A 71,475-nucleotide genomic window follows, 5' to 3' on the forward strand; every position below is an offset into this window, starting at 1 on the left:
TCTTAGCAAGGCCATCCCATATGGTACTCAAGTACATTGGATTTTAACGGCCTATTTACACGGGCTGTTACTCCACAGGGGGGTATGGCCCTAGAGGTTTTGATGTGGGACAGAGAGGAGCCATTTCCCTTACGGGCTGGCAGGCTCTGATCTCTTGTTTCCTGTGTTCCCCAGCTTTGCCACCTGCAGTCCCCATGACATTCTCCTACAGACACACGCTGCCCAGTTCCAGAGCCAGGCAAAGGGTTCCGTCTGGAGACAGGCCATCAGATGGCGTCTTGCTATGACAGAGCTGCCTCCATGAGAGCCCAGGGCTTCGGTGTCCCCAGGGTCACAGCCGCTGTCTACCGCTGTGACCCATTTGCACAGTTGGCTCCTGGCTCCCCATCATGTCTGCCACCCCGACACCTGCCTGGAAAGAGCCACCCTCCTTGCGACTTCAGCTCTGCCCCCGGGCCTATTCCGAAACCAGGATCTGGAGTCCTCCCGAGAATGAATAGATCACCCCAAACCGCATCCCTTCTGCCTTCCGGATTTTAGGACTCCCCTCAGGCCTGCCCCCACCGCTGCCTCCTGGTGGCCTCAGATGCCCATCACCTCTGAGCCAAGCAGCCTAGTTGACCCAGACTATTTGGGGGAGCCCGAGGGAGCCAAGGGGAAGATATTGCACGGGTGGATGTGGGAGTCAGGAAGGTCCGGGTTCAAGGCCTTAGGGGTAGTTACCAGCTCTGTGGCCTTGGGAAAGCTCTCTGAGCCTCACGTGGAGAACGAGGACAACATCTGTGCCATCACATGGGTCTGGGGTCACGATCAAATGATGCGAAATACTACAGTGTCCAGCGCTGAGCAAGAAGTCAAAATGAGGAGGTGCTGGTGAAGATGAGGAGGAGGAGGGCGAGGGGAAGGTGACGTCAGTGCTGGCCCGTCTCCTTTGGCCATTACTCCCGCCGGTGGGAGCTTCTCAGCCTTGTCCATCTGCCTGTGTTCTTCTGTCTTTTCTGATGCTCGTCCTCTCCTCCTTGGACCCTTATTCCTCACTCCGAGTGTGGCTTTGTGACCTTGCCGGCCGCAGGTGCATCAGAGCCCGCCCCCCTCCCCCGATGAGGCACGCAGGCCCACCGGGGCTCACGGCCATGGGCACTCCGCGCGTGGCGCTGCTTCATCCGGGCACCACACCGACCCATCCGCGCGTCCTGGTGTATCGGAGGCTGCTTCTCGGGCGTCGCAATGGGGAACATTCAAGGTCAGAACGAACAAACACAGCATCAATTTTACCTTGGGAGTTGGCTGCTTTCCAGGGCGGCTGGTTGTCTGTCCTCCGCGCCCTGGCCCAGCTCGCGGGGTGCTTCGGGGGAAGGCCGTTCCCGGGACCTTTTCAGAGGAACACAACACGAAAGCAAACACACCCCGGGAGGGTGGGTGTGCCTGTGTGTGTGGGGGGAGGGGGCGCGTCTTGTATCTTTCTGTCTCTCTTGTCTCTTGCCGCCTGCCTCCTTCTCTGTTTTTCCTTTGGCTTCTCCCCTCCCTGGTCTCCTCCAGTTTTCTAACAGGGTCTGTCTGGGTCTCCATTTTCCCCTCCGTCTTATCTCTGTTTCTTTCTCTTTCCGTCCCCCGCGCGTTGGTCTCCCCGCTCTTCCTCTCCTCTGTGTTCCCTTTTGCCACTCCTCTCCTGTCCTTCCTGTTCCATTCTTCACCTCTCTCCTCCCTTCTTGTCCATTTCTGTTCCTGTCTTCAGGCCTTCTCATCGTCCCCCTCCTTTCTGTCATGGTCTGTCTCCATAGCATGCTAGTGGTTTCCCGTTAGACAATTCTGATCAGGTCTGTTTCTCCCTCACAATGCCGGGAGCCTCAGGCTTTCCTCTGACCAGGGCCGGGGCCCCCTTGGGCTGGGCTGAGGTGGTCCCGTGGATTGGGGAGGCAGGCTTGGCGTTGGTGGGAGGCACGGGCAAGACCTCCAGGGGACTGGTTGCGTCTGGGGGCTCAAGACACAGTGGACCTGAGTGTGAATCCTGCTTCCTGCTGGTACTGCCATATGCAAAGAGCAAGCCGTACGAGCACGTGTCTTCCTAAAAATAGTCCCTACCCGAGGGCATTTCCAAAATGAGAATTCCATGGAAGAACCCACAAAAAGCTCCTGACAGCTGGTAGATGCTTGATAAATATTTGTTGGATGAATGAATGAACGAATGAATGACTTCGTGTGGCCCCTGGCTCATGGGAAGTGCCCTCTGAGTCAGTAGCATCAGCTAAGGGAGATCAATCCGAGGCACTTTGTTGCCGGACTGAGCAAAGGTAGAAATGGGGTAGCCTGGGTGGCTCAGTCGGCTAAGCGTCCGACTTCGGCTCAGGTCACGATCTCGCGGTCTGTGAGTTCGAGCCCCGCGTCGGGCTCTGTGCTGACAGCTCGGAGTCTGGAACCTGCTTCAAATTCGGTGTCTCCCTCTCTCTCTGCCCCTCCCCCGCTCACAGTCTGTGACTCTCAAAAAAATAAATAAATATTTAAAAATTAAAAAGAAAAGAAAGAAATGGGGTAGGGGCACGGATGCAGACCCCTGGCTGCTTGGGGACCATGTCGGGGGCTGGGGGCAGGCAACTTCACGTTTCTGCTTCTGTGACCTTGACCTCACGCCAGCCTGCTTACCGTCTGTGCCCATCAGGAGCGAGGCTGACACAGGAGAGCAGGAAGGGCAGGAATGCTTCCTGGGACACGGTGGGGCTCCTCCTACGGCACCCCGCAAGCCGACCTGCTTTCTGGAATTGAAATGAACCTCGTCTCCAAGCAAGAGGCAGGACCCTATGGGCTTGGAGATCAGTGGAACCTTGAAATGAGTCAGCTCCCCTCTGGCACCTTAATGTGCTCATCTGTAAAGAGGGATCATTTGTTCCTTGTCGCCTTCTAAGGGTTCTTATTGAAACGGCGATGGGTTATAGTGTAATATTTGTCCAGGGCACACGGACCCTGATATTGCTTTTTTTTTTTTTTTTTAACTTTACGTTTTGGGTTTCATGGGATGGGAGTTATCTTTATTTGTAGAGGAAGAGGGTGGTCGACATAGTCAGACCCTTACCAGAAGAGGTTTTTTTAAAAAAATTTTTTTTTCAACGTTTATTTATTTTTGGGACCGAGAGAGACAGAGCATGAACGGGGGAGGGGCAGAGAGAGAGTGGGAGACACAGAATCGGAAACAGGCTCCAGGCTCCGAGCCATCAGCCCAGAGCCTGATGCGGGGCTCGAACTCACGGACCGTGAGATCGTGACCTGGCTGAAGTCGGACGCTTAACCGACTGCGCCACCCAGGCGCCCCAGAAGAGGTTTTTTTTAAAGACATTCACTGCCAAGGGTTCCCGTCAAAATGAAAACATTAAAAAATTTTACAATTTTTAAATATTTATGATATTTATATAAATACACATTTATAATATTTATATTGATAATAATATAAGCAATATATTAATAATATTAATAAACATATTTTATTAAAGTACCTAAATTTATTAACTTACATATAAGCGCATATATTTATTATATTAATATAATCGTATGTGATATATTAATACACTATATTAACAATCATATAATATATTGAGGATGTAATATAAATGTTAAATGATGTATTAAATATTTTATATTTATAGATTTTTAAATATTATACACTTAAATATTTTATGCATCTCTGTATATTCTATAATAATTTTGGTCTGCTTACATAATTTGGGGGTTAAAAATCTTCTTTTTTTTAAAATTTTTTTTTTTCAACATTTATTTATTTTTGGGACAGAGAGAGACAGAGCATGAATGGGGGAGGGGCAGAGAGAGAGGGAGACACAGAATCGGAAACAGGCTCCAGGCTCTGAGCCATCAGCCCAGAGCCTGACGCGGGGCTCGAACTCACGGACCGTGAGATCGTGACCTGGCTGAAGTCGGACGCTTAACCGACTGCGCCACCCAGGCGCCCCTAAAAATCTTCTTTAAGAGACGAACTCTGTCTCTCCAAAGGCCACTTTCCTCCTGAAAATGGACGACACTCTCTAAGGACGCCAGCCCGTCCTGGCATCAGCCCTCCATGAGAGAAAGAGGCACAAAGAGAGAAATCAATTTCCCGTCCAGGTCAGATACCAGACAGGCCTGTGTCCCAGCTGCATCCTGGAGCTGCCTGCTAGCAAGGATTTTAGGATTAAAGCCGCTTTCCAGCCCTGCCCCTTTCCTTGACCTGATTAGGAGAAATCAAGGGGATTTAGGTTCCCTAGTTTGAGCACGTATCGCTGTCCCCTGTCCTCTTTGGGACCCAGCTCGGCCTCTCAGGTAACAGGAGGCTGAAGGTGACCACTCATGCATGGCTATTGATGGCCGATTGTGGGGCATCTGGTGCTCAGGCCTCTTATCTCTCCTCCCTTCCTTCATGGGTTCCCAGCCCCTGATGCTTTTACAAAACACTCACTCCAGGCCCCCACCACTGAACTCACAGTCTCTGCGGGTTTAGAAATTCTCCCCAGATGAGAGTACTATAACCCAGGCTGAGCACCACTGCTTTATTATTTTTTTCAATGTTTTTTTTTAATCTTAGAGAGAGAGAGAGAAAGAGAGAGATGGCACGAGCACGAGCAGGGGAGGGGCAGAGAGAGAGGGAGACAGAGGATCCCTAGCAGGCTCTGCTCTGGCAACAGAGAGCCCACGCAGGGCTCGAACTCCCGAACCATGAGATCGTGACCCGAGCAGAGGTCGGACCTTTAACCGACTGAGCCACCCAGGTGCCCTGCGGGTGCACCTATTCTAAGGTTACCTTGAATCTGCAAGCGTATCTATTTTGGGGAGGGGCAAAAAAGCGAGGCAGAGAATTCACAAATCTGGATGTTTTGTTACTAGAAACAATTTGCTAGCTGTAACAATCCAAGCTGATCTGTCCCGGGCATTCAGCTGTGGCAGGCACCGTGAGGAACGCTTTGTTCATCGTGAGGGCTCATCGCGTCCCCCAACGGCCCCAGGAAGGGGTGCTCCTGCCCTCCATGTGTGCGGAGGAGTCAGCTGCGGTTCAGAGAGATCAGAGTCTCGCAGACGAACAGGGCAGACACACACGTTCCTTGCCTAACGCTAAATGCCAGACTGTGTCACGTCACACATCAGGATGGGCAGCACCAAGGTGTTATGACACTGCACCCGTATTCGTCAGGGCTCTTCAGAGAAAATGAACCAATAGGAGGTAGATGGAAGGATAGATAGATGATAGGTAGACAGATAGACATAAATATATATCTATAATATACATGATATATAGACAGATAATACATATATACATATAATCTTTACATAGATATACAGCTATAGTTACAGATAAATTTTAAATATAAAAACATATCCCTATCGATCTCTCTTTCTCTCTAGAAAGAGATTTATTATAAGATATCGGCTCACACAATTACGGAGGCTGAGAAAACCCCGCATTCTGCCACCTGCCACCTAAAGACCCAGCAATGCTGGTGGTGCAACGTTCAAAGGCCTGCGGGCCAGGGGAGCCCGTGGGGCAGACTCGGGCCTGAGTGTGAGGTCCGAGAACTGGGGGAGCCAAGGGCAGGAGGAGATTGATGTTCCAGCTCATGCGATCAGGCAGAGAGCAGACTCAGCCTTCCTCTGCTTTTTCGTGATACCCAGACCCTCAAGGGATTGGACGATGCCCACCCACCCAGGGGAGGACCATCTGCTTTTTTTTAAAAAACTTTTTTTTTTTCAACGTTTATTTATTTTTGGGACAGAGAGAGACAGAGCATGAACGGGGGAGGGGCAGAGAGAGAGGAAGACACAGAATCGGAAACAGGCTCCAGGCTCTGAGCCATCAGACCAGAGCCTGACGCGGGGCTCGAACTCACGGACCGCGAGATCGTGACCTGGCTGAAGTCGGATGCTTAACCGACTGCGCCACCCAGGCGCCCCAGGACCATCTGCTTTACTCAATCCCCCAATCAAATGCCAAGCTCTCCCAGAAAGAGCCTCACAGATGTACTCAGAAACAGTGTCTAAGTAGCCATCTGGGCATCCCGTGGCCCCGTCAGGTTGACACTTAAATTCACCATCACGGCTTCTGGGGCGGGGGCTCCTCCAATGCCCAGGTGCACGGGAGTCCTCTGTTCAAAGGCAGGCTCGGAGTCAGGAGGTCTGGGTGGAGCCTGAAAGCTCCCAGGTAACCAGCTCTGACCAGCTCCCAGGTGATGCCACTGGTCTCCCCACTGGTCTCCCCACTTTGGGAGACCAGGTTGGGGAACCAGTCTCAGACCACAAGGAGAGGAGGGCCCTGATGACGAGTCTGGGGCCCTGAGAATGGTCTCGGCCGAGGTAGGCGTCATCCTGAAATGCTGAGCCGGCCCGGGCCGTCATGCTTAAAGAATTGCAGCGGAGGGGCACCTGGGTGGCTCAGTCGGTTAAGCAGCCGACTTCGGCTCAGGTCATGATCTCGCGGTCCGTGGGTTCGAGCCCCGCATCGGGCTCTGTGCTGACGGCTCAGAGCCTGGAGCCTGTTTCAGATTCTGTGTCTCCCTCTCTCTGACCCTCCCCCGTTCATGCTCTGTCTCTCTCTGTCTCAAAAATAAATAAACGTTAAAAAAAAAAAAAAAAAAGAATTGCGAAGGAATTACCTGTGGGTGTCGCGCAAGGTCCTGGAGGGCGCTGCTGTGCCTGAGAATCTATGAGATTCAGGGTCACGACCTAACGCTTCTCTCTTCTGCCTCGCCCCGCACACCCCTCCCTCGCCCTGCCTGGGCCCCGTTTTGGAGCCGGCCCTCTGAGGGTCCACGTGAATGGGTTTCAGGATGGGCTGTAAAGCTGGAGGCAGAGATCACACGGACTTTTGCTCTCACGCCAGACTCTCTCTCCGGTTCTCTCTCCCAGCTGATGAGATTCCCGCCGGATGCTTTCTCCTCCGGTCTGCCCTTTGTCCCTGTAGCTGCACCAAGACCGAGCAAAGCAGGTGCCCTCGGTTTCACTGCAGCCGCAGTCAGGCAAGAAGGTCAGCGATGTCTGCAGGAAGGGAGGTGATGCCTTCCGGGGACATTAATTTTTCAGTTTGTGTATTCGGACGTGTGGCAGCGTGAGGCTGACAGGCTGCATCACTGGCCCCCATCAGCCTCAGAGCTGAAGGGTGGCTCTGGTTTTAGAAGACGCTTGAGTTCTGGCGAGGCTCACCTGGCTGCGTCCTCCGCAAACAGGGGGCAGGACAGCAGGGAGGCGGCCGACTTGAAGGTGTCCCCCGTCCCCACCAGCGTCAGACGTGCTCTGTGCGGCATCCCTGTCACTTTCTGAGGGGTGGATCGTACTATGTCCAACACAGAGATGAGAACACTGAGGTCCGGGTACGCTACAGTCAATGTCCTACAACTATTCTCTTTGATTCAGCAAATATTGATGAGAAACCGCCTCGCGCAGGGGAACGTTCTGGGCCTTGGGCACACGGTAGCCCCCAAGCCGGGCACCGTCTCTGTCTTGCAGGGTCACGGCTGAGGAGGCCAAACACGCGATGACACGGCTTATTGAAGTAATTCACGCTGAGAAGCAGACCGTCGTGGGGCGGAGGAAGAGGACAGATAGAAGTTTACTTTAGGCAGCAGGTCCCCGGATGGCCTCTCTGAGAAATCACTGAGCAGACCAGTGAAGGCTGTGATAAAAAAAAGCATGGGGCTGGGGATGGGGAGAACATTCCAGCAGGGTGCGCATGTGCACGGGCTGTGAGGGAGCAAAGCCCGGAGAAGCCCAAGGGCCTGGAAGAAGGCCCATGTGGTCAAAGGAAGGAAGCAACGGACGAGGCTGGAAGATGGCAGGGGACAGACCGTAGGTCCTTGCAGACCATCGTGAGCTCGCATTTTCTTTGGCACGAAACCCATTAAGGTGTGGGATTCCGCCTCAGGTCTTCGAGATTTCGAAGACTTGATTTTTTTCCCATTACAGCGATGGTTTTCAAAGATCTGTTGGCAAAGTAGCAGAACCCTTTAAATCAAATGAAGTCTTATGAAGATCCCCCTAAAACGCAAGACAGAGAGGAGATGTGTCGATCCAGCCGAAACAAGGGTTTGCAGGACCCCGTCTCTCCACTTTGCCTCTTTCTGGACCCCTGCACTGAGCCCTGAGACATTAGAGCTCACCGGAGGTAGGGAGACTTGTGCATTCACGCCCTCCCTCACTTTTTAATTCCGTTGACAGATATTTATTATCCGAAGCTAAATCTACTACTGGACTCCATTCATTACCCGAATAAATCCAGATACACTATTGGACTTCTCTGTCATCTGAGGCGATACATTACTTATGCACGATTAAGGCAGTTACAACTGGATTTCCTCATTTGCAGATGAATTGGGGAAAGCAGGGTCTAAAACAGAGATTCCCATCCAAAGGGAAGGAGCAGAATGATGAGTTCAGGAGTGAAGTCCGTGGAGACAAAGACAAAGAAACAAAGGAAGATAAAGCTTGAAGTGCACGGTGGTCTGATTCATAAGGAGGGCGAAGCAGAGGGCTGTGCCTGAAGCCGGCTGGGGGTCACGGTTCCTCCGAGATCAGTGCTTTGGTGAATTCCAAACGTGTTTATTGAGTATCTACTAAGTGCCAGGAGCTGTTCTGGGTGCTGGAGGTACAACGGTGGTTGCCAACAAAGCCTTTCCCGCATGGACTGCTGAGGAGACAAAGATGATAAAGTTTAAAAGTAATCGGGGCGCCTGGGTGGCTCAGTCAGTTGAGCGTCCGACTTCAGCTCAGGGCATGATCTCGCAGTTTGTGAGTTCAAGCCCCGCATCAGGCTCTGTGCTGACAGCTCGGAGCCCAGAGCCTGCTTCGGATTCTGTCTCCCTCTCTCTCTCTGCCCCTCCTCCCCTCTCTCTTTCTCTCTCTCTCTTTCTCAAAAATAAATAAACACTTAAAAAAATTTTTAATAATAAATTAGGGGCGCCTGGGTGGTTCAGTCAGTTCAGTGTCCGACTTCGACTCAGGTCATGAGCTCATGGTTTGTGGGTTCGAGCCCCGCGTCGGGCTCTGTGCTGACAGCTCAGCTCCCTCGGATTCTGTGTCTCCCTCAGTCTCTGCCCCTCCCCCACGCACGCTCTGTCTCTCTCTCCTTCCAAAATAAACATTAAAGAAACTTTTAATAAAAAAAATTTTTTTAAAAGAGACCGTCGACTTTATTTTGACCTTGGGGTCAGAGGACCTAAGTACCAGGCAGGCTGGGTGCTTTGCACCCATCAGCTCGGTGAGAGTTCGGTGGTCAGAACGCTACTCTCAGAGTGAGGACTTTGTAGATACGAGTGGTTTCTACCCCTGAGGCAGCTGGGGCCGGGGGAGTAGACCCCAGGCTGCTGTCTCCAACCTGTCGCCCAACTTCTTGGGTTTTCATGCGAATCATTCTCTGCAAAGAGACCCAAGGGGGTGGGCTTCTGGCCCCGGCGACTCATTATTTGCACACAGGCAAGTGTGAATCTCGGTTGAGGCCGAGCTACAGGGCAGGTAAGCACACACACACACACACACACACACACACGCACATGCACACGCGCACCCAGAGACAGGCCTGGCTCTCCGGGTCAATCGTGTAAAATGTCAGCCTGGCCTTCCTGTGAGTGTTTAGAAACAGGCTGAAGAGCCCTTGATGAGAAGCTGTTGGGGGTTTTGTTGTCTGTGAAAGGGTTTGTCCGTATGCCTGGCAGATTATTATGGGTTTTGTGTTTGGTTTGTTTTTTTGTTTTGTTTTTTTTTTCCTTCCAGACAATGAGAATCTTCTTTTTGCAGACAGAGAGGAATGCAAACAGGTGCCTGTGGGTTAGGTACGTCACGTAACATAACTGGAGGCCTGTTGTGTTTGGGGAAGCAGCCTGGCGTGGCCACACGGCCACGGGAAGCTGCCGGAAACCCTGGCACGTGCCAGACTCTTTTGGCCTAACGGCCCTTTTGTTTGGAGAGCGGAGGATGTGGCTTCCTTCCCTTCCGGGACTGAGACACCCCCACGGCAAACCGCCAAGAGCGCCACTGCTCGAAATCCATAGCGGTGGGAGCATATCCCACGCGGTAGCAACCAAAATGCTTAGCCCCTGGTGCCGGGCGCCCGCCTGACCGTGGTACGTTGTGAGGACTCGTTCGATCCTGCGGCGACCCCATCAGGGAGGCTCTGTTGTTAGAAACCCATTTGGTGGGGCGTCCATGGGCTTAAATGCTATCTTCTACTGCCTAGGAGGGCCGGGGGTCCCTCCTTCCAACATCCGGGGGACTAGGGATTGCAGCTCCCCAGGATGGCCAGCACCCTTCCCGGTATTTCCGGGCGGATTCAGGGAGGGAGACGCGGACGGGAATCTGCCTGCTCTTTCCCGCAGGTGCCCCCGTCTGTAGCAGCTGAATCTGGCAGCCAGAAGCAGGAGATGATTTTTCTTCCTCTCACCCCTCCTCCGAGCAACTCCAAAGAAACCCTCGAGCTTAGGTAACTGTTTCTGGGAAACTCTAATTGCCCCGTTTGCTCGTGTGAGCGTGTGCTTCTCGGTGCCAGATGCCGGGCTGTTAGCGTGTATTGTTGCCTTGGGAGGTTTTGCCTGGTAAGCAATTGCTTGGAGGGTCCTGTCTCTTGCCTGTGAATTTTTTTTTTTTTCTGTCTTATCATCGTTTGGAGGTGGAGAACAGGCCAGGGCCCTGACAGCATTGCCCAGGGCCCGCGTGTCATTGGCCACATTTTCTGGACGCCCCTCCGGGGACCGCAGCTCACGCCTGCGCCCGCCGGTGCAGCTTTTGGAGTCCGGCCAGACCCTCCCTCTATGATCCCGATTCACAGAACCTGAGAATCGAGGCCCTCGAGGGTCTCCCGTCCCCAACCTTTTAGTCGTCTGCGAGAAAGCACTTTTCACCAGTAGTTGGATCCACTCCTTGTAACCAAATCTCCCAGGAGGTGAGGACAGGAAAGCCCTTCAGGCTGAAGAGGTACCTGCTTAGCACCAGACCCCATCCTCACCATCTGGTTCCCTGTTTCGCATCCTTTCCTTCCTGCCGGGGCAGCTCCTTGAGCGAGCCTCTCCCCTGGAGCTCGGTCCGCAGCGCACACGTTCAAAGCCAGGGCCTTCTGCCACCAGGCAGCGCACGCATGTCACCACGCTTCTGCCCGCTGGCTCCCCGCGGGACGGCCTCCCCGCCTGGCTAACACCGCCTTTCCTTACGTGGCTCCCCGGCCCCGGTCTTGCCTTCTCTTATCCACTGGGAGGGCCAAGGGCGTAGGGATCCTTCTGCACGGAACTCTGGCCATGCCACGCACCTGTTGAACCACCTCCCCCCCACCCCTCCCCGCTGCCATCATGTCTCGCCGACCTGGGGTTGGAGTCCAGACTCCTTTGCAAAGGTGCAAGTTTACCCTCCCTGCCTGAGCTACTGTTTTATTCTCCAGCCTCATTTTTTTTGCCATATGCCCCCCACCCAGCTGGATGGGACCTGGAGCCGGACTTCACGCGTGCCACGCCTGCCCTGGTGCCAGGCTCCGCTGAGGACGGGCCCTCCCCACCCTCCCTCCCTGCACCTTCACTGGCCTCAGCTGTCATCGCTCGCTGAGACCCCGAAGCTCTTCGGCCCCATTAGGAACCTTCTCGCCCCTCCTCTGCTTCCAGAGGCCTGTGGGCTTTCCCAGTCGCTCCCCAGGGGGCCCTGCCTCCTCTCCTCATCTGCTGCCCCCTCTGAACCCTAATCTCTGTGAGGGCAGCGATCCGTGGGCATCCTGCTCCCTTTCGTATCCGCAGCACCTAATGCCTCCTGCGACAAAGATGCTCCGCAGGGATTTGCTGAACGCGTAACTGAGAATCACGTGCCCTGGGCCCCATCCAGTGACTGGCAGGCCCCCTCCTCAGCTGGTGCGCCCGCTTACCCATCATTCCTTCGTCTTGTGCAGACCTCATCCGTGACCTGCAAGTTCAGCAATTTGCTTTTGCGTTCCCGTTGCTGACCTTCCGGGCACGCTGCGTGGATTCTTCCTGGAGGGAACGGCCCTCCCACATGGGCAGGGTCTTCTCTGTCCGGCCCACTGTGGCATTCTAGGGCTTGGCACTTCGTAGGGGCTCCCTAAACGGTTGTGGGGTGAGCGAAGACATCAGTGGCATTCCCAGAAGAGCCCAGGGTCCACACGGCGTGCCAAGCAGGAGCCCACACTTCCTGCGGCTCCGCGTGTGTGGACAGAGCTGCTCGTGGCCTCCCGGCTCCACTCATGGAAGTGCTCTGCGGGGTCGAAGTTTTCCCAGGGCGTCACTGCCCCTCTCGGCAACCGGTGACATTCACGTTCCTGAGCCCGGGAGACGGTTCCTCCCGTCTTCCCTGCGGTGTCCACCCCTCCTCCCAGCGGCCACATCATAGGCCACTCATGAGACCCCGGCTCCCTGCGAGAGGAGAGACTTTAGCTCTTAGGAGAATTGTTGCAGAGATTAGATGCTGTCGAGCCCTTCGGCATCGGCTCCTGTCGAAACACGGGAATGGAAGTCACGTTATCTCTTTGGAAGGCCTTTGCCAGCTTCGAAGAGCCATCGTCTGTCCCGGAGGACCGACTCGCAGGAGGACGGCGAGGAAGCCTGGGCGTTCGGCGACGTCTTCGCCAGTGTCTCCAAATCGCCCAACATTTGCCAAGAAGAAGGAGATACTATCACTCCTGTTTATAGATTGTGGGTCCTCATCTCCAAACCCCCCTGGTACCGAGAATTTCCTCGCTCCCGCTTAAAGCCCAGAGGGTCTTCTGGGTGCCTGGGGGGCTCGGTCGGTTAAGCATCTGCCCCTTGATTTCGGCTCAGGTCAGCATCTCACGCGTTCGTGGGTTCGGGCCCTGCGACGGGCTCTGTGCTGGCAGCGCGGAGCCTGCTTGAGATGCTCCGTCTCCCTCTCTCTCCACCCCTCCCCCACTCGCACTGTCTCCGTCTCTCTCGAAAGAAATGCATACACTTAAAACAAATAAGATGAAATCAAGAGGGTCTTCTACAGTGCTAGCATGATGAGCTGAATTCAGCCAGACAGCATCCTTTCCAAAAGGGGCAAAAATCTGCCTGTGCGTCACCTGTGGCTAAAAAACGACGATAAGGAATAATCCGCGAAAGGTGCCTATGCCTAAGAGCATTCCATTTATGAGGGTGCTAAAACGGGGTGAAAACAATGTCAAAGCATGAGGAGGATGTGAGATGAAACATACAATGAGTTGACTTGGGTTGAAGACAGGTCCAGACACAACGTGACCGCCTTCTAGAAGCCGTCGAATTCTCCACCCCTGACACGGGGGCCGGCTTGCCGTGCGTCGTGGCCAAGTCGCTGTGCCGCTGCCGACGGGTGTGCGTCCCCTCACCTCTGCCATCGTCAGGAGAACCATGCCTGCGCCAGCCTGCTGGGGGAGGAGAGGCATGTGGAACAGAGCAGGATCACCCCCGTCGCACAACTGACCCACCAGGTCAGGGGGCGAGACCATCAGCAGAACCGCCAGCTGGCCCTCAAACGACTCTGGATCCATGGTAAATAAATGTTTTTATATGCCAGTGAGGCTTTGTAGCTGTTTATTGCGCACTACTTTGTGGCAGTAGATAAGGCAGGTGAACATATTTCGGCCAATCAGAATCGGGATGGAGACCGGCTGGAACAATTAGCACAGAGGCATTTATTTTTCTGGAAGCCCAGAAAGCTGGAAAATACCAGGTCAACTTAGGGAAAGCCTGCCTGAGACTGAAGCCAACACAGGAGAATTGAGATTTAAAATGGAAAGGAAGAATCCTGACCGTGTCTTTAGAGCTCCTGGATCCAGCCATACCTGAAACAGCCCTAAATAGACTTTTCAGTTTGATGGAATGATAACTTCTTCTTTTTTCTTTTCTTTTTTTTGGCTAGAGTGAACTTAAGTTGGAATCTTGCCTCCACTTGGGTTGGAGTTTATTTTGCAGGAAAGAGAGTCCTGATCAGGGAAGTAGAAAAAATTTAGAGTATTGGGGGAATCACTGAGCTGCGAATGTGCTTCAGCTAGAAAGACAGACGCCGGGAAAACATTGTTGTTCCCACGAAGTTCCAGGGGGTAACAGAAACAGCGTTTTCTACCCTTCTTTGTGCCTCTTACTTTCTAGGGTGCCGGGGGCTTGGTGAGTACGTTTGGCACCTCCCCAGATTGCAGAGGCAGCGAGGAGAGCTGCCCCCACAGGAATTCACCAGCATCTGGAAACAAGCATGAGTCAGTCCTTACCTGGGTTCGGTGACCACAAGGACACAGCAATTCTGAGAAAGACTCACCAGATTGTTCTCTGTGTCAGTGATTTAACTCTTTTCGTGGATGACAGAAACCAAGCATTCTGAGTCTGAAGAGACGGCAGAGACAATGTTGCCAAGGAGCCTTCACGACGCGCAGAGGAGGAACCCGAAACAGGGCAAGGGTCAAGGGCAGTGCTGCTGGAGTCTGGCACTGAGCGTTGGAAAGAAGAGAGGCCTTGGGGTCAAAGACTTGGCAGTTTGAACCCAGGCTCTGTTCCCTATAAATGTAGCCGCTTCGGGCAAGTTGCTTGACTTTCTTGGGCCTCCGTTTTCACTCCTGTAAAATGGGGCTAACGTGCCACACAGGATGAAAGTTAGTTGCTCACAGAAGAGTTCTGTTTAATATACGGAGATGTTCCACTTCAGAAGGTGGGGGTTAACCTTCCTCCTCTTCCGGGATTCCCCACTGAGGGTGGGCTTGACTTAAGGGCTTGCTCCCGAAGAATAAATTCTGGAAAGAGGAAACATGGTACCCAGAGAGGGGAGAAGCTTGGGAAACAGCACTGTGACAAAGTGATGAAGGCTAATGTTCTGTGTGCCCCCAGATACGACGTGACGTGATGCTGGGGGCACCTCACCTCCGTGGACTTCTTCCCCCAAACCCCAGGCTCCAGTCTCATCATGGGAAATTCACCAGACACGCCCCGATTGGAGGACATTCTACAAGATGCCTGGCCGGTACCCTCAAGGTTGTCAGGTCACGAAAAGCAAGGGAAGACTAAGAAATTGGGACAGATCAGAGAAGGTAGGGGGAAAGGGGATGGTGAAAAGCAATGGAGTACCTCTGATTGCCTCCTGGAACAGCAAGAGGTATTAACAGGAAAAAAAAAATAACCAGTGACATTGAAATGGAATCTGGAATTTAGTTAATACAAACGCACCGATGTTGGTTTTCCGTTGTGACAAATGCACCGTGGTGATGTAACATGTTAACAATAGGGGACCCTGGATGAGTGTATACGGGAAGTTTCTGTAGGGTCTTGAAGACGACTCTGCAAATCTAAAGCTACCAAAAAAAAGAAAGAAAGAAAGAAAGTACTTAATATATTTTTTTTAATTTTTTTTTTCCAACATTTATTTATTTTTCGGACAGAGAGAGACAGAGCATGAATGGGGGAGGGGCAGAGAGAGAGGGAGACACAGAATCAGAAACAGGCTCCAGGCTCTGAGCCATCAGCCCAGAGCCTGACGCGGGGCTCGAACTCACGGACCGCGAGATCGTGACCTGGCTGAAGTCGGACGCTCAACCGACTGCGCCACCCAGGCGCCCCGAAAGTACTTAATATATTTTTAAGTGGAAGATCGAGTTGGTCTTAGCTTCGTCGTAGGCATCTGCTTCATTTTTTGTTACCCACAGGACCTCAAGTCTTCAGATCCTCAGTCTTTGGGATCAAGAGATGAACTCCAGAGTGGAACATAGCCCGCAGCAGATTCCGGGACACCGTTCTGCGTGGTCCACACAAGGGCTGAGCCTCCCCCGAAGGAAGTTTCTGCTATGCTTTCCTGAGGAACTCATCACGCAAGCAAAAGTTCCTCCAATTATCTGTTTGCGTAAAGTCCTCCAGATTCAAAAGTGTGCAGCTAACACATCTTGGTGGAAGTCAAGAGTTATAATCAGTGCCATTTATCGAGCACGTCCTGTGTGCCAGGGGCCACCTGTGTGCCCACGTCCTCCTTACATTCTGGCAGCTACACGGTCTCAGGGGAGGAAACAGAAGCTCAGAGAAGTTGAGGGACTTTTCCGACGTCACACAGCCGGAAGGGGAAGAGCTACCATTTGAACCGACGTCTTTCTGGTCCCCAGCATGTCTCCTTAACCTCGAAGCCAAATTGTTTTAATGCAGGTTGTTAACATTGGGGAGGTTCTTCAGGTATTATCCAGTATCTCGTACATCCTTTTTAAAAAGATTTTTTTAATGTTTTTATTTATTTACTTTTGAGACAGAGAGAGACAGAGCATGAGCAGGGGAGGGGCAGAGAGAGGGGGAGACACAGAATCCGAAGCAGGTTCCAGGCTCTGAGCTGTCAGCACAGAGCCCAACATGGGGCTCGAACTCACAAACCGTGAGATCATGACCTGAGCCACCCAGGCGCCCCAACGGAAGCGCATCTTTAATCAAAGGTGATTTTTTTTTAAGTGGCTTTACTGTGTTTGCTTTTTGGTTTTGTTGTTGTTGCTGTTGTTTTCTTTTTAAATCGAATTATGTGCCAACATGCGGAATAGGGATATTTCACTTTCAAACGTCAGATTTCGATTTTCCTGAGATGAAAAACAAAGGCTGGGTCTCTGTTGCTGCTGCAGCTGAGTCCCACCTGCCCAGGTAGATGAGGCACACGCTCTTCAGTTAACTATCTCACTCCTCTGGTTTCTTGGTCTGTCCCCTATAGTCGGCAGGACTTGATTTACATCTACGGGAGAGAAAAGTGCCATTCAGAGCGGGATCAGGGGTCGCACAGCAAGAAAAAGTGAACATTCTGGTAGGTCCTCCCTCATGTTAGAATCAGGGGTCCGGCCCGGGGCCCGGGTCTCCGTCCCTTGGCTGGCTGGCTGTCCTGCGTCTCCTCTGTGACTGACCCTATCCCAGCCTCCTGTTGGCCACGTTCTCCGTGTCACGTCTTTCCCCTTTAATCAGACCAAGGGAGGCTGCCTGCTAATTCACAAAAAAGCCTCGTTCTTATTCTCACAAAGTTAAGAAGGGTTAAACCCGTCCTCTCAGGAAGATGGAAGGCTAGTTGGAGTTTTTTGAAACTCAACTTCATTTAAAAAGAAAGAAAGAGAAGGAGAGGGGGAGGGAAGGAGAGGGGGAGGAAGAACGGAAAGAAGGAAGGACGGAAGGACAGGTGGAAGGGCGGGGCGCAAATCTCACAGTGTCACGTCTGTGATGGATATTCCTTGCCTTGGTTAGTCCTGACTGAATTCCCACCACCAATAACCCTCCCTCATCTTCTCCAAGAAAAGGAAGCAGAAGTGTGAGGTCACCTTCCCCGTCCAGTTCCCAAGCCAGCCCCGATTCATGGCAGGACACGTAAGAAACTCCCCGGGAGCTTGATGTCATGGTGAGGTGCCAGGGGACCTCAAACCCTCTGTAAGAAGAAAGAAAGAAAGAAAGAAAGAAAGAAAGAAAGAAGAAAGAAAGAAAAAAGAAAGAAAGGAAAGAAAGAAAAGAGAGAGGGGAGGGAGGGAGGGAGGGAGGGAGGGAGAAAGAAAGGAAAGAAGGAAGAAAAAAATGTATTTTTGTAATTTTTCGTGCCATACGTGAAAGTGAAGGGTGAACAGAGCATACCTTCACGGTTTAAAGACATTGATAAAATAAACACATGTTTACTTCCTTTTTAGGAAATGGAAAATTTTCTGGACCTTAGCAGCTCCCCATGCCTATCTGATCCCATCTCCCCCCTCCTCCCCCTGCAGGGCAGTCGTTTCCCTGACTTTCGTGTTATTATTCTACTCGGTCATTCATTTTTAATTTTTGATTATGAAAATGATCAAATATGCAGAAAATTAGAAGGCGTACTACATTTCATAATTGAATATGATTCACCTACAGCTGGATTCCAACAGCTTTTTAACATTTGGCTTTTTTGTGTGTCTTTTTTTTTTTTTTTTTTTTTTTTTGCCTTTTTGTTTCTTTTGCCTTTGCCTCATCTTTCCATTGGCTGAGCCATTATTTAAGGATTTCATTTTGTAAAGTACCTACTGTATATAAAAACAGAGACGCTGGCGTGATGGACCCCACCAGCTTCAGCACAGACAATTCTGGGGACAATCTCAATCCGCCTGTTCCCTCGATCACTCCATGCCTCTTACGCCCCAGTCCTGGATTGCTTTGAGGCAAATCCCAGACGTTGCGTGATTTCACCTATAAGTAGTTCAGTCCGTGTCTCTGCGAGATATGGGGCCCCTGGGTGGCTCCGTCGGTTGAACGTCTGACTCTTGGTTTCGGCTCAGGTCATGATCTCTCGGTTTCGGGAGTTCGAGCCCCACATCGGGCTCTGTGCTGACTGTGGAGCCTGCTTGGGATTCTGTCTCCCTCTTTCTCTGTCCCTCCCCCACTTGGCATGCCTGTCTCTCTCAAAACAAATAAATAAAAATACAAACACGATGTCACTATCATACCTAAAATAGCGAACATTTTCTAAATAGTACCAAATACTCAGTCTGTGCTCAGATCACCCGAGCTCTGCCCTCCCACCACCCCTCCCCCCCCCCCACACCGCCTGCTTCCTCCTGTCTGTTTTTACAGTTATTATCATTGAATTGGGATTCATCCGGGGTCCCCACGGTGTATTTGACTAACCCTTGCTCTGGGTTTTCTCTTCCGGTTTTGGTTTGTTCTGCTTTTTGGTTTCCCACTGTGTTTCTTTGTTTCAAGAGCCCAGGTCACTTCTCTTGTGCAACTTGCCACATTCTGGATTTTGCTAAGTCAATTCTGTGATGCCATTTCACACATTCTTCCCTCACTTTTACCTCCTGTCAACTGGGAGCGAGCTAGGGAGGCTTGATGGAATTCGGGTTAGATTTCTGGCAAGAGTATTCTGTAAGTAGTGTTGATGTGGTTCATCATCGGAAGACCATATGCCCGGTCATCTCCTTTGATGATGTTAAGTAGATTCTGGAGTTAATTTCTATAATCTACCCATTAGAAAGTCTCCAGTGGCTTTTCACCTAATAGGTTTAACCTATTGGCAATCATTCCGTCAGACTTAGGCTCAATCATTTTGACGTAAGTTCCCACCCCAAGCCACTTTATCTTTAAACACTTAACAGTTTATGGCACACATTGCCAAAACTATTGGGATTCCGTCTCCCTCATAACTCAACACCATCACCCCAACCCAATAAAACTAATAACTACTCTCTATCCAATATTTAGTTCCTGTTTAAAAGTCTCCCAATCGTCCCCGTTTGTCTTCTGATGATTTTTTTAAATTTGAGAATAGTTTAAGATGTACAGAGAAATAGAAAAAATAGAGCAGAGAGCTTTCTTACCCCCCATACCCAGTTTCCCCTACTGTTTGCGTCTTGCCTTAGTATTGTCCTTTGTTTTACAATGAGTGAACCAGTCTGGGTACGTTATTGTCAACTGAGGTCTGGACTGTATTCAGATTTTCTGATTTTCCCTTGAAACTCTTTTCTGTCCCTGAGTTATCCCGGACACCACATTATACTTAGTCCTCACTGGGGGACTCATTAGGTCCATCATGTCTCATTAGGGTCCTTGTGGTCGTGACAGGTCCCATTTGGTTTTTATTTATTTATTAAAAATTTTTTTTCATGTTTATATTTATCTTTGAGACAGAGAGAGACAGAGCATGAGCGGACGAGGGGCAGAGAGAGAGGGAGATGCAGAATCCGAAGCAGGCTCCAGGCTCTGAGCTGTCAGCACAGAGCCCGACGCGGGGCTCAAACCCACACACTGCGAGAAATTGACCTGAACCGAAGTCCGATGCTCAAACGACTGAGCCACCCAGGCGCCCCCCCATTTATTTATTTTTAATGTAAATTCAAGTTAGTTAACATACAGTGCAGTCTTGGCTTCAGGAGTAGAGCCCAGTGACTCATCTCTTACATACCACACCCGGCGCTCATCCCCAAAAGTGCCCTCCTTAGTGCCCGTCACCCATTTAACCCATCCCCCCACCCACCTCCCCTCCAGCAGCCCTCAGTTTGCTCTTTGTATTTAAGAGTCTCCTGTGGTTGGCTTCCTTCTCTGGTTAGATCTGATTTTTCCTTCCCTCCCCCTGTGTTCACCTGTTCAGTTTCTCAAATTCCACCTATGAGTGAAGTCATCCGTCTTGCTCTGAATGACTTATTCACTTAGCATAACACACTCCAGTTCCATCCACGTTGTTGCCAATGGCAAGATTTCATTTTTTTTCATCTCTGAGTAATATCCCATTGTATATATATGCCCCATCTTCTTTATCCATTCATCTGGTGATGGACATTTGGGCTCTTTCCATCCTTTGGCTACTGTCGATCGTGCTGCTATAAACACGGGGGTGCATGTGTCCCTTCGAAACAGCACACCTGTATCCCGTGGATAAATGCCTCGTAGCGCCATTGCTGGGTGGCAGGGTAGTTCTATTTTTAGTTTTTTGAGGAACCTCCATACTGTTTTCCAGAGTGGCTGCACCAGTTTGCATTCCCACCAGCAGCGCAAAGCGCTCCCCTTTCTCCACATTATTTTCGGAAGAGCACCTCCCATAGGACCTCGGAGAATGCCCCACACTTTAGCTGTGTCTGTGCGTTTCCTTCGGTGACCTGTGGCTTGTTGCGGGATCTCTTGCTGTGCCAAACGCTAGAAATTAGAATTAGAGACGCGATTACACCCAGATGAAATCCTGTTGCCTGGACTAGTTCGTAGGTGAGGCTGCGTCCTCGGGAGACGGCCTCGCATCGGTGAAGGGGGAGGATGGAAAGGACCGACGGGCAGACATGAGAAGCCTGTGGAGGCAGTGGCCATGGTCTTCATCTCCCCCCAGTTCAGGAGAGGCTCTTCCCAAGCCTCTCACATCTTGTCTCTCTTTCCTCGAACCCCCCTCTACAAAGTTAACCCAATGCGAAATGTTAATTTGCACGTCTGGGAAGGTTAGGTCATTTCATTTTCTCGTCTTAGACCGTCGCCGGTGTAGCTGGATGAGCTGACCGGAGGATTAACCCGGAAAGAATGTACCCGTCGAAACCTGCGTGTGTTCGACGCGCGTCTCCGTGTTTCTCGGGCGGTTTGAACACCTCCGGGCAATGTCTTGACACATCTTTGGGAGGGTCTCAGGCCGAACGTATGCTTCCTTTCGCTCACGTGAAAAAGTCAGTGCACAACACTGGTGATACAGGAAGCTAGACAGAGGATGGAGGCGGCATAGAACAAACGCGAAGACACGAGCGCGTTTATAAACAGCGGAATCTGAATGCTTCGTGGATTGTATCAACGATGCCAGCTTCCTGAGTTTGCTGCTGTCTCACAGGCAAGAAAGACGGCCACACGACGGGGGGTAGATTGCAGGGCGCAGGGGGCCTCCTCTTACCACGTTTTGCAACTTCTTACGAATCTGTAACTTCTCCGAATAAAACATTCAGACAATTGACTGGAATGATGCATGTCTTTTTTTTTTTTTAATTTTTTCTTTAACGTTTATTTATTTTTGAGACAGAGAGAGACAGAGCATGAACGGGGGAGGGGCAGAGAGAGAGGGAGACACCGAATGGGAGGCAGGCTCCAGGCTCCGAGCTGTCAGCACAGAGCCCGACGCGGGGCTCGAACTCACGGACCGCGAGATCGTGACCCGAGCCGAAGTCGGCCGCTTAACCGACCGAGCCACCCAGGCGCCCCTGGAATGACGCGTGTCTTAATTTCGTGGCCGATGCCGAAGGAACAAGACGAAGAAACGAGTTAAAATTTCCGGGCGGGGGGATGAGATGCAATTATCGTTATCTGCAGGTAATATGCTGTCTCCTTAGAAAATTGGGTAACACACGCTTTGAACTAATACAAGGGTTCAGCAAGGTACGATATAAAAGATTAATAGATCCCATTCAGAATAATACCAGCCAAAACAAATGAAAATACTGAGGAATAAAAAAAGACAAGAAAGTACCTAGGAATAGACTTAACTCGCATTGCCCGGGCCCTACCAGAAGGAAACCACGGCATTTATTAAAGGGTGCACAGGATGAATAAAGCAAATGAAACAAGAAACGGAGATCCGTATTTATTATTTGCACTTAAAAAGGCAGCCAATTTTCCTTGGTTGTGCTACAAAGGACATTAGCAGGCAATTGGTGAAATTTGAGTAAGATCTGTAGATGAGATAATAGTGATGATTCAGTGTCATTTCCTGATTTTGATCACCGCACCGTGGTTATGGAAGAGAATGGCCTGGTTTTCGGGAAATTCACACTGAAGTATTCAGAGGCTGTCTGTTGAGGCCGCCGTAACACGACGTCACAGACTGGGGGGATTGTGAAGGGCAGAAATTTCTAGCTCACGGTTCTGGAGGCTGGAAGTCCACAGTCAGGGGGCCAGCATGGTCAGGTTGTGGTGATCTGGAAACTCTTGTGTCCTCGCCTGCTGGAGGGAACACAAACATTCACTCTAAAGCGGAAGTGAAGGGGCGCCTGGGTGGCTCAGTCGGTTAAGTGTCCGACTCGTGGTTTTGGCTCAGGTCATGATCTCATGGTTCATGGGATCGACCCCCACATCAGGCTCTGCACTGACAGTGAGGAGCCTGCTTGGGATTCTCTCCCTCTCTCTCTGTCTCTGCCCTGCCCTCGTGCATGCTTTCTCTCTCTCTCTCTCTCTCTCAAAAATAAAAACTAAAAAAAATAATTGAAACAAAAAGTATAACACATTTGCAACTTTCAAACAGCTCAGAAGCTTCTACTAAATAACAGTAATATGTATGCTTATCTACATATGCGTATGGCGATGTCAGTATATCTAGAGCCAATAAGAATATTATTTGTGGAATCCGGGTGAAAGGTATGCAGAGAATCTTTTCAAAACTTTTACAACTTTTCTGTCATTTGAAATTATGACAGAATTTCACATTGTTGTATGAAACCGGTATATTCAATTCATGTGAATTGAACTCAATTCGTATTCAGTTTATATCGCTTAAAAAACCTTACACCTTAGGAGGTTTCGGCTTTTAAGCAACAGCCTTAAAAAAGAGTAGCCAACAGAAGAACAAAAAGGAATAATGCAATGATAAGGAATTACAAGTAACGATGACACAGGAAGCTGGGGAAGAAGGAGACAGTGTCGTGTAAGGGTTAATATCAAGGAAACAAGTATTTTCTAAATATGGGATCTTAACAAATGTAAGTGTCTCTATCGTATGATGATAAGGAGGTAACCATCAGGAGAAATATAAGGCCAACAACTTAGGAGGCGATCCATGGGTCGCTACACGTAAAATGCAGGGGAGAGGGGGTGGGAGCTCTTTGCTACATTATCATTAATTCTTTGGATCTGGTTTCTCACTCATGCATGCATCCTGTTGATAAAAATTGCAGTATTGGCGAGCAAGCAGAGGACGAATGGTTCCATCACTGGCTCTGGGAGAAGTGATTCAAAAATAAAGAGGTAACACATTTGGGGAGACCTGGGGGAAAAGAGAAACGCGGGCTTGGTGGACAGAGGGTTCGGCATCTCTGGAGAACGACACGGCGGACGTGACCTCGTCCAGGATGCTTGTGCTCCCCTCTCCCCACCAGCAGGCCTCTCCGACTTTGTCCCCAGGTGAGGGACACAGATGGCGAAGAAAAGATGTGGGCAGAGATTTCCCTGGCAGCTGTGTATAAACACGGTGACAGCAAATCTAAACACTCAATACCAGGGCATTGACTTAAATAAACTCACAGCACCTCTGTGAAGTAGCATTGAAATTTGAGTTTAGCAGGCTATTCAACAGTGAGAGAAGTCATTAAGATAAGCTCTTTATTTAAATTTGTTACCAAATAGGGGCGCCTGGGTGGCTCCGTCGGTTGAACGTCCGACCTCGGCTCAGGTCATGACCTCGGGGATCGTGAGTTCGAGCCCTGCGTCGGGCTCTGTGCTGACAGCTCAGAGCCCGGAGCCTCCTTCGGATTCTGTGTCTCCCTCTCTCTGTCTGCCACTCCCCTGCTCACACTCTGTCTCTGTCTCTGTCTCTCTCTCTCTCTCAAAAATAAATAAACATTTAAAAATGTTACAAAATAACATTTCTTGCATGGTGTTCATATTTCTTTTTTAAATGTTTATTTTGAGAGAGAGAGAGGGAGGGAGAGAGAGAAAGCATGAGCAGGGAAGGGGCAGGGAGAGAGGGAGAGAGAGAATCCCAAACAGACTCCACGCTGTCAGTGAGGCAGTAAGGAGCCTGACGCGGGGCTCGACCCCACGACTGTGAGATCACGACCGGAGCCAAAATCAAGAGTCAGCAACTTAACTGACTGAGCCACCCAGACGCCCTGTGATGTTCATATGTTCTAAAGGATGCATCCTCACACACCAAAAGAGTGGCGTTCAATACAACAGAATATCACCAGGGCTTATCTCTTACGTGGTAAATTATGAATGGTGTATGTATGTGTGTGTATGTGTGTGTGTGTGTGGGGGGGTCTATCTGTGCCCGCGGGTGTTTAATTGTAATACGTTCTTACTTTTTGGCCATCAGGAAAAATGACTCTCCAAGTAAGAAAGGTCTTGTGCTGAAAGGAGAGGTGACAGAATAGGGTGGGATATTTCTCCCCCTGGAAAACGCCTCAGGGGTCCGTACGTTACTTCAAACGCCTCCCCCGACGTGCCCGCATAACCAAGTGAGACGGGCGGAATGGCAGAATCGGCTGTGCCCGCACCAGCCATGGGTCTGAGTTGGGTGGGAAAGCCCTCGCTTGCCATCTGGCCAAACCATGTAATCAAAGCCAGGAGGTTCCTCGATTCCTTCCCCCCCTCTGGACAGGACCGTGAGGCGGCCCGCGCTCCAGCGGATCACCGGTGCTCCCATTTGAAGCCATGAAGCCAAGAGTCCCTTGTCCAGGCCAATGCGACACTCCCTCCTCTCCTTCCGCTCTCGCTCCTTCATGAAACAGTTCATAGTCACCACGTGCTCGAACGTCCCCCCCACCCTGTGCCAGGCACTCCATCGGTGCAGATACGTCCTTTTGAATAAAACAGACACGGTCTTCCCTTTGTGGAACTCACAGTCCGGTAGAAGAGACAGACGACTACATGAATGATCAAAGGAGCAACAATGTAAAGGAAACTTACACGCCGATAGGGCATATGTGGGGGGGGGCAGGGAGTGGGGGGCGCACTCGTTCTGTTTCAGATACGCTGACCTCACCGTTACTGAATGCCAACCTCAGGGCCTTTGCACTTGTGGTTCCTCTGCCCGGAATGCTCTCATCCAGCTATCTGCACGATTCACTCCCCTGTTACGTTTGAGTTTTTGTTTAAAAGTCACCTCCTCAGAGATGTTTTCATTGAGTACGTCATCCAATATGTCCCCCGTATACACACGTATACACACACTCTTTCTTCATAGCCCTTAGTGCTTTACATTATACGTATACGTGCATATACATACATGTGTGTATATGCATGTGCATATATGTGTATGGGCACACTCATATTTTACTAAATCAAGCACATGTTTGTTGAGAGCCTATGATGCACCAGGCACTATAACAGGTGTGGAGATTATGGAGATGAAACACCATGCCTGCCCTCACAAAACATTCATTCTAGCTCCGGAAAACAGACGCCAAATTCATTAGGCATATTTTCAGGTTGCGATAAGCTGCATGAGGCCAGCTTAAAATAGACTCCAGGTGGGGCGCCTGGGTGGCTCAGTCGGTTAAGCGTCCGACTTCAGCTCAGGTCACGATCTCACAGTCCGTGAGTTCGAGCCCCGCGTCGGGCTCTGGGCTGATGGCTCAGAGCCTGGAGCCTGCTTCCGATTCTGTGTCTCCCTCTCTCTCTGCCCCTCCCCCCGTTCATGCTCTGTCTCTCTCTGTCTCAAAAATAAATAAAAAAACATTAAAAAAAATTAAAAAAAGAAAATAGACTCCAGGTATCGTGAGTGACAGAAAGGGGGAATCAGGGGCACCTGAGTGGTGCAGTTGGTTGAGCATCCAACTCTTGATTTCGGCTCAGATGACGATCCCATGGTTGTAGGATCGAGCCTCGCGTCGGGCTCCAGACTGAATATGGGACCTGCTTAAGATGCTCTCTCTCTGTCTCTCTCCCTCTGCCCCTTCCCCAGCTTGTGCTCTCACTCTAAAATTAAAAAAAAAAAATGGGGGTGGGAATCAGAGGGTGCTCTGAGGACGTGACCTACGAGCAGGTGCCTGGAGAGGTGAAGACAGCCGCCATGACAGCAGCCAGGGAAGGTGCTGTCCAAGTGGAAGGCTCTGGAAAGGCAAGGGCATGGAGGTGGGTGTTTGAGAATCAGCAGGGAGGCCGGCGTGCCCGGCACTGGGGGCGAGATGCTGTGCAGGACAGGAATAAATTCCGAGCCTTGTAGCTGTGGTAAGGACTTTGGAAGTCATTCCGAATGAGAGGGAAAACCACACGGGGAGATTCAATCTTGTTACTTTAACGTCAATTTATTGGAGTGTAATCTCCATACCATCAAATATTCCCAGTTCAAGTACACAGTCCAGTACATTCTGCCAGCTCTCCACACCTCCGTAACTGTCTCTCCAGTTGAGATACAGAATATTCCCATCCCCCGGGAAGGTTCCCTTGTGCTGCCTTTGCGGTCAACCCCCTCCCTCCGCTCCAGGCAACCACGGGTCTGCCTTCTGTCACCTTAGCTGAGCTTGCGCTTTCTAGACCCTCAGATAAACGAAGGATACAATGTGTCATCTTTTGGATCTGCCTTCCTTCACTCAGCACGATGTTTTTGAGATTCATCCGCGCTGTGAATATCACTGCTTTGTGTGTGTGTGTGTGTGTGTGTGTGTGTGTGTTTAATTACAAAGGAATATTTCATTATATGGATATACCATAATTTGTTTTTCTATTTATCTGCGGGTAGATAGATATTTTGGTCGTTTCCAGCTTTGCGCTGTCTTGAATAACGCCGCTATAAGCTTTCACATACGGGTCTTTAAATGAACATATGTTTTCATTTCTGTTTACGTGCACACCTAGGAGTGGGGGGCTTGGGCCATATGGCCAGTGTAGGTTTAATTTATAAGGAATCGCCAACTGTTTTCCAAAGTGCTTGGACCAGCAGAGGGTAAGCACAAGAGAGTACTGAGCAAAGTGCTGGCCTGGGAGAAATACATGGTCAAATTTACCGTTAAAAATATCACGGCAACTAAAAAAAAGGGGGGGGGGGTGGTGCCGAGGTGGCTCGGTTGGTTGAGCATCTGACTCTCGATTACGATTCAGATCGTGATCCCAGGGTTCGATCGAGCCCCACATCAGGCTCAGGGCTGAGCATGGAGCCTGCTGGGGATTCTCTCTCCTCCCTCCGCCCCTGTCCCAGCACCCCCCTCCCTTTAAGATAAAATTTAAAAAATATCACTGCAGTTGCTGGGTAGAGGATGGACTGAGAATGAGGACAGTGGCACATCTCCGGAATTTGCTCGCGGGAGGTGATGGATGAAGCGATTCCACAGGCGGTTAGCACACAGAGGCATCGAGACCCTGGCCCAAGGCGGCACCTGCAGTGAGCAGAGAAACCAGGAGGCGCCCGTATCCTTGTCTGTCCTGGGAGTCCAATCACATGTACTGTGTAGACTCGTCCCCTTACACCTTCTGGACATCTCAATACCCCTATCAGAATATAAAACCTTGGACTGTGAGTAGCCTGTTCTCGAGCATTCCACAAAATGAGCATTTCTAATAAATTTTAACTTGATAAACGAGTGCTGTCTTGCAGCGCGAGTCGTACGTGACGCCCAGCGTCACATGATCACAACTGAGCCAATGGTTCTTGAAACTGGTTTTGACGCACAAGCGCTTTGGATTACAAGCCCGTTTCCAGAACGAATCGTGCTCGCAAACCAAGGTTTCGCTGTATTCTGAGTTTTCTATATACGCAATATCTTACATATAAACTTTGTATAAATATACATCACTATCAACCTCTCTCTCTCTCTCTCTCTCATCTATAGCATTGCCTTATCTTAAGTACACAAAACACTTCCCAATTATTTTTAGGAACAGTTTGATCTCTTACTGCTCTAAATCCAAGCATTAGAAAGCTGCGTCCTCTTAAGAAACGTCCATCACTGAGGCATTCTGGGCTCAAAGAAATAAGAGTTATCCTGCCGGAAGAGATTCCTCGGGCTGCAGCTGTCTCCATCTCCCTTCCTGCACAGGGGTCCCGCTCCCGACTCCCGTTCAGCTGGGGACTGGTATTGCCCCCCTCCCCCTACGGTCTCCCAAGAGACCACATCCAGACTTCTCATCGCCTATTTGCACTCACGGCATCTGGCCTTGAGCAGGACCCGGAAAGTAGAGGGCTGGTTCTGAGGTCCCCCTGTTTCCTCTTCCTCCGGGAAGCCCACTTGGGTTCCAATTTCCAGGCCTCTGTGCAGTGAGCACCATGTAGCTAAAATCGGCCCCAGGGGATGTGGGCAGAAGTGATACGTGGCATTCTTCCGCGTGCCCATAACACCCTCCCGCATAATCATCCACCCCGCCAGGGAAACCTGGCTACGCCTCCCCAGGACGGAAGCAACCTGAGCCCCTGAATGTGGGGCACAGACCCTCGTCGCCCGGGAAACAAACTGCCGCCCCGTTGAGCCACTGCGGTGGTAGAACCGTTTGACCCCGCGCGGCCGGTGGGCCTCGCCTTCTTTTCCTTTTTGAGCCTGGATTTGAGGCTCTTGCCTCTCGCGTCTTGGTGGCCTGACCCTGTGGGTCAACTTGGCCCTGCCCTGCTCAGCGTCCGTAGCGCGTGATGAACACAGGACGCTCGGCGTCGCCTTTCAATCTCGTTTACGCTTTCCATTCGCTTCGACAGTGTTTCCTGGTTGCGAAAGGAGGAGGGAAGTACTTGTTTTCTGCTATTTAATGAGAAGGTAAGTAGCTAGGGGTTCTAGAACAGGATGAAAGGGACACTCGCTTTTCGCTGTGTACCCTTTCATATTTTTTTTTTTTTGCAATTCGGGACCCCCTTTCATATTTTTTTTTTTTTTTTTTTTTTTGCAATTCGGGACCATGCAACTCATTCAAATAAACACTTTTTTTTTTTTTTTAAGTATGAATGGGATGTCAACCCAGTAGGGTTACAGCTTTTTCCGCGACAAGGACCTCCTGCGATTCACAACTGCATCTCAGACTCCCAGGCGAGGGTCTGGCATGAAGTAGGTAATGTTGTGCAGTGGTTAGAAATGCATCTCCCGTGGGGGCACCTGGGCGGCTCAGTCGGTTAAGCGTCCGACTTCGGCTCAGGTCGTGATCTCGCGGTCCGTGAGTTCGAGCCCCGCGTCGGGCTCTGTGCTGACAGCTCAGGGCCTGGAGCCGGCTTCGCATTCTGTGTCTCCCTCTCTCTCTGTGCCCCTTCCCCGCTCGCGCTCTGTCTCTCTCTCTCAAAAATAAACATTAAGAATAAAAAAGAAAAAGAAAAGAAATGCAGCTCCTGAATCAGACAGACCCGGAATAAAATCCTGCTGCTGCCAATTACTACTCTCTGTATGGCCGAGAAAGAGCAGATTTCCTCGCGTCTCCAAACCCCAATGTCTTTGGTCTGACAGCATAACACTAGGGCCTGGATCCTAAGATGCTTGGAAGGAACTACCTGGGACATCGGGGGTCAGCATAGCTGAGCACCAGCACCTGACGTAGAGTGTTGCTGAGTACAATGTTTGCTCTTGCAATGAGGCATCGAGTAAATGTTTTTGAATCCCTGCTGAACCGAACAGGCAGGTCCTGTTAAGAAATAAAGGGGAAAAATATAACCCACAGGCATCCACGCATCCTGAATTAGTGCTGTCCAGGGTAGTTTGTCCGGATTTATTTCGACTGTAATACAATCAAGCACGTGTACCAGAACTCCGCTTACCCCATCCCTTCCATCCTATTTGGCGTTTATTGATGGCCATTTACAAAGAGTGTTTATTTCCTATGCAATTGCATTTTCAGAGAGAGCGAAGGGGGGGGAGGTATCACGAGGAGGACGTTTTATTAAGAGATTATTTAATATTATTGATACACTGTGCCAGGAGTCAAGGAAATGCGCCAATCGATGGATGCCCACATCAATGTTTAATCTACTCTTAGCCCTTTGCTGGAGTATTTAATTAGCTTGTGATTTGGAAAATTGCATGGAGTACACAAGGCGATGAATGTTCTGGAACTGAAGACAGAAGTGATTATTTGCTTCCAGCATCTTATGAAACAGAAAGGCTGGGAAATGTGGTACGGAGAGTCTAACACAGGAAACACAATGGTGAGGGCAGGTCCAGAGGGAGAGCTTGCTCCGGCATTCATACTAAGCCACACAGACTTTTGAATCGGGCAAACCTCACACCCATTCCGTGGGGTCGGTTGGTGGCTGACCCCACTTCGTACAGGAGGCAATAAATACTGAATCAGGGATGCTAAGACGTTTGCTTTGAGACCACTGTTGGGTGCCTGCTTTCCAGGGCGTCAGTCCCTTTAATTTGGTGCATCCAAATCGTTGACCTTGGTCCCCGGAAAGGTTCCTCTGGTTTGCCTTTTGTCACCCCAGGGAAAAGGGTGGGGTCAGAAGTGCCCAAATGGCCATTCTGTGGGTTGGGCAACGCGAGAAGCAGGATAATGGCCTCCCAAAGATGGCTGCTTCCTAATTCTTGTGAATAGGTCAGGTTTACATGGCAAAGGGGGACCAAGTCAAAGATGAAATTAAGATTGCCAGTGAGCTGCTCTTGAGACGGGGAGATGATCTCCATTCTGTAGGGGGCCCGGCGTAATTACGCAAGTTCTGCAAGCAGAGGAAGGAGGCAGAAGACCGAGAACGGCAGAGCTGACAGGACAAGAAGGGGCTTTGCTCTGAAGGTGGGGGACGGGGCCACGAGCCGAGGGATGCGGAAGCCTCTAGAAGCTGGAAGAGGCGAGGAAACAGGTTCTCTCCCAGGGCCTCCAGAGAGAACAGAGCCCTGCTGATACCCGGTGAGGCCACGTTGGCACTTCTGACTTCCAGAACTGTAGCTAATAAGCCTGTGGTTTTCTTAAGCCACCGAGTGTTTGGTAATTGGTGCCTAGGAGACGAAGAGAGGCAGCCTCTTTCCTGCAGTGCTCTAGAGTCGCCACATTTGAGTTTGCTTTTCACACAGTCCCGGCTCTTGAAAGGGGATGTTTCTAATCTCATCAGGTGCTAGACTAGCACAGTGTCCACGATGCAACAGAAGGTAATCAGTACAGATCTCTGAAGTCTTGCTTCCACTTTCTACCTCTCATGGAATGCAGGGTCCAAAATGCAGTCCCACGAGGGAAAACGTCTGCCCAGCTCTCTCTCTGTCTCTCTGTCCTTCTGCGTGTATGTGCTCTCCTTCCTTCGATGCCTTGTCCCATATGGATGGCCAGCTGGTGGCGTCATTTGGGCTTAGGCTGAGGGGGAGGCAGAGGACCCTAAAGATGACAGGTTCCAGCTGGACCCTCCAGCTGGCACGTCCACATGGTCCGCTCTGGCATTTGGGGCTCACGTCCAAATTATACTGAAATCGTGCTGGAATTTCATAATTCCCTTTAACCTTTGTATTTACAGTTGCCTCGGGGATCTCGCCAACGAGGTATTTATAGTTTGGGACGGAGTTGAGGCATCTGTCTCAATATTATCTTAATTCCGCTGAGCCCTCGTCTCAACCCTAAGACAGCCTCACTCTTTCGTGGTCCACCAGCTAATGGAGGAGCCACCTTAGTGTCAAAGAGCCTGGGGTAGTGCTGGCTTACCTGTCCATTCGGGTCCTCCATGCCTTCCCGTGAACAAAGATACCGGACGTCACGGGAGCCCTGTGGACTTGAGGTTGGCTGGATATTGAGGGACCGTGGAATATGGAGAGAAAGCTGGGAGACGAAGAGATAACAAGGCTACTGTATTCATCTGTAAGGATGATAGTAAGAAGGTAAACACTTTTTGTGACCCAATGTATCAGTTTCCTATTGCTGCATAACAAATTACTCCAAAACTTAGTGGCTTGGAAGCAACAATGTAAATTATCTTTCACTTTATATGGGTCTGGCTTAGCCAGGTCTTCTGGCTCTGGGATCCTTGCGAGACCGTCATCCAGGTCTGGCAGGGCCGCAGTCATCGGAAGACTCCATTGGGAAAGGATTGTCTCCCAATGTCACACTAGCATGGTCGTCAGCAGGATCCAGGTCCTTGGTAGCTTTTGTAGCGAGGACCTCAGCTCCTCACTGCCTGTGACCCATAGGCTGCCCTCATCTCCTTGCTATGTGGGAGTCTCTGTGGAACAGGTCACAACACGGCAGTTTGGTTCATCCAATGAAGCCACGAAGAACCAGAGACAGTAAACACAAACAAACAAGATGGAAGTCATAGATGTTGTGACTTCCCAGTCTTGGACGTGGCATGCCATCGTATTCCCCATAGTCTGTTCCTTAGAAGGAAGTTGCTATAGGAACATCTGCACTCAGGGCAATGGGATTGCACCGGCCGGGCCTTTGGGGGTCGTGTTGGAAGCCTCCTGTCCCCCTTACCGTGCCCCGTGAACCAGTCAGTGCTCTCCAGAAACAAAACCAATAAGATATGTATAGGAAGAGATTTATGAGAAATTGGCTCATGATTCTGGAGGCTAAACTCTGCCGTCTATAAGCTGGAGGCCCCAAAAAGCTGGTGGCATAATTCCAGTCCAAGTCTGAAAGCCTGAGAACCAGGGGAGCCGATGGTATAAAGCCTAGTCAATCGCAGGAGACGATTGATGGAGCTGGAACTGACAGGCAAGAGGCCAAAGGAGCGAACTTTTGTTGCCTTTTGGCGACTGCAGGCCCTCAATGGACTGGTGCCCGGCTGGAGAGGGGAGAACAAAGTACTGAGCCCACCATTCAAATGTTAATCTCGTCCCCAAACACGCTCACTCGGAAATAACGTTTAATCTGGGCACCCCTTGGCTTAGTCAAACTGACGTGAAATCAACCATCATGTCCAGGTTCTTGGAGGACGGTCGGAGGGAAGGTGATATTCTCACACTTGCTGGACTCTGGACGCTCATCTCCATCGTCATCTGTTCAAACCCAACCTGTCCTTCAATAACAAAAGGAGCTGCCACCTCCTCTGGGAAGCTTTCCTGACTCTCCTCGGACGGGTGTGACCTGTCTGCCCCTGGGAACCAGTCTGCACCCGCCCACTTTATGCAACTCTTATGTAATGCGCCAGAGTCACAATGCCAGGGGCGCTGACTTCCAGCCCTGTCACGCACGAGCTGTGTGCCCTTGGGAAAGTCAGCTCGCATCTCTAAGTGTCGCTTTCCTCATCTGTACGAGGAGGGTAAGGACAGGAGGAGCACAAAATGATACAATGCGTAGAGCTGAGCACCCAGCCTGCAGGGAGGGGATGCTTACTCCTTGTCAGTCATTACCGCAAGCGTCGTTCATTAAGCAACTTGACCACAGAGTCTGAGTCTTGCTGGTTCCCTCCTGACCCACGGTGCCTAGCAAGCACATACTTGGCACACGGCCAAATAGTTTTAAATGGATGGAGGGATGTGGCCACTGTGATTTCTTTGTGCTGGATCTCACCGGAGCGCCTCAGCTCAGCCGCGGGGTGTGCACTCCAGGCCCCCGGGGCTCCCTGGGCTCCTGGTCTGACCGCTTCATCCCTGAGCACCTTTCCTGCTGTTGTTCGAGGGCCCCTCCCGCCGTCTGTGGGGCTGGAGGATCTCTGATGCAATCGCAGTTCCATCACCGTGGAGAATCACCTTGTTCCCCGCGCTGCGTGTCAGGGAGAAGGATTTACGGGGAGGGGACAGAACACTTCCCCGGACTTCCATCTTCCCTTTGCGTGCACTTTCCACGCCACCGCTCCTCCTGGCCCTCATCCTTCAGCTGCCCCGAGAATCCAGAGAATATATATAATCTTTCCCGTTCCCTCTCTGTTACCTTTGCTTCTCGCTTGCTTCCTCTGAGTCCGACACAGGTAGGGGGGTGGCGGCCTCCGGTTTGCTTTGACGGTGGGCATTCCCCAGACCCTTTAGGAACGAGCTTTCTCATTCACGGTTCTCTCGCGGCTGAAATATGGTCGCAGGGAGCTCGGAAAATAGACCCCATCCTCTTTTCCTGAAAGAATTGAGCCATCTTTTTCCTCCTTGCTGCCTGCCATCCGCACTGAAAAGTTAATCTGTTCCTCTTCTCAACTAGTGCATTTATCATAGGGAAGTGGTCTGTTGTGGAAAATATTGATCAAAGGCCTGCCAGGTCCTCTGCTGGGTTGAAATCGAGTGTTGCAGTCAATCAATGGCTTGGCATTTGGTGGTGCGGAGAGAAGGCATTGTCCTCCGCATGAGGCCGGGCTGGCGGACGCAGGGAGGGTGCTGGGGAGGGCGTCTTTCTTCCATCTGCTTCTCCTGGTTGGCTTAAAGGGAAGGGTGGAATCCAGGAGGCTGGGCCAGGACTGGGGAATCTGTGGTCTGGTGATCTTGGGGGTCTCTGCTCCCCCCAGAGGGGGCCAGGCTCTGCGTGTCGATAGGAGAGGAAACAGTTGCCAACAAGGACACTGGCCAGAGTCTATGGGAATGACTTCTTGATGTAGAATTAGCATGCAAAAAAAGAAAAGAAAAGAAAAGAAAATTCAAGGGGGCACCTGGTGGCTCAGTTGCTTAAGGGTCCAACTTTTTTTTTAAATTAATTTTTTAAATGTTTATTTTTGAGAGAGGCAGAGTGTGAGCAGAGGAGGGGCAGAGAGAGAGAGAAGCACAGAATCTAAGCTGTCAGCACAGAGCCCGACACGGGGCTCGAACCTCCGAACTGCAAGCCCACGACCTGAGCCGAACTCAGACGCTCAACCGACTGAGCCACCCGGGCACCCAAAGCATCCAACTCTTGATTTCATCTCAGGTCATGGTCTCTAGGTTGTGAGATCGGGTTCCATGCTGAGTGTGGAAGCTGCTTCAGATTCTCTCTCTCTCTCCCTCTCCTTCTGCCCCTCCCCCCCCCCCCAAAAAAGAAGAAAGAAAGAAAATTCATTTCAATTGAGGTGGTAGAAATGGGCTCCGCTCCCCACAGGTAAGTTTTTGTGTTCAGAAGCCCTGAGAGCTTCCTAATACAAATGACGCCATAATTGAAGATTAACTCTGGGTTCCGATAAGTAACTTCAATCTCTCCCTCCCTTCCTGCTTCCCTTCCCTCTTCCTGATTGTGAGGCTGCCTCAGATGCTTGTCACCAAGTAGCTGCTTGCTACCTGTCAGGCACTATTCTAAGCATCAGGGACAGAGGAAGGACCAGGAAGTCGGTTTACAGTTCACTAAGCTCTCTGCTTGAGGATGGCCAGGGTGATTCAACTGAGAACAAAGACATACACTGCTTGGGGGAGTAATGTGGCAAAGAGGGCTTCAAGGAGGAGGTGGCTTTTGAGGACTAGGAAGGCATCAAGAAAGGCAACGTGCCTCATAAAGGCACCTAGAAGCAATCACCCATGGGAAGAGGCCACAGATTAATTCCGTGTTGGCAGGTGTAATAGCCATTGGCCAGGGAGGTCAACTGAGGCACTTTGGGACAACTTGCATGATGCGCCAAGCCGGTTTACCGTGAGCCATGAACGACGTCAAGCAAATGAGGGGCTTAATACCACGTTTGCCTGAAAGTAGTACTTGAAGTATTTTATTTCCTGGAATAATTGAGATTATTGGTTGTAAGTGACAGAAAGCCATCTGTGTCAGTCATGGTCCCAGCTGGAAGCAGATGGGACACTCAACTGGGGTGATACGAATAGCGTTTAACAAAGGAACTATTTACAAAAGTGCAAAGCAGCGGGGCCTGGAGGGGAAGGGAAAAGAGCTGTCACCAGATCCCGGGGCAGGTGCCGGGGGGGCGGGGGAGAGACAGAGAAGGAGAAGGGGAGGGGAGGGGAGGGAGGGGAGGAGGGGCCACCTGCTACCTTTGGTTGACGCCATCCAGCCCACTCTGTGCAGCCACAGTCAGGGAATGAACCTCCGGCCTCCCCCTCCCCCTTCCTCCGACCTCCGGCCAGTGTGCTCCGTCAGCCAGATTCTACTGGAAGCCGAAAGCCTTGGGAGCTGGCAATGAAGTTCACGCAGCTCAGCCTCTTGGGGCAGGGACCGTGCTGGAGGGGGTACGTCTAAGAATCCAGATGGCAGACAGAATATAGGCACCTGCCAACTCACATTGAATTAAGCCAATGAGTGATTTCATGAGATTATGGAAGTAGAACTGTCTTGGGGCATTCCTGACCCCAAAGCACCTCAGAACCCGGCTTTCCTAGGGGATGGTTAAACTTTCAGACGGTATAAGGTGGTCCAGTATCTTGGGGCCAACCTACAACCAACCAGCTTAGCAACCCAAGTGGGGAGAGGAGGTGTCTTTCTCAGAAATCCTGGCAATAATCCAGATTGAGCTGAGCTGGGCCCTACCTCCAATGACCTTCACTTAGAGTATTCTGAGCCTCAGTTTCTGAGCCTTTAAAATGGGGATGGGCTAACCCCATGTGGAAAGAAGGAGGATAGCATGATGGTCAAGGTCATGGACTTTGGGGCCACACTGCTTCAACTTAAATCCCAGGCCATCCACCTGCAGACTGGTGACCTTGGCTGTGTCTTAATCCCTCCAGGCCTCCCTCTTCAGACCTGTAGGGTCGGGATGATAACGGCACCTGCCTCGTAAGGTAGGTAAAATAATGCATGAGAATTCTTAGTAGACCATCTGCAACCCAGTAAGTGTTTGATCGATGTTAATGGATGCTTTTGCATTGTTATCATTCTTCATGCTTCGATTCTATTCAGCTGGGAAGAGGCTTTTCCTTTCGAGTTTTCAAAGGGATGATCTGTGCAGCTATGCTGGAAGCAACTCCTCTCCGCTCTCCTAAAAATGGTACCCGAACCCAGTATGAATTTCTGACCTCCAGTCACGGGAGACAATGGTGATGCTGATCTGCCCTCCTTCTTCCATCCCATCACTGCCTTTCTCAACAAACTGATTTCCCCTTACTCTTAACTCTCCCATGTTGTCGAGAAATACCCTTCCAGCTGGAACGCCTGGCTTCTCTTGCCCTCTGGAGGCCAGGTAGCAGTGACCTGCTGGTCTCCCCCATGGTGCCCAGATTTTCAGTGTTCGTCATCAGGGATGCACCCCCAAGAGCCCCGCTGACAGCCCTAGCCTATGTGACCAGCATGTCAGTACATGGGGAGCTGGGCCCCGCAGGCTGGCCTCCTACATCCTAACGGACTTCCTTTCCCCAGGAAACTTGCATGCTGGGAAGAAGAAGGAAACACTCTTTCCTTAACTTTCTTTTGCTTTGTGAAAGAACCAATTGTCCATGAAATCAAATAAAGGTGCAATACATATTAAAACACTGTGGGCTTGCTACATCTGTTAGATGGGGAAAAAAGAACCCAAAAAAAAACAACAAAAAAAAAACCAAAGCTTCAAAGAAATGCCAGTCCGTGCCTCTGAGATTTATAATCATGTTGCATTGCTTGTAGTTCGGTAAAAACAACAACAAGAATAAGCGTGTGAGTTTAAAATATGACCCTGGGCAGGTGTGGTGAAGTGTAAAAAAGTCTCCACCAGAAACGAGGTGGCCGCATTCCAGCCTGTACCCACCCAGCTCCGTGCTGAGGGTCACGTCTCTGCAAAGTCTTGGTCCTACCCCTTCCCCAACACACGATGACGGTGTGGGGCCAGACTCACGCTGGAGACCACCCCAGCTTGCCGCGTTTTTGGTTTGTTTCCATTCTTGTTTGGTTGTTGAGAAGGACCCACCGGGTTTTCTCTCTTGAATGCTGAAATGACGCACGGGGCCAGCTGAAAGCGAGACAAGACCACCTGACTCGTACCTCCTTTGGTCTCGACGCTTTTCCGTTGCAATGGGCAATACGTTGACCGTGGCCTGTCTACGCCCACACGGCGCGGGGGGCGGAGGAACACCCCACAGATGTCAGGGTCAGGGCTAGCTTTCGTATCTCCTCAGAAATGAAGCAGATGGGCCCCTCGGTTGGGGAAAGGGAGACGATTGTCCAGACAGAGCCAAACGGTGTGTAGATTGAATAATGGATGGATGCCAATGTTCTGGACAGTCAGTAGGTCGTTCAGTGCTGCCCTGACCTTCGCTCTAGGTGAGGTGGACATTGGGCTTGTAGATACGGACTCACCCCTACTTGGCCCCTGGGCCTCGACAGCTCTTCCTCTCAAGGAGGAACCTTCCAGTTTCGCTTTGTTTTCCCCTGAGCTCTACTTACCTCGACCCCAGGGTCAGCGTCCTATCCCTTGTACGACGCATCAGCACAGACTCCCTGGCTTAGAAGAACACAAACACGTTATCGGACAGTTTGGTGGGAGGTCAGGGGTCCAAAATGGTCCTCACTGGGCTAAAATCAAAAGGTGACAGGATCGTATTCCTCCTGAAGACGTCAGGCAAGAATTGGTTTCCTGGCCTTTCCTGACCTGGAGAAGCCGTCTCCTTCCTCGGCTCATGGCCTCTCCTCCATATTCGGGCCAGCAACCATCGCTCTGACCTCTGCTTCTTCGCATCGTCCCCTCTTCTTCTCGGAGTCTGAGTCTCCCATCTCCCTCACGGTCCCCTGTGATGGCATTGAGCCCACCTGCACCATCTGGAGTAATTGCCCATCGCAAGATCCTCAGCTGGATCACATCCGCAAAGTCCCTTTGGCCACGGAAGGTAACACATTCACAGGCTCCGGGGATTAGAACACGGACATCTTGGTGGGGTCTCCGGTTTTGCTGACCACACCCCTGCTCCCAGAAGTTTGCGGGGCGGGGGGGGGGGGGGGAGGAGATTATTCCGATCTTGTAGTCTTCCAAAAGCTCCAGGGCTCTGGCTTTTGAAACTCCAAAAGCACTTTTCTCTGCTTTTCCTGCTCTAAAACCCTTCCCTGAGGCTATGAAAGTCTCGTGGTCTGAGTTGAACAGAATGACAGGCCACGGGATGAAAAATAAGTAGCAGGGGCAGCAAAGATGTTGATAGATGCGTCACCACACTAACCCCACGGGGGGACATCCATCAATCTGACTCCACAGTCGGGCTCTAGAAGTTCATGTTGACAGTTCCTGCAGGAGTCCAGGGTGGCTCAGTCAGAGCCAAGCAAACATCCTTTCGTCTGCAAACTTTTTTGAACATCTACGTGAACGTGCGACATGGCCTTGGGTCAGAAAGGACTGATACTGTTGGAAGCATGCCAGATGGTCACAGCCACCAGAGCGGTTGAAACAAGACAGAAAAGACCAATGTCGGCCAGGACCTGGGGCAGCCGGGACCCTCCTGCACTGCTGGGAAAGCGTGTGCCTTTGCACAACCACCACCAAAGAAAACTACGTGTCAGAATCCCCTAAGGTGAGTGTACGTATACCCCAGGACCAGGCGTTTTCATAGAAACGTGCACCCAAGAACACCAAAAGACACACACGAGAATCCGCGTAGGGGCACCACTCGTGACCGCCCCACCCGACAAGGTTCCAAATGTCTACCACACTGCGAGGGATAAGGTTCTGTGGTGCGGTCACACGGTAGGATGCCGTATAGCAATGCCGTCTCAGTCCGTTCAGGCTGCGATAACCAAACACCCTTGACCGAGGGCTTAAACAGCAAGCATTTACTTCTCCCACCTCTGGAGGCTGGGAAGTTCAAGGGTAGGGCACCAGCAGATTCAACATCAGGTGACAGCTCATTTCCTGGTTCACTTCCGTGTTCCTGCTGTGTCCTTGCAGGACAAGAAAGACGATAGGAGAAGTGTCTGGGGTCCCTTTCATTATGGAGCCAATCCCATTCAGCAGCGTTCCAGCCTCATGACCCAATCCTCTCCCAAAGCCTCTCCTTCCAAATGCCGTCGCCTTGGGGCTCAGAATTTCAACACATGAATTTGTGGGGGACACAAACCTTCAGCCCGTAACAAATAGGCATGGACGAAACGCAGATACAGTGCATCTCGTAAATAAAGTGTTGTGCGAAAGAAGGTGGCCACAAAAGAGGGCATATGCTGAATCTCATTTATTATGAATGTCAAGATCAAGCAGAAAACATCTCCTGGCACCATTATTCACCTGTCAGGTCTCCACTGACAGGTGAGGTCCCACTGGGCTCCCTGAATCGGGGCAGGTTTGGGTGCGAGAGAAGCAGTGACCTCTGAGCCTGGCACTCGCTCACGGGACGGACACACGCCTCTGGAGTCCTGAACCGCTATGCGAGGCGTCGGCGAGCCTGAAGGTGCTGGGCTGGGGCAACCACCCTAAGAGATGTCAGGGGGCCCAGCTGTCCGAGGCTTCCCAGGCCCGACGCCAGGCGTAGGAGTCTCTAGGTGACTCCAGCACCCCCTCCCCTCTGAGCTGCCCCCACTGAGACTCAGTAGAGCAGAGACAAGTTGCCCCCACCCCGCCCAGAATGCACATTGGTGAAAAAATAAAATAAAGCAAACAAACCATGGGTAAAACCACCCTGTGATGTTAGAAACAAGGACAGTGGTAGGGACGCCGGGGTGGCTCGATCGGTTGAGTGTCTGACTCTTGATTTCACCTCGGGTCATGTGTTACCACAAAACAAGTTCAGTTGCAGCTGTCTTAAGCAAAAAAGGATTTCTCGGACACTCCCGTAAGTGAAAAGACGGAGCCTCAGGCGTGGCTGGATCCAGAGGCTCAAACAAGATGCCCAGGGCTAGAGCTCTTGTATTGCCTTTCTCTGTTTCCCGGTACTGCTCAGTCTGGGATGTCGTGAGTCTGAGCGGACTTTCTCTATGGATTTTCCATTCTCATGGCTCACAGGCAACAAGTCCAGAAGAAGTCATATCTATTCTCATTGGCCCAAAGTGGGTCATGTGCACATTCCTGAACCAATTGTTAAGGCCGGGGAGATGGAACATTCTGATTGGCCAAGCCAGTGTCATGTGTCTATTCCTGGAATCAGGGGTCGCTCTCACCCTAATCACATCACTGTGACCAGGGAAGGATGTTTCCCCAAGGGAAGTGAAGGTATTGTTCCCAAAAGGAGGGCTGCAAGCTGGAAAGGCAAAGAAACAGGTATCTGGGACGTACATCCTGAGCCTTGGTACCTCCATCTGTTAACGGGGTTGAATGCTGATCTCTAAGACCCTCCCCGGACACTAAGGTTGCATGATTTCCATCCTGAGGCTGAAGGCTTTCTTGGTGCAAGGCACTGGCTGCCAGGGCTGTGGTTTATGGAACCGAGCAATGCAGTTCAGACTTATCCCAATCTTTGACTTCCTGTAATGTACATGCACTTCATTAGTTCCGGAGAGAAAGGCAAAAAGAAAGATGTTATCTATCTATCTATCTATCTATCTATCCACCTAGAGAGAGAGCAAAGAGCGTTACTTTCATATGCTATCTTTTATATTTGTCACACCTTCCGTTTTAAAGATGTTAAATGAGGCTCAGAAAAGTTCCCCCAGACCATGCAATTGCGGTCAGGCCAGCAGATTTAAAACCTGCTCTTTCGGGCGATATCAGGCTTTCTCAGTCTTGACTCACCACGATTGACCTTTGGGGCCAGATAATTCTGTGTTGTGGGGGGGGTTGCCCTGTGCACTGCAGGGGGTCCAGGAGCAGCTCTAACCCCTACTCACGAGATGCCAAGAACATCCCCCACCCCACGCGGTGACAATGAAAAATGTCGCATGTCTCCTGAGGGACAGTCACCCTGGCTGAGAACCACCGTTATAAATGACTGGTGGATGGAAACCCGGGCTTTGTCCCTTACGAGCTGGGTGGCTGTGGGGTGAATATTTCACCTTCCTGAACTCTAGTTTCCCCATCTGTAAAATGGGATCAAAACTATAATGCCCCCCCTTCATCACCCACGAGGACGTTTTACCCTGGTACTTTAAGTGCTTCATAAATGGTGACCGAGGCAGTCTCCCTCGCCAACCTGGAAATAATTTTACAGAGAGGACTTTTGCTTTCTTTTTTTTTTTCTTTTTTTGGCAAATTATAGACACGCTGAATTGCAAATGAGGACAGGCATTTGAGGCCACTCTGGTTGCCTAATTAGTATAACTCCATTGACAGCCTGGCTCCTTCAAAGGAGGCTCCTTGGGATGTGGGCCCTCTGCAGAGCTGGCTGGGAACTCGGAACAGAGTCAGAACAACATCAAACGTTTCAAATCTCAGAAACGAGGCCATGTTCTCCAATAGGGAGCTGTCTCTGTAAACGTTCCCGTGCTTATTAAATTCCTGCCGCGGCTACTTTAATTGGACCCGCCTCCCTCACTTGGCCAAACCCGGCTGCACGGCCCCGCCCTGGTTTTGTCCGGGGAGCAGAATTCCTGACCAGAGACTCCTGGTATCAGCCTTGCTCAGATCCCGGAGCCCGACTCCACCGATGGGTTTGCCTGGTTTTCCCACCCCGAGCCGACTTGGGCCGACTTGGTCAGTGGCCTCAGTCCCTGCCCGGCGGTGCTGGAATGAAGTCGCCCTCCCCGACCCCACATCCACTGGGTCTCCTTGTCCACCTCGGTGTCTCCAGCGCCCAGCACATGACCTGACACAGAGTAGCCCATCGGCAAGTGTTAAATGAACCCGCGACTGAACGGGTGCCGAATCTCGCCCTTCTGACTTTGCGATGCCCATCGGATGCTGGGTCTAGGACCCCAAGTACAATGCCTGGGGACCCAGGTGGGCTCCACGTCGCAAGGTCTCCTGCCTTTCCCCCCAAACTCCTCACTTCACCGGAGGTCACCGTTCGTTAGTCTGCATGGGACTGTGTTGTATCTAGCCAGACTGTCGTGTTAGCAAACGGGTCATTGGCCTCACATTCTCCGGTTTGCCATAATCTCCATCACCATAGAGCTCCGCCCCCAATCAGTTACGCTTCCCTCCTGCAGGCTCCAGGCATCTGGGCTGGGATCTGTGATAGGACAAGACCCCCTCGCCTATAAGCAGGTCCTAACAGACTGAGCTACCTAGAATCCAGGCCCCGGAGCCTGATCCTGGTACCCTCGTGGATCTCAGCCTGTTTGACCAGAGTCCAAGCCCCGTGTCTAGTGTATAAAGACGGTGGGCAGGTGCAGTCTGTATGCCTTCCAGTTTTGTCCCACTGTCCTCCCGTCCTTCCTCTACCTTTCCTCCAGCTGGTGGGCAACCAGGGGTCTCTTAGCACCTCTTCCTTCACTCTTGACAAGAGTGCAAGAGGCAAACATCTATCCCTTCCGATTCTATCGTCTCCGATTCTTCCAAAAGAGCCGACCTCCCAGAACGGTGGAAAGTGGCTTCCAGGGTGAATATCCGATTTCCTCCCGAGGCACGAATGTCACAGTCCCAGAGGGCTCGGGAAGGAGATCTTTCAGAATAAACACAGGGACGATTTTTCCCTTGGGACTCGGTTCTCAGACCACACAGGCGTCCACCTAAACTAGCACAGTCCAAACCACCCGGCCCCTGTTCCCTCCCCCGACAAGGCCGGGGAATTTCACTTCGAGGCCGGTCACAGAAGGTCATACTCCAGGGTGACCTGAACCATCCCCGGATGGGGGTGGGTCAGGAGCAGGGCGGGACATCAAAGCCAACCAGGACCGGAGAGCATGGGTACTGGCCAAAGATGTTCAGGACAAATGCTTGGCTGGCTTTTCATTTTAAACATAAGAAAGCTCTTAGCGCCACGTTTTGGGGCAGATCATTACATCCAACCAACAATAAGACGTGGAAATTCCTTGAGAGCAAATTTTCCCAGAGTGAAATGGTTATTGCTCTGGCACAAGGTAAATGCAGCAAAAATCCCGTTTTAATGAACTTGAAGGGATACCAGAATTCCTGTAGCAATGGGAGGGTTATGTCTATGGAAACAGTGCCCAATGTGCAGGCGGGGCTTGCTTGATACTCAGGAGGCTGGTTCCTTTAGGATAATAAAGCAATGGTATTTGGAAGGCAATCCACTGCAATATTCTTATGTTAGAGGTAGGGAGAGACGGCACAAGGGACGGGAGGTCGGCATGGATACTGGAAACCTAGCTTGATACGTTGCTCTGTAACCTTGCGCAAATAACGTCCTCTACCCACAACTCAGTTTCTCCACCTGCGGAAGGAAAAGATGGGAACACCCCCGAATTGGACTCGGAAGGCCGGAGAGATTTCTAAAGCCATGTGATCATGTGTGTTTAGAAATCCTGTTTAGACTGCTAATGACCTGACCCTGCAAAGCAGGGCCTGACCCAGTGTGGCGTTACATTGAAAGGTGCAGAGCCTGGGGCGCCTGGGTGTCTCAGTCGGTTGAGCGTCTGACTCTGGATACTGGCTCAGGTCGTGATCCCAGAGCCGTGGTATCGAGCCCTGCATCGGGCTCTGGGCTGAGCATGGAATCTGCTGGGACTCTCTCTCCCCCTCTCTCTCTTCCCTTCTCCTGTGCTCATTCTCTCGCTCTCAAATAAAAGAAGAAGAAGAAAAATAAGGTTACAGACTGGGAAAAGAATTGCAGGCTTTGCTGAAGCATTGTGTGGTTATTTAATGAAACTTTGTATCTATCCTGCTCTGTCATTAACACCCCCCCTTCCCCCAAATAGTCAAGTATGCAGACGTCCCGGCAAATCTCTGCCCTTGCTACTAACAGAGACCCATTTACAGGGCTTTAAACCCAGAGCGTATTCAAGAGGCAAACATCTATCCCTCCCGAGTAAGCCCCTGTTAAACAGATTTCCCAGAAGCTCCACTTGGTGATTTCTGCTAGCAACTCATTGGCCAAGCCTAGTTGCAAAGCGAGGATCAGAAAAGGAGTATTTTCACGGGTGCATGATCACCCCAAATGCAGTAGGGGCTCACAGTGAGCAAGAGGAGACAGTTGATGGTCCTCTCGTCTAACCAACGGATCCTCGCCATCCTGGTCCTTCCAGGCTCCTGCTCCTCCAGGCACGGCCCACAAGACCTGCTCCAGGCAGGTTTCTCCCCACCCCCCCATCCCTACCCCGTAAGTGCCGTTCTCCTGCTCCGACAACCTTTCCCTTGTGAATTATCGCACCATGGTTCAGGGGGTGCTTCCCTGTTGGGACGGAGACAGAATCTTTGGCTCCTGGCTGCCTCGTGCCCTCCCTCCCCGGTTTTCTCTTTTGCCTGGAGCCTGATTTATAATTCACCTTTCATTTCCCGTTCAGCTTTGGTCTCCTAGAACGCTGTTTGGACGCTGGCTACGGTCCAGTATTTATAAACTGAGTCCTGTTCTGCTGACGGCTCCGGGTTTGGAATTCTGGTTGCTTCGTTGCCTCTGTACCTGGCTCACCCCTGGACACTCCTTCCCTGGACCTCGATTCCTGAGTCCTAGTTCAGAGGACCCCAGTGCAGGTTCACGGGCTCTTGTTAGCAAACTATGTTTTTACTGCACCCAGGTAGGGCTGGGTCTCACGGACAAATGGAATTTTCTCCTCCACAGATCAAAATCCACAGTTCTGCACTGGAGAACACGGTTATACAGGCACAGTGCCTTGGAGAGTTCACAGGGCACGAGTGGCTGGGAAACTCGTAAAAAGATGTCCCTCCCCTCGGTCATCATGAAGATGTAAAGTCCCACGTCGAAGGAGCCCCATCTTAAGGACTTGGTGTTTCCAAACAGTGAAGAGTCCAACAAAAACAAATAAAAAATAAATAAAAGGTCCAACAATATTAGGTGCTGGCGAGGATGCTGAGAAACCAATTATCTGTCGCCGGTGTAACTGTCAACGTGAACGACGACTTTGGTAAGCCATTCGGATATATACAGCGAGGTTAAAGAGGGGAGTATCCAGTGGCCACGCCCTTTCGCTCCCAGGTTTATACTTTAAAGAAACTCCTACCCAGGGAAGCTGGGATATGGATGTTTGTTGCAATGATCTTTGCACAGGGATTGCTCTCGCTGAGAAACTGGCTCCCTTAGTGTCTGAAGCAGCTCACAGATCCCAGTGAACGAACTCCCCACCTCCTTTCTCCAAGGCCCCCTAAGGTGACTAGGGGCTAGGGTGGTTTCTTGGTGAGGGAGGCATGTGGCCGGAACCAAGACTGGAGAGCACCCGAATAAAGAGAACCTGCCAGCTTCTGTGTGATTCCCGAGATAGAAAGGCCGAGAGCCACTGGTAGGGGCCCTGCTTTTCATCCAGGCTTTATTAGTAACTTCCAAGAGAACGCACGTGCCTGGCCGGTGGCTGGATGGTCCAAGAGACACCCTAGGACAATCAGACAAGGGGGCAGTGCACGGAAGCAAGAGATGGGACCCAGGGGCTGTGCAGTGGCCCTTGTAGACACTTCAGCCCACAGCACACGCCGATCTTGGGCAGGTGACTCAGAGCCCCATTCTTGGGTGATGGGAGCTCATGAAGATGACAAGGCCTGGATATAAATGGGAGACTGTGGCTTCAGGGTTAGGTCCCAGCTCCAAGAGGAGCCAGGATCGTGTAAAAATCATACATTGTTATCGCCTTCGTAAGAGCTAACTGAGCCTTATCAGGCATTACCATGTGCCAGGAACCGTCTAACATCCTACCGATATCGCCGATATCAGCCAAAGGTGGCCACGCGATACGGCTCTGACCAATGAGGTCAGGATGGAAGTCTACTTGACGGTGTTTCCAGGAAAGCTACTCTATCTGCCCGGAACGTGGATATAATGGTCAGGCGGCAGCAGCCATCTTGCGATCAAGAGGAAAAGACATTGATGCTAAGAGTGGCAGTCCAGGAAAACAAAAGAATCTGAGCCTTGGCGGTGATTGGTATCATGTCCCGACTACCTCTGTGTATCATATTTAACGAGAAAAATCTACCTCTCTTGGTTAGGCCACTGTAGCATCCGATAAACACAACGTGTAAAGACATACATGATCTCGTTGGATCCTCACGACAAACTTCCGAGATAGGTAGTCCTACCGTTACCATTTTACAGGAGAGGACGATAAAGCTGAGAGGAGTTTAGCGTGGGTGGAAGAATCTTGGCCAGACCTATCTGGCTCACTCCAAGTTCTCCTTTATTCCTATGCTATTCTGCCTCTGCACCATACATTGGGATGGGGTTTAATCCAATTCTCATGGGTTGAGTCAACAGAGAGCCAACGGGAGAAGGTAGCAGGGGGCGGGGGCCTAGAGGCGACGCAGACATTCTCGATTCCGTCCTGAGAGAGGATGAAAATTGACAGTGGAAGTCCTGCCTACTACTTCTTTCCCTGGTAGGATGCCCTCAGGGGGTCCAGGAGTGGGGACGCCTGGGGGGGTCCAGGTAAGAAGCATCCGTCATCCCTTCGGCTACGCAAAATGAGCAGCAGCCATTGAGCTCAGGAGGCCAGTGAACGTAGATTGAGAATAAAGCGGGGGTCCAGGGTGGGGGACGAACCAGACTTCCTCGGGCAGGCAGCTGGAGCCCAGCGAGGAGACAAATGTTTCTTGGGTTATCAACACTCCTCCAGAGAGACTGATTACGAAGAACAACCTTGGTGAGAGCGGTGGATGGAACGTTGGGTTCTGCCTCTCACCCACTCACCCCAGAGACACGAGGGTACCACGCCCACGGGCCCTGGGACAACAAGCTTAGCCGTGGGTAGGACGTACCAGCCTTCACAGAAGGGTGCAGAGGGAGGTACCTCTGGGCTTCGAATCCTGGCATCCACACTTAATGATAGCTTTCTGGGTTTTTTTGTTTTTTGTTTTTTGTTTTTTTTTTTAATTTTTTTTCAACGTTTTTTATTTATTTTTGGGACAGAGAGAGACAGAGCATGAACGGGGGAGGGGCAGAGAGAGAGGGAGACACAGAATCGGAAACAGGCTCCAGGCTCCGAGCCATCAGCCCAGAGCCTGGCGCGGGGCTCGAACTCACGGACCGCGAGATCGTGACCTGGCTGAAGTCGGACGCTTAACCGACTGCGCCACCCAGGCGCCCCCGTTTTTGTTTTTTTAAGTAGGCTCCACACCCAGCTCTGAGCCCAACCCGGGGCTTGAACTCGCGACCCCGAGATCCAGACCTGAGCTGAGATAGAGAGTCGGATGCTTCACCGACTGAGCCACCCTGGCGCCCCGAGAGCTTTCCGACTGTTTTAAAGGAGTCATTCAACATCTCTGATTGTTGGTCAAGGACTCACAGGTCCTGGTGAGGACGGAGGGAAAACCCGTGCCCACCCCCGGCTCACGCTGGGCACACAGAGCCTAAAAGCACTTCTGGCCTCTTCCTGGGTGTGAGCCTGGAACGGGAACCGCTTCCCTCTCTGCTGTTCCGGGAAGACCCACAGGGGAGCACGTACCTGTGGCTGCTGCTGGTGCCACTCAGCGCCTTGTGGTCTTGACGGTATTAAATGCTCCCTTCTGTACGTCCCGGTCTCGGAAGGTGTGGCCAGGCGACAGTCACGCGGCCTGTCGCCCGCTGTGTCTTCTGGAGCCACATCGTTTGCTGTCCCAACTCCTGCCCCCCTCCCCGCGCCGGCCATTCTCTCTTTCTCCCCCCCTCTCCCCCTTCTCTTTCCCTCCTCTGTCTCCACACGAGGCTGCGGGGCCACGCAGAGGCAGGGTAGCAGCAAGCTGGAGCTGCAGGGGCGGCTTACTGATGCCTTCGGTGGGCTCTGGGAGGTAGGGGCAACCCCCAGCTGTCTGGTGCCTGGCCCCAGGGCAGTCAGGACGGGGGTCTAGTGTGACCATCTTTATCGGGGAAGTGCTAAAGTGTGAACTTCATTAGCTGTTTGAGAAGGGAAAATGGCTGGGTTCTAGGCAGGGGCCAACATGGGCTGGAGAGAGCGCAGCCAAAAGTGCTGCGGGTCAGAAACGGACTGCCTAGAGGCACATGCTGACAGCAAAGGCCGTCGTCTCCCGGAGACAGGCGAGCCTCGTGGCTGGAAGAGCAAGTCCTAAAGCCAATTCCACGTCCCGCTTCCTCCAGCCCCTTGCTGTGTGATCTCATGCAAGCCGCTCAACCTCTCTGTGTCTCCGTTTTATCTTGGGCACGTTGGATGGGTGGGTGGGAATGCTAATAACTGTCCCTGTCTCACGGGGCAGGTGTAAGGAGGGAACGAATTCATGTCATAAGGTGCTCAGAAGACTTCCCAGAAGAAGGCAAAGGTTCGGTAAGTGCGCGTTACTCCCATCCATGTGATTACCACATCGCTACGACCCTGTAGGGCGAGTTCTAATGGAAACATTCACTAGAGGCTGAGCCAGCAGTGAAGGCGGGGGCGGGGGCGGGGGCGGGGGGGGGGAGGTATTCCCAGCGAACAGGCTCCAACCACTGATTCATCTGTACCAAGTTCTGGCTGAGCTAGCAAGAATGGGTGGTCCTGGCTTGGTGACCCAGCACTGGAAGGGGCTGATCCTTGGGGTCACAGGGAGCCTCCGCCCGCCCTTGGAGATCTACGAGCGCTGGCCTGGAAGGGGAGAGCGGAACCTCCATCTGCCTCCTCCTGGGGGAAGGTGGTGATTCCCTGCAGACCTGGGAGAGGGGTTTGGGGGACGAGATACTCACACATGGACAGCAGGAATGCTTTATGCTGCGGCAGCTTCAACAGCTTCTTTCGTGGAGTCCTCTCTGGGCTACTGAAAGTCCCCTTGAGCTACGTTGCTTGGAAATCTACCGTGAGCATTTCTACTTAATTGCTTTTATAGGCAGGTGCATTTTCTCAGGATTCAGGCATTATGTCCCCCCAGAGGGATTACGTAATAGCTCCTAGGGGATGAGCTACATGGATTAAAGGGGGTGCAGAGAGCCCCAGCCTTCCACTGTTTGGGGGAGGAAGGAATGATCACCCAGGGACGCGGACCATTAAAAGGTTCCCTGACTTCGGAGCAGAAGCTGAATACATATCCCCCCCACCGACACTCTGCAGCACCCACCTGAGCTTGCTGGGTATTCCCACGTGTCGTCTGAAGCGTGGAAGGGACACTGATCTGCGGTGTTTTCACCCAGATTCTCCAGGACAGTCTCAGGCAGGTCCTTTGTTCATTTGTCGATGGGTTATCTCACGGGACAACCTGCTTTAGCCATTCCCATGGAGTGTCTCTCCCTGTTCCCACAAGAGGCTGCCTCCTCTCGGATGGACTCCATCCAGGGGTGGGGTGGAGGGTGACACGGGCTGCTTGGGCACGTTCTGAGTTGCGCGGCTCTCCCAGGACCTCAGGAAGAATGGGTCTGGTCAGTCCCACCTATACCGCTGGATACAGGGTGCTTGAAAGTGGGTTCCCTAAAAAAGTGGGGCACAGCCCCCAGCTTGCCTCGCCGCTAGCCAAACAAGGACACCTTACTTTGACAGGTAGAGGAAAGACCATCTTGGGAGTGGTTGGAAGGAGTCTGTGACCCTGTGGACCTTTGTGGGTCCTGGGTTCCTGCCTGCCTTTTCATTGCTGGACTGTCCTTCCTGGCCAATCCTGTAAGTGATTGGTCCTCCTTTCTGTCTGACACTTGTAACCCTTTCCCCCAACCTGACCCACTTGCTACGAACCAAGGCTGTGACATCGACCAGAACCTTGCTCATATACACACCTGTGCGACCCTTCTGTCGCAGTGCTGGGCAGATCCGGGGTGACCCTGGGACAGTTCCCAGGGGTGCAAGCAAGTATTTGACACCAGGAATCACTTCATCACACGATGTTGCTTGGGGTAAAAAGAGCAGGAATGTCAAAGCGATTAGCTTCTTAGTCTTTTCAATAAAAATTCATATATCTCGGGGCGCCTGGGCGGCTCAGGCAGTTAAGCTCCTGGTGTCAATGTCGTGATCTCATGGTTTGTGAGTTCAAGCCTTGCCAGCGCGGAGCCTGCTTGGGATTCTCTCTCTAACCCTCTCTCTGTGTCCCTCCCCCGCTGTGCTCTCGCATGCTCTCTCTCTCTCTCAAAATAAATAAATAAGCTTAAAAAGTAAAGCGGAACGTTATTTTTCAAACATTCACCCATCTCTATTTACGCGTCAGGAAGAAAAGGTGGTGGCACATTGTGTGTCCTGATTCATACATCAGCCAACAGCATCTTCCTGGGCCGCTACAAAGAATACTATAACCGGAGCTACACAGAGTGTACCCCGTGCTGGGGCGCCTGGGTGGCTCAGTTGGTGAAGCATCCGACTTCGGCTCAGGTCACGATCTCGCGGTCCGTGAGTTCGAGCCCCGCGTCGGGCTCTGTGCTGATGGCTCCGAGCCTGGAGCCTGCTTCTGATTCTGTGTCTCCCTCTCTCTGCCCCTCCCTTGCTTGTTCTCTCTCTCTTTCTCTCTGTCTCAAAAATAAGCATTAAAAAATTTTTTAGAATGTACCACGTGCATTAAAGAAAAAACTATTCAATTATTCTTTTTTTTTTCAATATGTGAAATTTATTGTCCAATTGGTTTCCATACAACACCCAGTGCTCATCCCAAAAGGTGCCCTCCTCTATACCCATCACCCACTATTCAATTATTCTTGATGCTTGTTAAAGAAGGGCAGGGCGGGCCTTATTCAGTACCACCTCCATAGGCGCAGGGGCCGCTGCGAGGGATTTTGCAGTGGGGGCAGAGATCGGGCTCAACCCCAAATACAAGGAAGAGTAGAGATTTAGAGCCAAGGAGCGGGGTGCGGTCAGTGGATGGAAAATTACCAAGAGAATGCGTCCAGGGTCAGGGGTTAAATGATGTAACAGGTTCTTGCTGAAGGCAGCCCGGGCTGGTCAGAGGTCACCCTGCGGGGAGGAGGGGGCGGGACTTGGAGCCTCCTCAGGCATCCAGGACGGGGTGGGGCTGGATTCTGGCGCACTTGACTTAGCAGGAGTCTTGCCAGCATTAATGCAGAGATGACGCGCAAGCCCAAAGCCCAGGTACTGGTCGAGGAGAGAACTCGCTCAGGGAGAGAATCTTTGTCAAGTGCGTCTCCAGTGCTGGTACGTCTTTTTCAAGTACCGTCATCCTTTGGGGCCCTTGGGAGTAAATCCATTCGGAGGGGTTCTCAGACATGGGGGGGGGGGGGAACGGTTTCCTTCAACCCTAAGGCTGTGCCGCATAAAGAAAAGAAGACTACTTTGCAATGCTAGAGTGACTCACAAAGATTTTATAAATCCCGGAATTAGAACATACCCTCCCCTCTTCCATTTCTGCACAAAAAGGCTGGGAGAAGCTTCTGACAATTATTTGGGGGTCCGGTGTGAAGAAGTGCTCCTCTTTTTGATGCCCCTGGATTAGCATCACAAATGAATGGGCTGGGACCCCCGGGGGTGGGGGTGGGGTGCCCGAAGAGCCAGGCTGCTCCTTAGAAATCCCAACTGGCGTGGGTTTCATTCAGTGGATGAAGGAAGCGATCTTGCTCCCCCTTTCCAAGTGCGTGCCCTGGTCTGCCCCAAGTCACAGAGCCCCCCAGCTAGCAGCAGGGCATTCTAGGGCAATTAGCTGGAAACAGAGACAGCAAAAGCGAGCAGAGACAGCACAAGTCAGGTCCCAGGCTGAGAGCCAAGGCAGGAACCAGGAACGGAGAAGTGGAGGGTCAGCTGGGAACCTGCCAATGCTGCTTGATTATTAGGCGTCCGATGGCTAATATAACACCCCGACTCCTTGATTCAGAGGCAGTTGTTTTCCCACAAGTTAAGACTTCTGCGTTGGGACCTATCTAACACTTGATGTATGTATTTGATGTGATTAGATTTGTGTACCTGCGCTGATCCGTTGTTTGTTTTCCCCTGAAAAGCTATTAATAAATCCGTGGCACATCTTAAAATAAATGGCATTTCGGAACTCGGGTGCGCAGTATTTCTGGAGCGGGCAGGAATGTGCAATCTCAACCAGATAAAACTCCTTAGAGTTTTCAGCTCTATCATTTTTTACGCACTATCTCGTCATCTATCCATCCATCTATTTAGTAGAAACTTAGGAAAGTTACTTAACCTTTCCGTGCCTTCCTTTCTGTACCTTCAAAGGGCAATCGTGAAAATTACATGAAATAATACAACAGCGCCTGGTAAAACCAAGGGTTTAGGGCCATTAAACTGTTCCATTCACTTCATTCTTTCCTTCACTCCTGCATTCAACTGTCTTTGCCAATGCCTGGCACCCACTAGGCTCTCTGAGTTTCTCAGATTCTGCCGCTGAACTCACGGGGCACCTTCCTGGTGCATAGCATACACTAAGAAGGAGGAAGAAGGGAACAGAGCCTCTTTCTTGGTTCCATTAGTTGGTCACAGATGATGGTTCCCACTGCTACTGATCTCTGCAGTTTCCACATTGATCCTCACTTTCTTCCTCTATCCACCTGCCCTCCACCGTCAGCCTGGGTCTCTCTCTCAACCCTGCTCTACTCACCACTCTCATCTTCCCTGAGGCTACATCCTGTGGCCCGATGGACGTGTCTCCCGCAGATAGGGACATGTCCACCGATGACAGCAGGGCTATGGGAGAGCATTCCAAGCTTTGCATGGCTTCTGATGCCTGTATCCAGCACTGACACAGCCTGGCCAGCCGCTCTCACTCTCGAAAGAATAGAATTTCCTTTGGTAATACCCATGGGACTGTGTTCTGAAAACTCAGGGGAGTCTCTGTGGCTCCAGACGCCTCTCTGCCTGGGAACCCAGGCTATAATCTCCACGACTGAAGGAATTCTGGGTATGTTTTATTCAATATTGAATACCCAACACCCAGAACTGTGCCTGGCACATAGCCGGCATTCAATAAATATTTGCTGAATGAATGAATGAACGAACGAACGAACGAACGAATGAATGAGTCAACCTATAAAAACCATCTCTGGAGGTATAGATGCAAAGTTCTGCTTTTTTTCCCCGGTGAAGGTAAGGAATATTTCGGAGCCCGTCTCTTTTTGAGATTCTCTGGGAGTTAAGTAATCTGAAAGACCAGCAAGGGTAGGAATTTGCATAGCTGTGGGGGGGGCTCTAAACGCCCATAGCTGCACACATGTGGGAGCCCACAGCAAGTAAATGCACGATTTGTATAAATGCAGAGTGGGAACGTAGGCATACACACACATATCCGTTTGCCCTGCGAACAGCTGTATGCGGATGCGTGGTGAGTTTACTTTTGATGTTTGTGCATCTGCGTGTGCTTGGATGTGCAGATCATGCCAGGCACACACGTATGAATGTGGATACATGAATACCTCTCCACGTGTGTTTGCACACACAGGCACATGTGGACCTTTGTGGGTGTGTTGGCATAGGGAGGGGAATCCTCAGTTTGTGTGTTGGCTACTATGGTTCATAGTAGATGGGGGAAGACCATCAGGAAGCGTCCAGAGATTTCTACATTGAAGTCTGCTCTGGCAGGCCGTTCCCCTAGGCTGACGTCCTAGGGTGATGGGGGGGCTTCCGGGTTTTAATTTCCTGGAATAGATCAGTGAGCCGTGCTGCACCCAAAAGGAAAAAGGAACATCGCAGGACAAGAAGCTCCAGGACCCGAAGGAACGCAAGCACTGAGCTTTGCTCTGGAGCCCGACCGCTGGGCCTTGATTCTCAGCTCTGGCGGCTACCATGCCTCAGTTTGTGCATCTGTAAAATGGGGATAATACGCTTATTATCTCACCTCATAGTTTCTGGGAGAAGAAAAAGACTTAACATGTGTATGCACATAGTAAGTGCTGCATAAGCAGTGACTCTGGTTGGACCATACAGACAAGCAATTATTTTCTTATTCTTGAAAACAAAGGTAACCCCGGTTATTTTGCTTACGTAAAATTAGCACACATTTACTCTAGACAATTTGGAAAATACAGATAGACCGATATAAGAAGACAAAGACCTTATAGTCTCTCCCTGGACCCAGATAAACATCTCAAACATTCCTAACGGTTGAAAGTATGTCCATTTGGGTACTTCTTTAAAAGTGCTCTCCCACAAGTAGGAATCTCTTCCCCGAACTGCAATGTTGTGTTACACTGGGGGCCCCAGCCTAGCGTGATTCCAGTATTTATGCCCCGTGTTGTCTCCTCCCCTTGCGCGCACCTGGGCTGGTCCCGGGACTGACTTTGACCAATAGAACGTGGGCAAGTGAAGCAGGGTCAAGTGGAGGCCTAAGCTTTAAGAAATCTGGGCGGTTTCTACTTTAGTTTTCTTGGGAGCTCTGACAAGTCGCGTAAGAAGCCCATGCTTCTGGAGTAACCACGTGGAGAGAGAGAGCGCGCCCAGTCCTTCCAGCCTCCCGGCCGAGCCCAGCACCCACCTGCCCTGCCCTGTGAGTACAAACACCTAGAAGGCCACTGGCAAGATCCACAGAAGAACCGCCCCACTGAGCCCAGCCTGGACTGCAGAATCGCGAGAATGCTACGACCTGCAGTAGGAACTGGTCGTTACTGGAAGCCATTACGTTTTGGGGCTGGTGGCTTATTACAATAGCAATTAAGCAACGGATCACCATTCTATCTGATAACTCGCATTTCAAAGTTTAAAACGAGACCATATTTCTACGTAATGATGTTGTGGGTACAGTGAGTTCTGCATCAGATCGCCTTGGTTTTAATTCTGATTTCTCTTCTTAACTGTGACTTTGGGCAAAGTACTTCACCTCATCTCCAAAACGGACTTGACAAAAACCTGGTAGATTTGAGGGAAAATGAAAAAGGGCCGATGCGTCTACGTCACAGTGCCCGCAACATCGTGAAACATGAAATAGACCCGCATTTCACATCACTCCTTAATGGCCGTGACACGATATGCGTATGTCAAAACGTAGCCCAATCCCTACTCTCGGGAACTTAGGCTATTTCCAATTTTTTTTTTTTTTTTTTTACTACTATAGACAATGCAAAGCAAAAACCCCCATTTCCATCTTCCAAAGGAGGAAACAGAATGAGGCTGGGAAGGGGCAAGCGACTTGCTCGGGGTATGCGGCGGCGCTGGGGTTAAAAACCTCACATTCTCTTCCCCAGGGCTGTGTTTGCTCCTGTAACGCAGCTTGAGAATTTAGCAATCCACCCGCATGAAGGTTTTGTCTCCCGCCACTGGCATTGTATTATAACCCCGTTTCCCTGGAGACTAGAGTTATCGCAGGCAAGGAAAGATTTTTTGACATGCTAATTTTTGTGAGACAGTGAACATTCTAAATTTCCCCACGCTGTTTGCTACAGCCTTCCCCGTCAGTGAGTGGCATCTCAGACTGGCAAGAGCATCTCCTCCTGCTAAGGAGGGACCGAGGCCAGAGATGAGAGGCCGTGTTTGTTATGGGAGGCAATGAACTTGACTTGACTGCTGCCTTCCACGAGTCCCGCGTTCGAACGTCGGTTCTGTCTGTTCCCAACCAGAGGATCCAAGGCAAGTTACTTACCTCCCTGAGCCTCGGTTTCCTCATCTGTGAAACACGGGTACCTCTCCCTCCTCTCATCACACCCCCCCACCCAACTCCCCCGTGTTCTCGTGAGGAACTACAGGACACAATTGATGTAAAGTGCTTGACCTATGTGCTCAAGGCAGGGTAATTATCATTGGAATCTTGGTGGTAGTGAGGGAACCTCTAAGGGAGGCTAAAAAAATTTCATCTTCCCAGCCTAGAGAAAGTATAGCTCTGGGAACAGAACAACATTTGGATCTGAAATCTGAACTTCCCCTGGTGCTCTCTGAGGTGCCAGAAAAGATGAAAATAAAAAGTAAAAATTATTTCTACAAATGGGAAGGCTTAGGGAAGATAGTTCATGCCGAATCATCAGTAAGTGAAGTCCTGACTTGCCGCACAGCGGCCTATCCACCATCAATTTCCTTTCACCGACGTCCTCTTAATTTTGCATATGGCGCTCAATGTCCTTACCGTCCCAGATGAGCAGGTACGGTAAGAGGGAAGCAGGAGGTCACGTCCGTGGTCGCTACCGTGAGCTCCGTGGCTCTTGGCTGGTCTTCTCTGGCACCCCCTTCACCTCCTTCAGAAGGAAATGTTATTATACGGATCGATGTCACTGCCAGGAGTTATGCTGTCTCTGTAGGAGCTGGGCAACCTTAAAGCTGGTGAAATATCCTCCTTCCGTTCTTTCCGAGATGGATTCAGGTTGATAGATGGCCATTTTGATCAGTTTTCGTTTCATTTCTTCCTTTCTAGATCTTTCCTGATGGTTTCGTTGGCATGGGGCTTAATCATTAAATTCAGGTGCCAACAAAAAGCAGTTTTAACAAAGATTTTTGTGCTTTACTGAGAACGTCAACATTCCTTCCTTTTTTCCTTCTTTATTTCTTCCTTTGCCTTCTTCCTTTGCTTTCCTTTCTTTCTTTCTTCTTTTTCCCTTCAAACATATATTGGGCTTTCTTTCTTTCTTTTTCTTTCTTTCTTTCTCTTTCTTTCTTTCTTTCTTTCTTTCTTTTAGATTTTAGGGGAAATGCTAATTTATTTAGACAAGCCTGTATTCGAGCCTCATATTTTTTTATATGAAACTTATTGTCAAATTGGTTTCCATACAACACCCAGTGCTCAGCCCAACAGGTGCCCTCCTCAAGGCCCATCACCCACTTTCCCCTCCCTCCCACCCCCCATCCACCCTCAGTTTGTTCTCAGTTTTTAGGAGTCTCTTATGCTTTGGCTCTCTCCCACTCTAACCTCTTTTTTCCCCTTCCCCTCCCCCACGGTCTTCTGTTAAGTTTCTCAGGATCCACACATGAGTGAAAACATAAGGTATCTGTATTTCTCTGATACCAGGCATTCTTTAATGTGCCAAGCCTTATATTGGGTGAAGGGGATATAGATTTATATGTAAGAGACAGTCTCTACCCTTCAGTTGCCTGCAGATTCGAAGAGGGAGAAAGCAAGTAAAAAATAAATCATCTACTGCCACAGAATGCTGTTAAACAAACCACTGGCTTACCGCAAGTATTTATTCTCGTGTTTGCCGGCTGCTTGGGGCTGGGCTCAGTTGGTCATCCATGCTGTGGGCTGCCCGTCAGCCGTGCTTGGGTCCGGGCTATTCCCCATGTACTCTTTTCGGAGCCAGACCAAAGGGTCCGCAGCAATTCAAGGCATTCTCTTCCCCCGATGGATCACAGGAACACAAGGGCGCAGGCCGCACCATGCAAGCCTCTGCCTCCAACATGCCTACTGTATCCCGTTGTCCAAAGTACGTGAGCATCTGTGGGGCAGGCATCTATGCCCCGCCACGCACACAGTAGGAAGACAAGAGAGGGAAGGTTTGCTGGAAAATGTTTCAAACCATCACCGGAGGGAGAAGCAGATGGACAGAGGTAGCACAGAGCATTATGGGGAGCAAAGGCAGAGGACCTAGACCAGTGTAATCAGGGAAGATATCCTGGAGGAGGTGAACCATCAGCTGAGCACTTAAAATTCTAGGAAGCGAACGGGGTGAAGGCATAGGAGTGAACTGTCTGTTCAAGGCAGAAGGAGCTGTCGATTAAGTGTAAGACTCAGAGATGCCAAACAGTGTGTTGGGCCCCTGGGTAGGTACGGGAAGAGATATTCTTGGATAGAGGGGCAAAGGTCAGATTCCCAGGCATGGCTTGTAGGACAGAACTTGAAGGAATCGGCTAGTCAGAGGTGATGGCAAGGCAGAGACGGGTGTTAAGCAGGGGGTAGACCAGTCAGGACCGCTGTTGACCCGTAGGCGAGGGTTGCTAAGGGCCTGGAAGGGAGAAGGGGCGATAGGAGGAGATATTTGAGAGATAGGACACTCAGGACACAGAGGCGGGAGGAGGAGGGAGAGTGGAAAGAGACTTCAAGGCCTCGGTTACTATTACAGCTATTCCAACATATCCTCACTGCCACTACGTGTCTCACGAGGGCTCAGTGAGGCACCAGCCAACTGGAGATGAACACAAAAGAGGAACGGAGTGAATTTTGCAAACTACCGTCTGGGAAACTGACACGGTTCAGGGGCAGGCCCCTGGACGAGGTTACAAAAGGGAGCGAACCCTCCGAAGGAGAGTAACGGTTCCCGTAAAGCATCCTAGAAAACCCACCCCATTCCTTTCTTGGCAAAGCTCTGGGCTGTGGGGGAAGGGGCTGAGGCTTCAGACATGGACACACAGGGATCTGAAGCTCGGCGTCCCCACTTCCCGGTGCTGTGGCTTTGGGTAAGTTCTTTACCGCTACTTTGCAGCCCTCGATTTTATGCTTGAGGATTCAGCTTCCTTCTATATAAAATAGGGGACATGTCATATATATATATGTGTGTGTGTGTGTGTGTGTGTGTGTGTATGTGTGTATATATATATATATATATATATAATGTGGTTATCATGAAATTAAATAGAATAGTGGGTATAAAGAATCCTAGATCAGGATCTGACAAAGAATCAACTCTCGACAGGCAAGCCAAGCGGTCTACATGAATTAACTCGTTTTTTTCCCCCAAACAACTCTATGAGATAGGAGGTATTATTACCAGCACCCTGATTTTACAGAGCAAGAAATGACGCCCAGGGAAGCTACATAATTTGCCCAGCATCCGCGAGCCCAGGGGTGATGGAGCCACCCTTTGGACCCGGGGGTCTGACCAGAGATGGTCATTTCTCCACTCGGCTCCAGAGCCAGCCTGGGCTCTCCCACTTGCTGTTTGCAGGTGAGAGGAGGTTGTTAATAAAGGCAGCGTGCTGGGGGGTGGGGGTGGGGGGGTCCGCATCAGGAGCAATGCAGCGGGCTCTGTTCCACACTGTCCCTCCTTCCTGTGACCTGCCCCCACCTGCAGCCCAGGCCCCTACAGGTGACAGCAAAGTTAACAGAGTGGGCTGGTGCTAGTCCGCGTTTGGTGACTGAATGGGCGAGATGAGAAAGCCCAGGCCCCAAAGCTTCAGGGGCGCCTGGGCGGCCAAGTCAGGTAAGCATCCGACTCGTGATTTCCGACTCTTTTTTTTTTTTTTTAATTTTTTTTTTTTTCAATGTTTATTTATTTTTGGGACAGAGAGAGGCAGAGCTGGGACAGAGAGAGGCAGAGCATGAACGGGGGAGGGGCAGAGAGAGAGGGAGACACAGAATCGGAAACAGGCTCCAGGCTCTGAGCCATCAGCCCAGAGCCTGACGCGGGGCTCGAACTCACGGACCGCGAGATCGTGACCTGGCTGAAGTCGGACGCTTAACCGACTGCGCCACCCAGGCGCCCCGATTTCCGACTCTTATATTCGGCTCTGGTCGTGATCTTGACATTCGTGAGACGGATCCCCGCGAGGGGCTCTGCGCTGACGGTGCGGAGCCTGCTTGGGATTCTCTCTCTCTCTCTCTCTCTCTCTCCGCCCCTTCCTCCTTCAAAGTAAATAGATAAACATTCAATCTTATAAACATATCTAAAAAAAGAAATATTGGTGCTGGGGTTGGAACCCAGGTCTGTCTGGTGCACGGCCCTGGACGGGTCTCAAGACAGCCACCCTATATGTCTACCAGGCTGAGAATTCCCGACGTGGCTCTTTTGACAAAATCAGGTTTTGTGGAAAGTTTTTGAAAAGTTTTTTTTTTTTTTTTCTGTAGAAGTTTAATCATCTTTTAACATCCCAGAGAGAACAAAAGGATGAACACAGGGAAAGTGAGAAGTGCTGCTCTGGAAACATTTGCTGTCTCACTCCTGGCTCCATAAATAAATGTTCTCCCGTTAAGCAGGCTTCAATTTTCTTGGAAAATGCTCAATTTATATTCAGACACAATTCACTGGCACAAAGCACCACTTCTCAATGTTTATAAGGGAGCCGCGAAACTTTGTGGTCAAGAACATTGGTTCCGGAGACAGATCGGCCTGCGTTTCTATCCTGGAGCCCACACTTAGTAGCCTGTGGGACCACGGGAACGTTCCAGAACCTTCTGCGCCTCAGTTTACCCATCGGTCAGATGGAAGTCAACATCGCGTCCACGGGATGTAGTTCAGCATGATCCCAGCCGCTCTGCAGGGAAAGGTCCGCGCACAGCAGGGGCCACGCAGAGACCGCCGTGATAAAAGGGAAACGAGCCCTCCCTGGAGGCGCAGAGCGGAGGTGAAGGTCAAGGTCTTCGAGAAAGAGCACCTGAAGGGAAAAGGCCCGCCCACTGCTCCCATGAGGGGAGGCAGAGGGAGCCTTCCTTTGCTCCCACTTTGAATGTGAGGCTGTCGTTACGTAAAGATGCTACGAGTCCCTCGTAGGGCCAAGGCACCGTCATTTTCAGGGGCCGGGGCACGAGCAAATAAAACACCCCACGCTTTTCTACCCTCTTGAGGCTGACTTTCACCCGGTTGCTGCCCACTTCGGACAGTTCATCGGAGTTCTGGCAGGTCTGACTCTGACGCCTTCTGCTACACTTCTGATGTCTGCGCTGGAGGGCGGGGGCTGGGTCCTGCCTGGGCCCCTACCTTGCGGATGTCACTCTTCACTCTGAACGTTTTTATTCACCCCCGCCATCATCACGGCCAGCGCTCGTCAAGCTTGCCGTAAAAGGGCAGACTGGGGGCAGTGGCTTAAGAGCGTGACGGGAGCCCGGGGCCTGAGTTCAGATTCTAACACCAGCAGCGCCAGGCTGCGTGACCTCAGGCCAGCTGCTTAGCCACCCTGTTGACTTTACGCTCCTCAGCGTCCGCTCCCCCCGCCTTGCTACCTATGGGATTTTGCTCGATACCAGGCGTCGAGGTTTGGCCCCGACGATTCCCATTCACGCAGAGCCCGGCGCTGGCCTCAGACCCACCCACCGTGAGATCATGACCTGAGCCCAAACCAAGAGTCAAACGCTTAGCCGACTGAGCCACCCGGGCGCCCCTTATTCCAGCCACGCCCTCATCTGCGTGGGGCCCCCACCAGCCCTCAGCCTGGCTTGGCCACACTCTTCCCGGACCGGCCTCTAGGGGTCCCCCTCTGTCCACCCCACTCCGTCAGGGCACCCTCCGGGCCCCCGCACACGCCTCTGGGCCGCTTGGGAACGGAGACGCAGCTGTGTCTCTGAGGGAACGTCTTGTTTTCCTCCGAGCACGAGCACACACAATGCCGGATTATCCATCTCAGTGGGAACAGCGTGTCTCCTCGGTGAAGGACAATTTTCAGCTAAGTGCATCTTATTTAAGGCTCTAAGAATGGCAGTTAAGCAAATGCAGGAGGAGACACGTATATGAAAACTACCCATTGAAAGCCCGTGGCTAAATCTATCAACCGCTGAGGGACAGTTTCCAGGTAATAGAGCCCAATTGCCACAGCCTGGTCGCAGCAGCAGCCGGCATGGGGCGCGAGGCTTCGGGGTTCGACTCGCTCTCATTGATTTTCTTTATAGATCAGTTTGATACTAGACGTGATAAGGTTAATTTCGGATGATTAACTCCTCCGTATTGGGATATTTGATTGAGTTCCCCTTTCAGACACTTTCTCCCCATTGATTTTCAATATTGTCCTTTCCACGACGGAGGTAAAAGGCTTTGGCAAGGACCCATCAAGCAGAAGTTTCCCACGGCTGCCCACCTCCCTCCCAAACACCGTCCCTCGGCAGGAGGAAGAATGTGTGGCCGGCTGGGGGACACCCAGGCCTTGTGCTGGTCTGGGGAGGCTGGCAGTCGCTACCTACCCTGGGTACACCTGGGCAGGACCGGGCAGCGGGGAAAAAGAACAGGGATTTCGGGATACCTGAGTTTGAAGTGCAGCCTTGCCATTTCCCTGATGATTCACCTTGACATTCATATAACCTCTGAGCCTCAGTTTCCTCATCAGTAACTAAGCATCACGGGCACTTTCGCTGTTGGAGCCCAGCAGCCAGTTCCTTTTTTTTCTGGCACGAGTACCCCCACCTTGTTAATGTGCCCTGCTCCCTCACACCACAGGCCCTTTGCACATGATGTTTCCTTTGCCTGTTTCGCGCTCTGCTCTCCAGACGCTCCAAACCTCCTCACCCACACCTCCTCTCGCTGGCTTCTCCATATGCTAATTTGTACCCAGTGCCAAGATCCTCCCCTCCCAAGGGACCGTAAGTTCCGTGAGGTACGGACGATGCCTGTCTTGGCCGACAGTACGTAGCACATAGTGCCTGACACGCTGCAGACCCACACTGAATATTTCCGAAGGTAAGTAAGATCAGTGCACAGCTCTGGAGACTGTGTATGTGCGTGTTGAAGGGCACCTGAATTCTACAGTGCGGTCCCCAAGATTCAGGCCATGGCACACGTGGGGATCCCCTCTTCTCGGCTCAGCCTGGCTTCTCACCTAGCTCCTGACTGCCTTTCTTGCCACCATTCTGGGACCCCCCCCCACCTCCAGCATGCTCTTGGCTCTCAGCTAGGGCTCCTTTTCCCCATCCTCTCTGCTTTTCTACCCTGGTGAGTAGGGATGAGCCCCCTTCGATACGATCTTAAAAATCCTAGAGCCAGAGCTAATCAAATACTAACAATAGCTAACACTTACCGATCGCAGGCTATGTGCCCGATACTTAAATGCTTCCCCGCGCCTCGGATCTCCACCTGACCCTAAAACTTCCTTAGGGCTACTGTCCTCATCCCCATTTTATAGACGGTGACATCAGGGCCCAGAGAGGTTGAGTAACTTGCCCAAGCTCATTCAGCTAGCAAGTTGTGCAGCTGGGACCCCACATAGCTCACCACTACCCCCAGGGAGAACACCCTACCCCTGTCCCCACCCCCATCCATGGACTCTCACCTTTGCCCCTCACAGCTCGGATATGACAGCCAAGCCCCCAGCCCCTTTCTCTGGACCTATCTTCTCCCAGCTCAGTGCTGTTGCTAGATTCTTGACAATGTCTCTCACGTGTTTGCCCTTGACCTGTGGCCCGGCGTGGGGGAATCCCAACCTGGTTTCTGGCCTCTGTCTGGACCTGGGGCTGTCTTCTGGAGCGCAACGGTGGCGACCATCCTCCTCAAGGTCATGGCCGCTCTGGCACAGCCCCTCCTAACCGAGCCCTGCTTTGCACTTTCCTCCGCCCCACCCCTTAGAACTGGGAGTCCATACGGTGGCCCCTTTCCACCCTGCCTCTTCCTGAGCCCTGTAGGGCTGCCCTCTTCCCAAGTGGGAGTCAGCAGGAGCATAGCCTCTGGTCCTCACGACTAAGAAAGCTATTATAGCAGACGTATGAGCTTACCATCTGCCATGGATTGAGCAAAGGGCTCTCTGGTATTAACTCATTTAACCCTCCGTGGTGTTCTCTGAGCAGGGGTGTTGTGACTCTGTGTTGAGGTCAGGGATACTCGAGTTCAGGGCAGAAGAATTACGTGTGATGTGGCAGGGCTAAGTTTAAGTTCTGGCCTGTGGGACTCCTACGTCTGTGCTCTCCACCACGAACACCTGAACCTGCACAGACCCCTGCATTGCCAGCCTTCCTGTCCCCTCCAGCCCCATGACTTCAGACTCCAGCCAGCACCCTCCCTGCTCCGTCCCACGACCACCCCTTCCCATCCTGAAGGTCGTGCTGTCGGGCTTCATTTCTTCTCCCTGATTTTATATTGTCTCCTATTCCTGTGAAGGGACCAGCCGGGAGCAACAGAGTGACAAGGGTGGGGAGGCTGGTGAGTTTCCAGAAGCTCACAGAGGTCCATCCCATCGTCCCTGCCCGCTGTCGTCTGGTCGCTGGTGCGCTCCTGGTGTGGTTCTTGGAAGCTCATTAGGGCCTGAGCCCTTTATTCTGAGTTTGGGGATCATCTCCTGCCCCCCTCTTCTTAGCACTTCCGGCCCTTGAACAACGGACACGCCTCACCCCTCTCCTGGTCACCTGGCACATTTGGTCAGTAGCAAAAATTGGTTAGGGTCTGTAGAATCCTCCTCTGGTCCCCGTCCTCCACCAGGCAGGTCACAGCAGAGACGGGAGGACAGCATGGGAACCGGAAGTCACAAAACCACATGGTGAGTGTGTCCGAAAGACCCAAGATCACTCTGGGCTCCCCCCCCCCCCCCCCCCCCCCCCGCTCACTAGGCGTCCTGGGGCAAGTTAATGCATGTGTCGGTCTCAGTTTCCTCATTCAGGGTCAGAGTGGGGTGAGGGGAGCATGGAACCAATATTCGCTTTGTTGTGAGCAGTCCATGCGAAGGCATGGGTCCCAGGGACAGGCCCATGGAGCGTCTCACTCACAGTCATGTTACTTAGTATTAATAATTGTCATAATTATATTATGCGACATTATTAAGCGCAATGATAGTTGTACTGATCCTAGTGATAATGATAATTTTTCGTGAAGATGGTGATGGTGATGGTGATGGATGGATGGATGCATGATGGCCGGGAAAATTTCCCAGGGGAAATGATTCCTCAAATGAGTTTGAGAAAGAGAGTGAGAACAAGCAAAGGGCTTGGTGGAGGGAGTCGGGGCAGGAGCTACAGGTGATGCCCGAGGGACAAGACCTTTGGCAAAGGCCCGGAGGCCGGGGAGAACACGTGACCGTGACCGGCAACCCATCAAAACGGGGCCCTCTGGGTCCCCTGCATAATTAACGCCTTCTTCCAGCGTTTGAATCAAAAGCTGGCTCTAACTCCTTAGGCTGCCAGGTGCTCATTTCCAGCCCCTGGCGGCAAGCAGAGCCTATCATGCCTCCACTCTGGAATATTCTCTTCCCACTGTCCGAACTCAGAACTGGCTCCCCCCAGGGCGGTCCCCTCCTGGGCAAAGATGTTCAGCTCCTCAAGTATTCCTTCTGCCTTCGAGTGGTCTCAGCCACCTCGTTGCCCCCCAGATCTCTGCTTTTCACTTCGATTTCTCGCCTCGTCCTTGAGCGGAAGCATGTAGGGAGTCACCTGCCCCATAATCACATTGGGGAAGACATGGGGGTCTGTACCACGTTGTACCACTCCAAGGGCCACGTTCACCTCATGGACTTGGACAGTGAGCAGCCACCCTGTTTAAAGGCTTCAGAAGAGCCGTTTTGACTTGCGAAACTCCTAAGACTGGGTTTCCAAACCCCTAAAAGTCGGTCCTTTACCACTGCCCCCTTCCAAACCGGGCTACCAGCCCCCAGCCAATCCTCCCATATCAACGGCTGCTCCTGCTGACTAAGGAGTATTTCCTTGGTCCCATCCAAGGCTTGTGACATTGAGGTCATTTGGTTCCTAATCAGAGCTCAGACTCCAGCTGGGGGCTGAGAAGTCATCATCTCAGAGGAGGCCTGAGTGCAGGGAAGACAGCTGTAAATTGTGTGCCCACGCCGGGGACGGTCGTAAATAGACACTGTGTACGAAGTCCAGACTAGGCAGCCGGGAGAAGAGTGTATAGCCAGCAAATATCGTACGCCCCAGGTTGAGTCCTCACGGACAGCCTCAGAAAGCCATTCCCGTGTGCGGTCTATAACCCCCTTAACACACCCAGAGTTTGATTGGCCCCTACACCCAGAAAGCCAGGTTACCTAAAGCGCTAAAATAATTCGTAGTTTCTAGAACCATTCACGATGGTTTATGAGTAATGACTACTTTTCATTGGCTGCATCCTAGAGAAGAGAATTGATTGCAATGGTATCTGAAACTTGCTGTGTCTTCTCTAAATGTCTCCCTTTTGGGAAACTAACACTTCTCTGGTCTCCGTGCTTGTGATTTTTTTTTTTTTTAACGTTTATTTATTTTTGAGACAGAGAGAGACAGAGCATGAATGGGGGAGGGTCAGAGAGAAGGAGACACAGAACCCGAAACAGGCTCCAGGCTCCGAGCTGTCAGCACAGAGCCCGACGCGGGGCTCGAACTCACGGACCGCGAGATCATGACCTGAGCCGAAGTCGGCCACTCAACCGACTGAGCCACCCAGGTGCCCCACCATGCTTGTGATTTTAGTGGAGGTGAACCTTCCCCACCCCCCCAACCCCCTTCCCTCTGGGAATGGGCAGGTGACTGAGCCCCAAGCCCGTAAGGTTCGTAACCCTAGACATTGCCTGAGCTATGCGGAACGAAGGTATCCCTTTATCCCTGCAATCCCTACGTCGGGAGAATCTAAGTCTAAAGTTGCAGGTGGCCCTCTTTGCCTGAGCCCAGAGAAAGCCCATCTGAGAACGAGGCCGGGAGAAAAGAGAGCAGATCCACTCATCGGAAAGACTTATTAACACAGAAATTTCGGATTCAGGTGTTCCACCCTTGAACGTCCTCAATTCCTGAGCTACCAACAAATTCCTCTTTCATTACAGACTGACTGAGCTGTGCTGCTTACAGCTCAAGGTTCGTGACCCAGACACCACTCTTTTTTAAAAAAATTTTATTTTCAACGTTTTTTATTTATTTTTGGGACAGAGAGAGACAGAGCATGAACGGGGGAGGGGCAGAGTGAGAGGGAGACACAGAATCAGAAACAGGCTCCAGGCTCTGAGCCATCAGCCCAGAGCCTGACGTGGGGCTCGAACTCACGGACCGCGAGATCGTGACCTGGCTGAAGTCGGACGCTTAACCGACTGCGCCACCCAGGCGCCCCCAGACACCACTCTTAAAAGGAGGGGATCCAGAATATGGGAGAGCAGGGAGCTAGGAGAGCCCGCAGGTGGGGTGGGTGGCTGGATGCTGAACAAACATGGCAGAATTCTTAATTCGATATTTAAAAATGGCAGTGATATAAATTCCTGGCCATTGTCAAGTGGCTAGAATGCCCTAAGCTAAAATGCCCTAAACTAAGGTTTGACGATGCTAAGATTTCAGTTATTTGTCTTTCTACAAAGTAACGTCTACCTTTTCCTCGAACCTTCAGGAACGTCTTGCATACGCGTTCAGCTGCGTTGGCGGTTTCGAGACAAACCCACGGGGAAACAAACCTGCTGCATCAAAGAGCCAATGAAAACAAAACACCCAGAGAAGATGATAGAACATTAGTATGAGCCCGAGACTATAGTAAGAATGGGTCCGTAGTCCCCTGCGGTGGTCAAAGCTGTAAGTGAAGGTCACTCCTCTGCTGACAACGAGAAAAAGCCAGATAATCTGCATGATGCTAGTTTTTGGAGCCCAACAGAAAGCTAAGGCTACAAGAAAAATACAGGTCACTGAATTCCAAAGGGCAACAGTTTCCTCTAAGGGGAGAGGGGACCCACGAGAGGTTACATCTTTGCCCGAGCCCAGCAAGAGGTGGTCCACCAGGAGAGAGCAATGATAAAACAGTAAACATTTTCAAGAGTCTTTTGAAAAATGTTCATTTATTTTTGAGAGAGATCGAGAACGCACTCGTGTGAGCAGGGAAGGGGGGCAGAGAAAGAGGGAGACAGAGAATCCCAAGCAGGCTCCACGCTGTGGGCACAGAGCCCGACTCAGGGCTCAAACCCCTAAATTGTGAGATCATGACCTGTGCCTAAATCAAGAGTTAGACGCTTACGCGACAGCCACCCGGGGGCCCCTAAAATTTTTTTAAGGATTCCTGAGAACTAAGCCAGGGCAAGCACGACAGCCTAGAACCCTTGGGCACTCCCTAAATCTAAAGGAAGTCTATACCCACCAAGGGGATCTGTTCCATGGACCTCCAGTCGTTACTCACTAGGACCCCCTCAGTGCCCCGGTTCCACAGACCCTGCCACCGTCTGAGAGTGGAACCTCATGTCGAGACAGACAGGAAACCACCTTACCATAAACCTTCCGCCGATGCAAAGCAAAACTCGAATCCACCGCAGGAGGCGCAGGAACCACCCCGGCCCCAGGCCCGCCCTTCCTTTGGACACAAGACCAAAGTCGTGTGCTCGCTCCTTGGGAAGACGTAGCAAAACCCACCTGCCACCTGGCTCTGCCTTGACACTGGGAAACCATCAAATGCCGCTGGGAGAAGGATAAAATCTACCCCCCCTCCGTACCGCACAGACACTAGACGCAGGCCATCGGCCACTGGGATAGTAGCAGAAAACTCGCTTTATACAAGGTGTAGTTCAGCTGCCACGGAGTAGAGGACTGGAGGACAGGAAACTTGCCTGGGCTCTAGACCTCGAGAGGGGCGGAGACTGTCAGAGGAGGATGGGTGGGAGGCCGAGAGAGCCCCACCCCCGGAGATCGGGTGCGCAGATCTACCTAAGGCAAAGGCTAGAACATCTGAGAAACTCCCTGCCCTATCATTAGCCTCGTGTGAGCAACAGAAGTCAACTGCCGGGTGCAAGAGAAGGTGCTCCATATTTGGAGCAGGTTCGGACGGCCTGCTCAGAGCGCAAGAGGGATACTGAGGAAAGCCCTTCTGAATCCTAGGCCTCAGATTCAACATGAGGTCGTGGCTCCTGGAGGAATCTGAAGTGTCACCCCGAGGTTACTGGCAGCCGTAACAGCAACGATACAATTAAACCTGATTCAACTGTAGGCGATATTGACTCCACCTCCGATACAGAAGACTTGGTAGAAGGAAAGGCATGCCCGTGTCTAGATATCGACAGAGTGGACTTCAGTCTTTCTTGTTCTGTTGCACACAGTATTCGGCATGTAATACAAAATTAAGAGAAGTGTTAAAAAAAGAAACAGGAAAAAAAAAGAAAAAAAAAAAAACGCCCACTACCGAAAGATAAAATAGTCAACAAGCCCGGCCCCGGGGAAGGTGCGGGTGTTGTGACTATCGGAGGGGGCCTTTAAAGTTAGTATGTTGGAGGGTCTAGCGGGCAAGACATCGTGAAGAAACAAATGGGGGATTCTAGCAGGGATGGCAGCTATAAAAAGATGGAATGAAAATGAAAAACACGATGTCAGAGATGAACAATTCTTGGAACGGGCTTCCCAGCAGAATGGACCTAGAAGATGAAGTCATTAGTTCACTTGATTGTAGGTTAATAGAAACTAATCAAACTGGAAAAACAGAGAAAAATTAAAGAAGAAGAAGAAGAAGAAGAAGAAGAAGGGAGAGGAGGAGGAAGGGGAGGAGAAGGACGAGGAGGAAGAGAAGTGGGGAGGAGGGGGAGGAAGAAGCAGAAGGGGAGAAGATTTGATTTTTCAGGAAAATAAATACCGGCGGCCGTGTTTCCTATTCCAAAGCTGTGCTGTAAAACTTCCCTAGAGGCCCGCACTCCCTCTGCACGTTTCCGGTTCCTCTGAAATCCAAAGCCTGCGGACTTAACAACTCTCGGACAGGTGGAGCTTGCCCACGCTCCAGGGGTGAGTGTGGGTGGCCTGAACCCACGTATTCAAATTTTAGGGGTTGAAATCTGGGACATGTGAGCTCCTGGCTGTAGCAAAGCATCTTTTGCTGCTTAGAAAACGATCTCGGAATCTCGGGGGATTTCGGGTCTGCAAGTCAATGGCAGTGTGGCCCATCTAGACTGGATCCAGCTGGGTAGCTGCTTTCCGCTCCCAGTCAGCTAGGCAGGGGCTGAGCTGGCTCTGTTCCGTGAATCCTGTCCTCCCTGTACCAGAAGCCACCAGGGTCCCGTGTCAAAGAAAAAAAAATCATGTCTTTGCTGGGGATGGTAAGGCCAACTTTCTTCAAGGGGGCGCCATTGGGGTCTGGCGGTGGTGGAGAGAGATCGGGTTCCACCCCAAATATGGCAAGGAAAGAGGGATTCGCAGCGGAGAGCAGGGTAGGGGGCCAATGGATGGAAAAATACTAAGAGGAAATATCAAGGGTTAGGGTGTGGCGGGGGGGGGGTGGTGGGGGCAGCCGGTGGGGGGTGGATTCTGGCTAAACCAGCCTATTGGGATTCCTGCCGAAGGCAGGCCAGGGCGATCAGACATCACTGGGGGCTGATGGGTAAAAGACTGAATATGGACCCAAGGCTGTCAGGCTGCTAGGCAGGAAGAGGCATTCTGGCTAAGGCTGGACAACCCAGAGATACACCCAGGTGTCCAAAGGTTGAAGCCTAGCTGAGAAGCTCAGGGGAGACCCAGTCAAGTTTCGTCAGAGACAGAACCTTTGTCACGTCACCAGGACACGAGAGCCAGGCCAAAATACAACGGCATTCTTGGGGCCGCCTTTGGGTCACATGTGAATATCTCCTCGGACGCCCCAAGTCCCATAGCTGAACCCCCAAATCAACAGTGTGGGGGGAAGCACACCCTTCCTACAATACTTTGTAGAAGATCCCAAATCTTACACTACTGGTGTGAACTCACTTAACTTTGAGCCTCGGTTTCCTCCTCTAAGAATGTAATCTTCGCCCTCATCCAATAGTGCGTCTGTGAGACTCGAGCGAAATAAAAATACAAAGCACTTAGCCTCCTGGCTCACAGTAGATGTTCGAGATCGGCGCTCCCTCCGTGCCACGTATTCATTTAGCAAATATCCTTAGCAGGATGCACCAACATCGAATTTTTAAAGAACTCTCGTTATGCAAAGCTTCAGCCTGTTGAGAAAGTGAGAAACTTGAAGAATAAAAGCTGTCTTCCAGTGAGGGATTGTTTTGCAAGAAACCCAAACACTCCTCCTGAAACTCAAATTTAATTAAATCTGTCAAGATGTTCCTCCCCAAGGCCAGGTAGCAGAAAAAGACAACGGCGTTCCTGAGATCAAATTACCTCGGAGATAAAAACCGTAACGCCCGTTGTCCAGTCTGCGGGGGACATGGTGAGCTTGGGTCCCTAGACAGCTGCTCATGGCAGGTGGTCTAAGCCTCACCTTTTGGGGCAGGTGGGTATCTAGGAAGTATCCAGGGCACCTTGGCCGTGGAGCGTATTTAGCGGAGATTAGCACCCAGAGGTCGTCCCGCCCACACCGCGAACCCACATGGCCCCAGGAGTGCATCCTGGAGGCGGAGTGGCCGTTCTACCTGCTGGATTGCAAAGGTCTCAGGAGGTGGCGATACCACGCCTCTGGCTTCCAAGGGCATGATGGCCAGTTCAGGAAGAACCAGGTTTTCGTAGTTGTCACAGGCGGTAGTTTCAGCCCGAAGTCTTAAGGCCTGTGAGTTCCATTCCCAGCAAGAGACAATCACCTTTGCAGGTGAACGGGCATTTCAGGTAGGGTTGCCAGATGCGATACAGGATGCCCAGTTG

General features: G+C 51.3%; 1 long non-coding RNA gene across 1 annotated transcript; it reads right to left on the minus strand.

Moving 5' to 3' along the window:
• Nucleotides 1-21,946: 21,946 nt before the first annotated feature.
• Nucleotides 21,947-49,403, minus strand: LOC147573044 (uncharacterized). Its single transcript, XR_015245618.1, has 2 exons — nucleotides 49,280-49,403; nucleotides 21,947-22,325 (listed from the first exon to the last, which is right to left on the minus strand). It is a non-coding gene; the product is annotated as an uncharacterized LOC147573044 (long non-coding RNA).
• Between the last annotated feature and the right edge of the window lie 22,072 nt (nucleotides 49,404-71,475).

This window comes from Puma concolor, chromosome E3, assembly GCF_028749965.1.
Source record: "Puma concolor isolate L17-30 chromosome E3, mPumCon1.1.hap2, whole genome shotgun sequence".
NCBI classification, from domain to species: Eukaryota; Metazoa; Chordata; class Mammalia; order Carnivora; family Felidae; genus Puma; species Puma concolor.